The sequence below is a fragment of the Equus quagga genome, chromosome 7 (genome assembly GCF_021613505.1).
Source record: "Equus quagga isolate Etosha38 chromosome 7, UCLA_HA_Equagga_1.0, whole genome shotgun sequence".
NCBI classification, from domain to species: Eukaryota; Metazoa; Chordata; class Mammalia; order Perissodactyla; family Equidae; genus Equus; species Equus quagga.
In genome coordinates, this window is record NC_060273.1 from 69,583,682 (window position 1) to 69,635,068 (window position 51,387).

The following is a 51,387-nucleotide window of genomic DNA, read 5'->3' on the forward strand; positions in this document are numbered from 1 at the left end:
AGATATCTCTGGTGGCCGCATGGAAAATGGGTCGAGGGAGCGAGACTGGAGCAGGAGGATTTCACTGTGGTCAGGTGAGATGGGGGGGTGGCTGGACTGGGGCAGTGCCAGAGGGCATGGAGAGGAGGGGAGGGACTCGAGGAGCATTTGGAGAATCACCAGGTCCTGATGAGAGGCTGGTGTGGGAGGTGATGAAAGGGCCACTCCCATTTCTGGCCGAGTGACTAAGGAGGGTAACAGGGGAGGAACAGATGGGGGGAAGTCCAGATATTGAGTTCGGTTTGGGGTGAACTTGGTTTGAGGGGCTCAGGGACTGGGATCACAGTGGGCAGGGGGACACTGCGCTCAGGAGAGGTCCTGGCTGAAGATGAAGATTGGGTCAGAGGCACACCAACCGCTCCCAGGGAAAGGTGGGACAAGCAAGGATGCGCTGGGTCCAGGGTGGGGAGCACCTGTACCTGTGTGCCGGGACACACTGTCCAAGGGCATATTTCTGACACCCTCTTAGGAAGAAGCCTGGACTCTGCTGTGGGCTGCCTGAGCTCAGCTTCCTCTGCCCAGTCTCTGCTGGGTCTGAGCTTCTAGACAGGAAGATGACAGATGTTCCCAGAACAGTCTTGGCCTCACCTGGGACTGGGGCCACAATCCCTTTCTCTGGGCAAAGGACGCCCCCATTAGGAGAGGAGCATTCCTGATGGTCTGGGTCCTGAGCTCACTAGGGTTGCCTAGACTCCTGCCTGGAGCCCCCATTTACATGAGGAAGCAGCCCCAGAGCCCTGGGCCCTGCCCCGGCTTGGCCCTGCCCACTCCGGTGACAAGGGGCAATACCGCCCTGAGACATCACCTAGCCCAGCTCACTCATCACACAGATAGGAAAGCTAAGGCCTGGAGAAGGAGTGGGTTTATCCAGGGTCAGCCAGCTAGGAGACAACAGGACCAGGACTTAAACCCAGGGACTTCTTCTACGGCCCAGAGTTCTTCCGTTGTTCCCAAGCTTCCACCCCACATGTATCAAACATTCTTATCAACCCAGAGCTGTTCTTATCTACCCATGGGCTGTTCCACAGTTGGGGAGAAAGGAGGGGCTTTAGACACAGCAGAAAATAACACAGGAGGCAGTAGGATGCAGGAAGCATTTATTGAGGGCCAGAGCTGAATTCTACAGGAGGCAAGAGGCAGGACACAGGCAATTTCTAGTGGGTTAGAGGAGAGGAAAAAGGCAGTGACAGGGAGAGAACAGGCAGACAGAACTGCAGCTTCCCAAGGCTGCCTCCTGCTGGCTCTTTGGGGAAATGCAGGTAGAAGTGGATTTTTCTATGCAACTGCATCGGCTAGTAGCCTGATAGTGTTTCTTCTCTGAAAGAGGCCCTTAGCCCCAGTCTCCCATGCTACAAGGGACCCTGAAGCAGGTGAGCACTTTGGTAAATGTGCTCACTCATCATGGACCAAATAGGAGCACCCTCTCATCTTTTCAACAGGGCCTGTGTTCCCAATCCTTAGGCCCTAGGAACCCTCTGGGATCACTCTTTTATTCCAAAGCCCCCCCCCCCATCCCCCAACTGTCTCCCATCCTGACCCCAACTTTCCCTAGCCTCACTTAGGGGTTCCAGGTCTAACATCACCCTGACAGGTGGGTAAGTCTACCCCAACCCCAAATCACACTCTGTCCCTCACCTTTAGCAACATCCTGGTATCCTTCCACCTACATGCCTTTGATCCTGAGCCAATTTCTTCCCCCTCCCTCATTTCTCTGTTGTAGTTATTCTGAAGCTGAGATTCTGAACCTCTAGAGGGCACCACCAACCAACTCTGGAAATTATAGAACTCAGCCCCATTCCTCCCCCTGTCCCTCCTAGGGATTAGAATCAGAGCCACCAAGGTTTAAAGGACAGGCTAGGGCCTGTAGTCAGACTCCCCAAGGTCACTGGGCACCAGGCACTAGCTAGGCCAGAGTGCGATGGGGCAGAACAGTGCCCACTCATCTGGGCATGATATGGATGCGAGGGCCTGAAACTGAAGCACAGGCTACTTCCTACAGAACCAGAGACACGGGCAGGCTCTGGTCTAACCCCTCACTCACCCACCCAAGCTCATCTGCCCCTGAATTCTGCCCAGCCAATCCACCAACACTACTCTCCCTCTCTTCCTAATACCGCGGAATGTATTTCAGGACTGGAAGAGCCCCCAGAGGGCATCTGAGCTAATCCATTCCCTACTAAAATCTCCTCTGTGCATCTTGGCCACTGCTGGCATACCTCCCACAACAAGGAACTCTGCCTCTCCCTTCCGAATGGGCAACCAAACTCAGGGCCATCAGCTGAAGCCACAGGATAGCAGGTAGCTCCATATCAACTCTTCTCTCCCCGCTCAGCTTTGAGCCCAGAACCTGCCATGAAAGGGCCCAGAAGGGATAGATGGGTTGGAGGCACCCATAGCATTCCTGGAGGCCCAAGTCCTGGGCAGAGGGGAAATCACCACCTTGCAGCAATCTTCTCTGGCTGCAGATAAGAGGCCCTGGGCAGTCTGAGGTGGGGTGGACAAAAGCAAGAGAGGGATCTGGAAGGAGGAATTTTCCTGCCTCTTCCCTCCAGAGGGGCCAGCGGGGCACCTTGAGCTGGCCGGGGAGACCTCTCTAAAGGTCACCATGGTAAAAATAGAGCTTGTCTGGGAAGGGATGGAAAACAGCTGCTCCTGCTTGGGACTTGGTGCCAGGGAGGCAAATGGTCAAGCCAGGGCCTGGACAGGGGAACTTAGGCCTGAGATCTTCTGAACGCACCTCTCATTTGCCAGACTCCAAAGAGCAGAGCCAGCAAGGGAGGGAGGAGCATGGCAGCCGGGAATGCAGCAAGTCGCGGGGTCCATGTACACAGCGCCCTCTTCCAAGGCACCTAGTGTGTGTGCATGTGTATTGATGGGAGGGGGAATTTAGGCGTTTGGAGATTGCTTTGGCCAAAGCCCCATTAAACAGATGGGAAAGCTGAGGGTCAGACAGAGGAAGGGTCTTGCCCAGGGTCACAAAACGACTGAATGATAGAGTGAGGGCTAGAACCCAAGCCTGAATCACGACCCCACCCCACGCCCAGAGCTCTCCTCCCCTGACCCCTTATCTCTGGCGCTGTCCAAAGAGGCCAGACCCACTGGGGACGTGGCGCTGGGATCTACCACGCCCGATGACTCTTCTTCGGGCTTGGCCCTCCCAGGGTGGGAACGGGGTCGGGGCGGGGGAGGCTTTAGGAGCTGCAGGAGGCCTCGGTGGGGAGGCTGCCACGCTTAAGCCTTAGGCTGCCGTTCCACCCGCGGGGACAGATGTTGTAGCCCAGGATGCCCGGAGACTTAGCCCCGGAGTCCTCGGAGTCGAGGGACACGTCGGAGTCCGTGGGCGAGCGGCGGTAGGGGAAGGGCCTGGACGGCGCGGGCAGCGGGCTCCGGGGGCTGGTGCAGGGCGCGGGCCCGGGCGGCAGCGGGCTCCGCGGGATCGGGGCGAAAGTGGCCCCGGTGCCGACTGCTGGGCCGGGGCGGGAGGGCTGCGGCGAGCGCATGCGCGGCGGCGGCGGCGGCGGCGGCGGCGGCGGCGGCGCCCCGGGCGGGGAGAAGGGCCGCAGGCTCTCGGCGCCCGCCGGCCGCGGGGAGGCGCTCTTGCGCCGGGCCGCGTTGATGATGTTTCGCGCCAGGAGCGCCTGCAGTTGGCGGCTGGGGGGCCGCACGTCGGTCTCAGGTCGCAGCGGGGAGACCGAGCGCTCGCTCCACGAGGGGGACATGGGCGGCGGCGGCGGCGGCGGCGGCGGCGGCAGCGGCGGGGGGCTGCTCATGCTGCTCCCGCGGCTCCGCTCCCACGGCCCCGGGCTCACCCAGCCGTCCAGGCTGCTGGGGGGCCGGGACGCGCCAGGCGTCCAGGGCGGGGAGGTGGGCAGGCTCTCCTGGCGGTCCTGGGGAGAGAGCAGAGAGGGTGGGGGCAGGCGTTAGTGCTCGGGTCCTCTATACCCGGTTTCGGAAGGGACCGAGGCTGATGTGTCCACTGTACAGAGTCGGGAAGCCAGCAACCCCAGTCAGGCGGTGCCTGTGCCCCAACTGTCAGCCCAGATGCTTGGGAAAGCCCGCGCCGCCTGCCCTGCGCCTAACAGCGAGGCAGAGAGATGCCCAGTGGTTAAGAAGTCTCCCTTCGGAGACAGACTCCTTTACTTACAGAACTCGGGCAAGTTGCTTCAGCAACAGAAGCACCCCAAAGTCTCTGGGCTTACTTTCCTCCTCTGTAAAATGGGGGTATAATATCAGCACGTACCCTAGAGAGTTGCTGTGAGGATTAAATGAGATAGCTTATGTAAATAAGATTACTACATCTGTTAGAAGATGCCCTGGGGGGCTGGCCCCGTGGCCGAGTGGTTAAGTTCGCGCGCTCCGCTGCAGGCGGCCCAGTGTTTCGTTAGTTCGAATCCTGGGCGCGGACATGGCACTGCTCATCAGACCACGCTGAGGCAGCGTCCCACATGCCACAACTAGAAGAACCCACAACGAAGAATACGCAACTATGTACTGGGGGGCTTTGGGGAGGAAAAGGAAAAAATAAAATCTTTAAAAAAAAAAAAAAAAAAGAAGATGCCCTGGAAGAGAGTAAGCGCTCAATAGATGTTAGTGACCATAGAGAAATATGGGCAGGAGATACATGAAACTAACCAAAGTGGTTCCCTGTTGAGAAATGGGGTGAACAGGGCAGGGTACATGGCCATAGGAGTGGGAATAAGGCTTTTAATGTATTACTTTGTGTATAGTTTAGATTTTTGAGCTATATGGATGTATCATCTATTCAAAAATTTTAAAAATATTGATCGTTATTATTAAGGTTGGACTTGGGGAATGGCTCTCTCAGCCCCACCCCCTTGCCATGTTGCCATGGTCACCTCCTAATTTTTCCTTGGAGCCTTGAGCAGGGAGGAAGGTCCCACTGACAGATGGAAACACGAAAGGAAGAGGGGTCATTCCTCCCTAGGCAGCACTCCCCTCACTGGACTTCTTGCCAGCACTGGGTGGGGGGTGTGGATTCGCTGAGGTCAAGTTGGCGAACCTCTTTGAGGTTCTAAGGCACAGTTCTGCTATTATCCCATCATACCTGTTTCCTACTAATTTAGGGACTTTCCAGTCTGCAAGGTTCAGTCTCATCCTGCATCTCTCATGAGCTCCCCACAACAGACTGGTGAGGTGGCTGACATCAGCACACCGTTTTACAACGATGAAAATGGAGTCTGGAGGTGTAGATACCTATCTGGTGTGTTCTGCCCCACCGGGAGGTGTGTGCGTGTGTGACTATGGTGTGACTAAGGCGGGACCAGGCTTCTGCAGTGAGAACTGGTTTGAAAGTGCAAGGAACCCACGCCCAGCCTGTATCTGCTAAACCATCCAACTGTCCATCCAATCAGAGTCCAGCAACAAACCAGTCCACTCAGCCTTCGGTCCGATCCAAGTGCACCAGCAGTCATCCCTCAGAGTCCAGAACCAGCCAGTCTTTACAGTGTCTCCTACCCAGTCAGGACCTAGAATCATTCATAAGATCCATTCTCTCACCCAGTCTGTAATCAGCCACAGCCAAGCCAGTCAGCCTCTCATGCAATCAGAATCTAATTTCTTCCAATCAAAAGAAAGTAATAAAGTATGTGTTTTCTCCAAACAAATGGGGCAGCTAGCTGAGCCCAGACTCTGAACTGGATCCCTTTAACCTAAAGAGGAATGTTGTACAGCCGTCTGAACGGGACATTTTTCACAGGATGGCAATGCTGGAGTGACCCGTGGGGACCTCATCGGGACATCCAAGGCCCCTATTAGGAAATGGTGTGAGTCATTTCAAGTAGGAAAGTTAAAGGTCAGTGTGGGACCCACGCTTTTACTCCCAGGGTCAGAGTTGTGTATACGTGAGCCAGAGACACTGGGAGCTGCTGTCTGTGGGACATCCCAGGAAGCTGTCAGTCAGCCCAGCTGCAGGAAATGGGGCCAAGAGTTCATAATCCAAGCGGGTCCACCAGCACTGAGGCCGAGGAACCAGGGCTCTTCAGCCGGGAGAAGAGTGGGTGGGGCAGGAGGAGCCGATAACTGCCTGAAATCTCTAAGGGTCATCTCCACCTTTGGTGGCCACAAGGGGAAGGCTAGGGCCAGCACGTAGAAGGAGTAACAGCACTGACTTCTCAAGCCTGGGATGGAATGCTGAGGGCAGTGGGGAGCCGCAACTCATCACTTGGAGGAGGGCCAGTGACTGACCTCACCGGAACTGCCATGTCTGGGTCCTGACTCCGGGTGTGCGGGGCAGGAGGTGGGGTGCACAATACAGAAAGGCTGTGGGAAATCAGACCTGTTCCCTTTCTGACAAAGATCCCAATGCACCAGATACATGAGAACTCCTTGGAAATGCACTTGCGTGGAAATTCAGAGAGTGGCACCCACTGAACCCAGCACCAGCCCCAAAGCAGGGCACGTGTGTGGGGTGAGGGCATGCCTAGAGCAGTCAGACAGGAACCATCAGAGACCAAACGGGACTAGCTCTCAGACCGCCTTCTGCAATCCTTTCATTGCACCAAAGGGGAAACTGAGGCCCAGCAGTGGGAAGGAGTTGTCTAACATTGCATAAGGAGTCAGGTGCAGATCTGGGACTAGAACCCAGTTCTTCTGACTCTCAATGGCAATTTGTTCCTCTCCACTAGGGGTAGAAACTGTGTTTTCAGGAGCCAGGCAGTGAGAATGTCGGAAATGGCCAGATTTAGAGAATAGGGAGGGGAGGAGGGGACCTGAGGGAAAGGGAAGGTGTGTGCTCTGGCTCAAGGCATTTGAGTTCCACTTTTAAAGAACTCAAGCAAACCTGGACCGTCAGGGGTTGTGGGGTTTCCCCATGCTCTCCAGCCTTTTTGGCCAAACTCCCAAGGAAGGACAAAACAGAAGAACGTGATTTCCGCAGGATTCTAGTTCCCCAAGTGCTGACCTGGGGGAAGAGAAAGGGCCACCCTCACTTCCACACCAGCACACATCTGTACCCATGGCAGATGCAGACACGCAGCAGGTGCAGGTGACACTCAGAGACACACCACATGTCCACACATAGGAACTAGGCAGTCCCACCCAGCTTCCCAGGCCAGAATCAGGAGGGAGGGAGACAGCCCCGACCACCAGCCAGCGAGCGCGGAAGAAAGAAAGAAGCAAGACAGATTTGAGGCAGAGTGTATTAAGAACAGGAGAGGAGACAAGGTTGGGGAAGAGCTTGGCCAGCCTGGCCGCAGGAGCTGCAGGATGGAGGGTGGGCTCTTCCATTGCTGGCCCTCAGGGGTCGAAGGGAGCAGGGTCCAGGCAGGGGAGGGGATTGGCATGAAGGAGCTCAGCTCACAGCGGCTCCCCACACATGCCCCCGCGTTCTGGGCAGAATGAACTCACCAGGAAGGCACCCCCTGTTCCCATGGAGACGAGCCCAGAGCTCACGAAAACTGCAGGCTCAGCCCAGCACAGGCACCGCCTCCACCACCCCTCGCCCCGCTGGGGAGCCCAGAAATAGGGCCAGGAAAGGGAAGGTGGGTGGTGCTCGGCCCCCGGCCCTGGGAAGCTTCCATCTGAATGCTGCCTCTTGCGTCTGTATTCTCTCACCCACCACAAAGCCCAGTTTTGGGGGGCTGCATCACATCAAAGGGGAGAGGTGATGAGGATCTCAGACTCCCCGACTCAACCGCCTCCCGGTTGATGAACAGGAAACTGACCCGGGGTACACGTGCAGTCAGTCTGTTAGACTCCAGATTGCTAAGTCCCAGCCTTTTCCTCAAAACCTTAAGGTCTCCTCCGACTGCCCCACTGAGCTGCTGTGCTCCCGCCCTGGCCATTGCCACACTCCCCCATCTCTAGGCAAGCCTGAGCCTGAGCCATCCCAGCTGAGACTTCTGATCCCCTGGCCTCCTGCAGCAGCTCATTCCAGCCACACCCTCCCCAGGACGCTCTTGCAGACATCTAACTCCATCTGTCTTATGGCAACGGCCCATTTCCTTCCCCTCTCTTCCCAGGGAACTGTCTTACCACTTACGAGGACTTTCTCCCAAAGCACCAGCCTATCCTCTCGATCCTCACAGATTGTCACAGCTGGAAGGGACCTCATTGTATACATGAGAAAACTGGGGCCCAGAAAGGGAACATGAATTGGCCAAAGTCACACAGCAAATGGGAGGCTGAGATGGGACCAGAACCCTGCTGTCCTGCCTCTCTCCCTGGGGCCCCTTCCGCTGTACAGAGACAGCTGCTTTTAGTCGGACAGATCTTGGCTGAGGTTAAAGCTAAAACAGCCAAGGGATTAGTTGCTAGGGGCCTCTCTCCTAGCCACACACCGACATCTGCACATCCTTCTACAGGGCTCTCTTTCTCTCGGGGACCCCTTAGGACCTCCCACACCCCAGAACAGTGAGGGCAAGCCAGGTGGAACCAGGACTGAGGTCTGGGATGACCTGCTTTAGCTGTCCCTAAAGCAGAGCCAGATGTCTGGAGGGGGCATGGAGGCGGCTGAGCAGGGGGCAGGAAGAAAAGCGTCAGACAGCAGCGGTGGGCTAAGTCCTCATCCAGCAGAAGAACCCAGGAGAGTAGAGGACGTGGAGGCCGAGGCAAAGCTCTCTGAAGCAGCGGAGAGGAACCGGTGTCCAGAAGGCAGAGGTGGAAGAGACAGACCTGTGGAGGTGAGAATCCAGCAACAGGCAGAAAGATGCCAGGAGCTGGGGCCACACGAGGGAGGCCCCGCTGGGGCAGCCGAGGAGGCAGACCCTTGGCTGGCTGGTTCCACAAGCACTGGCAGGCTGTTTGCTCCAGAAGCCCCTGTTAGGGTCCCCTTCTAGGCCATTCCCCAGCAAGACGCTGGCATCCCTACAGCTCACAGAGGCCAGAGGAAGCTGCCCAGCCTCATTAGGGCCTGCCAAGGGAGCTCTCTCTCCATGACCCTCCTCCCCACTCGCAGGTCCCTCAGACATAGAGTCCGTTCACCCTTGTGGAAAGAAAGGGGCAGCTGCAGCTCAGAGAGGGGAGGTGACTTGCCCCAGGTCACACAGCTAGCTGGTGGCAGCATCAGCCCTTGAGCCCAAGTCCCTGTACTCCTGACTCTCATCCCTGCGCCACTTCCTGCCACATCTGCTCTCCATCTGGCCCTCGGAGAGGGGCCCTGACAGGCAGCGGGATCCCTGTGAATCTGTTACTTGAAGCAGAAGGAAGGCTTCCACACCTGAGCCTCGATCCCGGCGTTCCGGGTGGAGAAGGAAGGCCTGGGGGCCTGCTTGGCTCGGGGAGACCACGCCCTGGAGGGAGACACGGGGGAGACATCACTGCTGTAGGTAGGGCTCCCGGCAGTGGGCTGGAGGCCATCCTGGCCAGGGCAGGCATGCTGGCCCGGGGAGGGCCGGAAGGACCGAGGCAGGGCAGGGGACGGTGGGAGGGCCCCCTTGGGCAGGCTGGGCGCCAGGTCCAGGGAGCTCGGCTTGGCAGGTGAGGCGGCTCTGGGCACGGCGGCTCTGGGCAAGGCCTTGGTGGGCTCCTTGATGGGCGAGAGGACAAAGAGCGAGGGCCGCAGCTGGTAGGGCGGCTGCTTGCTGGGCTCTGGGCGCAGGACCCCATTCTCAGGCAGGTAGCCATGGTAGAGGGAGGCAGGCGGGGTCCGAGCTGGGCTCCGGGATGCCACCCGGAAGCCACCGGGGGCGTTCGTGGAGTATTTCCAGGACGAAGGCAGGGACATAGTAGGTGACGGGCAGCGAGCCAGCTCGGCGTGGCCTGGTGAGGAAGACTCGATGACGTACTTCTCCATGCGGGACTGGCGGCGCGCGTAGAGCTCAGCCCCCTTCCCCGAGGCCTCGGAGAGGTTCTGGTTGGGTTTGGGCTTCGGCTTGGCCTGGATGCGCGGTGACTTGAGGCACGAGGCCCACTCCGGGAGGATCTCCTCGGCGCCCCCGGGGCTGGCCCTGTCCCGCGGTGCTGGCTCCTGCTGGAAGTTGGAGGCCTCGGCCCCCAGTGCAAAGGGCTCCTCATCCGCGCCTGCCTCCCCCTGGTCCCTCTGCCGCCGCTTCTCATCCGCCGTCTGTACCAGATCCAGCAGGTCTGGATTTGGGGTCACCTTGGGCTTCTCCACGAAGGTGAACATGGATTTCCGGCTGCCCCTGCGGGCCATCGACTCCTCCAAAATGCCCGTCTTGCTGGCGGGAACTGCCTGGCCCTTCAGATGAGAAGGCTTGGGGTCGGAGCTGGGGTACAAGGCAGAGTAAGATGGGGGAGACCTAATTCGGGAAGCCAGGGGGGCCGTGGACAAGGTCTCAGCATAGGTGGGGGGCGGGGTGAAGTTCCCCAAGGGGCGTCTCTCCAAGGCGGGGCTTCGCTGTGCCATGGGCCTCCTCTCCACCATGGGGCTGTGGGACATTATGTGTCTCTGTGGCCGAGGGCTCCTGTCTGCCATGCTGGGGGGCTGGGGAGCCGGGGCCTTCTCCCCGAGATGTCGTCTCTCTACCATGGGGCTCCGCTCCATCTGGCTGGTGCTCCCTGATGCCTGGATCCCAAAGGGCCTGGCTGTCCTGTTGACCACTGATGGAGGCTTGGCCAGGGTGAGGTGGACCTCACTGTACAGCTTGGTGGGTGTGATGGCGGCTGCCCGCCCAGACATCTCTTGTTCTGCTGACACGGCTGGGGCACTGGGCTGGACATCAATGAGCAAGGAGCTGGACATGATATCTGGGGCTGGGGGCCCGGAGCTGGAGAGAGGAATAGCTTCTCTGGAGAAGATGCTGGTGGTGGCAGGTGGAGCTGACACCTTATCAATGAGGAGTGTGCTGGATCTCACCTCCGCATCCAGCTCCTGGGGTTGCCCATCAGCACACAGGGTGCTGGGTTTGGAATCTGACGCTGTGCCATTTGGTGGGAGTTGCGCCTCGGAAGAATTCTGCTGGACACTAGAAAGCGGCAGGCTCTGCGGGGTGACAGTTGCCGGTGGGTTCTGATTGGCATCTGTGGCTGGCAGGTTGTGGTTGCTGTCGGAAGCTGGTGAGATGAGTGTGGCACTGGCTGAGGAAAGGTTTTGGTTGACGTCTGCAGCTGGGCTGTGGACCTCGGTTGGAGGTGGCGTTGGTGGGGACTCCTGGGCGTCTCGGTTCTGGGAGAGGTGGAGCCCGTTGGCAGTCAGCAGTGCTGCGTTCTCCTTTAAATACACCACCAGCGGTACCTCTTCCTCCTCACTGGCCATCCTCTCCAGGTGCCGCAGCAAGCCAGCTTCCTCTGAGCACCCCTCCATGCTGTGACCAGGGACCCCCACGTCAGGGCTCTGGCAGTTGGGGTTCCTGGGAGGGCCCGGCTCAGGGCGTGAGGTGGGACTCAGGCTGGGCCCCGGGGCATGGCCTGTGGGGCTGGCAGGGGGCACGCTGAGGGACTCCTGGCTGGTCTTCTGTCCCCTCTGGCCGTGGCTCTCCGAGGTGAACTCGTTCACCCTCTGCCGGCGCCTGTTGAAGAGCTGGACACCGCGGGAGTTGGAGCTGGGAGGGGTGGTCAGCTGGGCTGCGATCTGCTGGCTCCGCGCCTTGGCCTCTTTCAGATCTCTCTCGGTGAAGCTCGTGCTCCGACCCAACGCTGCAAGGGGGACAGATGCCCAGTTAGCAAATGGGAATGCAGACCCACAGGCATACACAGACGGACAGACAGTCACCCGTGTCCCTCCTACAGATGCTCTTGTCCCCTGGAATCTGATCTTTACTCACTGTTTCCTAGAATCTCTTCTCCTGAAATAGACCCCTGACTGAACCATTATGGCCAACTCAAAGGCCACCACCTGGTGAAACCTTCCCTGACTACCCTTTCAAGATTAACCAGGTCCTCATCTGGATCCCCCTGAGGGCTGTTCATACAGCACTTCACCAAACACAGCAAGAACACCTCACCTTAGCAGTCAAGGCCCCACTACATCCCCGATTCGTCTCCTACCACCCTTCTCCTCTCTCACTGGGCTCTGCCCTGCTGGCTTTCTTTCTGTTCCTTGAAAATGCCAAGCCTGTTCCTGCCCCAGGGCCTTTGCACTTGCTGTTCCCTCTGCCTAGAAAGATCTTTTTCCTGGTGGTATTCCATGTTGTTTCCTGCTTGCCACTCAGGACCCACTTGAATGTCACCTCTCTGGTGGGGCCTTCCTCTATAATTAGCCCTCCCTTCTCTCATCTCCTTGCTTCATTTCCTTCATGGCATTCACCACAATTCAGAATTATCCTCTTTACATGTTTTCTTATCTATTATGTGTCTCCCCACCTAGAACATAAGCTCTAAGGGGGCGATGACCTTGCCTGATTTGTTCATCACTCTAACCCTGGCGCCCAGATAGTGCCTAGCATGAAGTGGGCACCTCGTCAGCATTACTGAACGCATGAGTGAACCCCCAGGCCATGGTCTACATGCCTCTCTTAGGACCTTTACACTTTCAAACTCAGAGCATAGTCATTTGCCAACACTAACACTTCTTTTTAGAATAGGTAATACATTCGCATGGTCTAAAGATACAAAAAGTAAAAAGTCTAAAAAGGTACACAGTGAAAAATGTCCTTCCAATCCCATACGCCCCACACCACGAATCAGGTAACCACTGTTATTTATTTCTCCTATATCCTTGCAGGTTTCTTCCCATTTCAAACAATCATCTAAAAATTCTCCTATTGTAATATTATAAAAGTAGTAAATTGGGCTAATTTCAGCAGTGACTGCACTAGAACATCACATTACTTCATTTTATCCTCACAAGAACACCAGGAGACAAGCATTTCTTGCCCTTGTTTTACAGCAGCGAAAAACGAGGTCCAGAGATGTGTAAGTAATTCACCCCAGGTCACACAGCAAAGGGTGGCAAAGCTGGAGTCAGAACCAGTTGTCTCTGGCTCCACAGCCCATGCCCAAGCTGCTTGCTTGTCTCAAAAAGCCCCTTTGGGACGTACAGGGGACAGTCTGCAGGGGTCAGGGTTCATTCAAGGGGTGGAGTCTGGGGCCCGAGTCAGGGATCGGGCTGGGGTCAGGCCCCTATTAATCTGGAAGTTCACTGTAGGCAGCCCTTTCTCTTTATAGCCCCAGTGCCCAGCTGGCACACAGTCAGGGCTCAATTTATGCTTATTGAACAATGAATGAAAAAATGGGCTGATGGACAGATGGATGGGCAGCCTCTGCCCAGGGTTAGCAGCTCAGTGAGAGGCTGGGAAAATTCCTCGCTCCATCACCGCCCTCCCCACTGTGGGAAGCTAATTAGTTCTTGAGGAATCTGACCCTGCCCTCCCTCCTTTGCCCTCATTAGCACTGGCCATGACATGCTGAGTGGGTCTCCAGGGACAGTCTTTCCAGGCGTCCTGCCAGTGAGGCTCAGAATTCACGGACTCTCAGAGCTGGGGGGCCCTTATAGGGCAGCTGTTTCACCACCACCCCCCTTTTATAGATGAGGAAACTGAGGTTCAGAGAGTGGCGCAGGGTCGAGCTCACACCAGGGTCAGCAGGGAGGCCCGCCCAGAGCAGAGCAGCTGCAGACAGCAGCCACAGGCTTTCTGGCCCCAACCTCCTTCTTCCCGCCTCCCATCAGGACCTGGCTCCCCCCACACACCTGTGCCCACCTGTCCCGAACAGTGAGAGCACACAGCCTGCTCCACGTGCCCCTGACACCTGCTCCCTCCTCGAAGGGAGCCTCTCCAGCCTGGATCACCTCATCTACAAAAGATGGAGGGCCTGGGCGATGGGCCAGGCTGTTCCCCTGGCGGGAGCTTAGATGGGGGGAAGCCAGTCACGGAGGAGGGCCCCGAGAGTTTGCTCAGCTCACGCAACATGCATTTCCTCCACTCTGCTTAGAAAGCAGGCCTCCCGGCCCACATCCGGGCTCTGCCATGTGCTAGCTGTGTGGCCCTGGCGAGTCCCTGCACCTCTCAGAGCCAGTCTCCTTGACGGAGAAGAAGGTGCTAAAGGCCCCGCCTTTAGGGCTGGGAGGCTACAGTGAGGTCACAGATGCCAGCGGGGCTTACTGTCATCAAGCCCAGGTGGATGGGGCGGAAGGCTCATGCCACCCTGAGATGAGTGGGTAGCTGGTGACCCCACCCACTCCCTCTGGAAGGGCTCAGAGCTTCTTCTAGCAAAGGAGATCCACTCCACAAATCGGGGTCCCCAGAGGGGATGTGCCTCTCCTAAGGTCACATAGCAGGGGATTCCAGAGTTATGGGGAGGCGAGGATCATTGCCCCAAATCACAAAACCTCAGAATCTCAGAGACAGCTGTCACCAGATCCAATTTGCCACACACAATTCCTGCATCCCTCAAACCATGCCCCTGAGTGTACAAGCCTCTGTTTACACACTCAGCTGACAGGGCGCTCGCTACCCGGAAGAGATGGCTTCCACTAACGACCATTCCTCCGCTATAAAGCTGCTCCTTACGTTAACGTCCACCTCCTGACACGAGTCTGGCCCCTCCTGCCACACAGATTAAAAGCTCTTTTTCCTACCTGACAGCCCTGCAGAGATTCAGACACAAATCGCATCCCCGTGGGGCGCGGCCAGGATAAATGTCCCGAGTCCCACCTGTCTCTCATGACACAACTTCAGCCTCGTGGCTAACACTGATTGGAATCTTACTGCGGACCTGGACATGCACTTTCCACATATCGTTCTATTTAATTCCCATAACAACCCTACGAAGCACAAACTATTACTACCCACTTTTTAGTGATGAGAAAACCAAGGCTCAGAGAGGTAGTGAGCTGCCCAAGGTCACAGAGCCAGAAAGCAAGGAGACCCCTGGCTCTACATGACTCCAGAGGGCATCAAGCTTTCTGGCTGGCGGGCTCCCACAGTGGGAGGCTCACAGGAAGTGCTTCAGGGTTTGAATAATCCAGACAGCCCAACATCCCTGCACTTCTTTCTCCTCACTTCTCTGTGTCAGTCCTACCCCCAGGCTGGTTCGAAAGGCCAAGGGTTTAGAAAATGCTCAAATGTCAGGGCGTGAAGGGCCCTCAGCGGTAAACTGGCCTGGGAGGCTTAGAGAGGGAAAGGGTTGCAGAGGAGGCTGTGGGCCAGGACGTGGTCTGCTGACCCCCAGCCAGCCTTGGAACGTCCCCCACGCTGCTGTTCTGGGACCAGAGGAACTCGGCAGAAAAGGCCAGCGGGGGAGAGAGCCCTGCCTCCAGGGACGCTCCCGTGCCCCCTGCCCCAGCCCGCAGTGACTCCACGGAAAAGGAATTCGGCAGGAGGCTTGGACCAGACCCAGCCAGCAATCCAGACAGTTTTTGCCACCCTGCACAAACAAAGCTGAGAGCAGGGGGGCTGGGCCAACTGTGGGCACCCCAAAGTCCCCACTGCAGGGCACCAGGGGGCAGCTCCATCCCGAATTCCTCAGACTGAGGAACTGCCACCCAGAGCAAGGCCCCAGGCAGCTGGGTCCAGGGTTGTGGCCCCTGCTGTCAGATAGGCAGGAGGTGGCCAAGGGCCACATGGGACGGGCACCTCACTGAGTCCCCAGTCTGCGTGGCTGCAGCCTGCACGGTGCAGGTCACAGCACCTCCTCTTCTCTGAGCCTCTGCAGGGCCAGGCTGGGGGTGCGGGCCCTTGAAAGACCCCCCTGGACGATGGATCAGGAGCTCTGAAGACAAGCCTTCAGGAGAGGATGGGGAGAGGGCAGACACAAGGAAGAGCTGCCCGAGGTCAGGAGCCCTGGGTCCAACAGTGTTAAACCCCCGTGTCGGGGAGGGGACAAGGAGGCCTGAGCACAGCGTGAGAATGAGGATGGCAGTGCTGCTGTCATTACTGAGCCCTCGCTACGGCCCAGGGGCGGGGCTGTGCACCTCACACTCAGCGTCTTGTTCAGTCCCCCCAACAACCCCGAGAGACAGTACTGTTATTCTTCCCAGTTTGCAGATGAAGGCAGAGCTTCGAGAGAACTGCCCAGAGTCATACAACTTGTATGTAGCAGAGCTAGGACTCAAAATTCAGTCTGGTTGCTGAGTCTCATTTGTTAACCACTCTGCCTTCCAGACCCTGACTCTGAGGGGAGGGACACCCATAGAGGCTCCAGTGCTCCTGGGCGATGGTCTGCAGAACCCTGTTTTCTCATCTTGAGATCAATGCCCCCAGCAGTGCCCTCTCCCCTGCATATTCAGCTTCCTAGAACAACTCATGCTTTCTCTCCCCTCTTCCTCTTAGGAGAAGAGCTGACAAACTCATTCTTACTAAAGTAGAAATGACTGCTAAGACATGAAAGACTAGTGGAGTGGAAAGAGCATGGTGTTGGGAGTCAAGAAACCCAAGTTCTAGTTGTGCTCAGAAAAGGATAAGCCCCTTCTCCCACCCCTATCACCTCTGCAGGCAGCTGCCTGTTCTGCCCACTGTCAGGCCTATCTGGACCGAGGATCTGAAGGAGGGAGGTGGGGCAGGGGAAGGGAGGCCGGAGCAGAAGGTCAGGACAGGGAGAGAATTCAAGGAAATGCTTCTTCACACGGCTGCCGTCAATGGGAGTGTCCAGGCCCCGGGTCGGTGGAGTGGGGCAGGGAGGCAGAAGTAGGAATAGAGTCTGGCTGGAGGCAGCCCATTGTGGCTGCCTGGGAGTCTTGGCAATAGGACAGGTAAACAGGCTGGGTAAGCTGCCCCCCTGGTGGGGTCAGGAAGGAACCAATGGCTGGCCACTGTACAACCTCTGGCTCAGCTGGGGGCAGGAAGATGAACTAGGCCTGAGTAATGGCCTGGCTACCTTGCCAGCCCCTGCCCCATATCCTCTCCTCTGAAAGGAGGAAATGACACAGCCTCCATTCCCTAGGGAATTCTCCATCCACGCCAAAGTCCTGGTGAGTTCAACCTGACTGAGTCCCGGCAGACTGCCAGACCTCCTCTCAGGAGGAGAATAATTCATACTAAGGTGGGAAGGAGTGCCAGGATATAGGAGATGGATCAGAATGGGAGTGGGGAGCCCCAGACCTAGCTCCAGCCTTGCCATTGACAGTCTGGCAGAAGTCACCATATGCCTCTCAGATGCCCAGAGGGGAACTGAGCCCTAAGTCACACACCCCAAACCACAAAGGCACCTCTGAGTGCTCATCTTACTCACTCCGACTGGGTCCTCCCTGCAGCCCTGTTTCCCCTCGATGCTGAGCCGGCCTTGGTTCTCCAAGCCTCCGGGAAAGGCAGCCAATCACCTCGCTGACAAAGAGGAAAATCCCACATCGACGGCAGAGGAGCTGGCTGTGACTTCTCTCCTCCACAGATGACTCAGCTCAGCTCTTTATCAGGAAAACCGATTTTGCAACAGCCTTTTAAATGGCCTCTCCGCCCCCAGTCTCTCCCCCGCCAATCCGCCCGCCCCGCCCTGCCAGATTCATCTTCCTCCCGCCTGGCTCCACTCGTGTCTCTCTCCCCTGCCTCCCCAGGATGTGGGAGATTGAGCGGCAAGTGCTCATCCTGGCATTCAGGGCCCCTGACGTCAGGGCCCACTCAGGAGCCCGCTAACCGGCTCTCTGTGCCCTCAGCAACGGCCAGCGTCCAAAGGCTCGCGGTTCCCCCCACCTGCCCTGTGAGTCCCTGCCTCTGCCTCGGGGTGTGCACAGACCCTCCACCCGGAACCGTCCTCTGTCTCACATCCTTTCTCCACGCCCAATCTCCCAGCCCTCCCACCTCAGCCGAATGTTGCCACCCCCTCAAAAAGCCTCCCCAGGTCCACCAATGTTTTCTCTGCACCACTTAAGAACCTCATCGCTTTGCGTGCATATCATTCATTTCGGTGAGAGTCAGCCTTCAGGGGGCTTCCACCACGCGCCAGGCCCTGGCTTCATTGATAGCAACCCATGAGGTCAGCACAGCCTTCATCTCTGTGTTAGAGAAGAGACGGGCTCAGAGGGGTGAAGTGACTCGCTCAAGGCAGCACAGCTAGTCAGAGAGGCAGAGTTGGGATTCGAACCCAGGTGGTGTGGCGCGTGGGCCACGCTGCCCCCTCCCTATGTCTTGCTTTGCAGCCATCAGGGTCTTGGTCTTATTTTGCCCACAGACTGCAAGAGCCTCAGGGGCCTCAACTGCTGCCCTTCTGCATCCCCATGTCCCCCACGCGTCCAGGGGTGCTTGCAGGATAACGATGACGTCGACAAGAACGGCAACAGCCAAGGTGTGAGGAGCACCCGACGCGGCCAAACTACAGTTTGGCATGTACTTTCTCACCGAAGCCTCACAGGACTCATAAGGGGGCTCCCTTACCTCCATTGCACAGATGAGGAAAACGGGGTCCGGAGAATTTGCGAACTCACCCGAGGTCGCACAGTCAGCAGGGGGCAGGCTGGAGCCCGGAGTTGACTGACCCCAAGCCTGGGTCCCTCCTTCTGAGGAGCTCTGCCTACCAAGCACACTCACTTTCTCCACCCACTGTCCCAGTCCCAGCCCAACTGCCACTTCCTCTAGGAAGCCCTCATCAATCCATCCGGACTCGTAGATCAGTGCTCCTCCCCTGTTCAACCTGGCCCAGGAGGCTCAGAGCAGGAGGGGGCTCGGAGGAAACAAGAGGTCGAGAAAGCTCTCGAACCAAGGCCCAAGGGGAAGGAGGCTGGGTTGGCCAAGTGCTGCTGTCTCCCTGCTGGCAGTGGGCTGGGACTAGGCGGGGCAGGATGGGTGGGTTGGAGGGAACCTAAGGTGAAGGTTCCCCAGTCGGCGCAGGCCTTGGCTGGCGGCTGACCCTGCGGGCCACAAGCACTGCTCACTGCGGCTGCCCGGGGCCCTGTGGTGGGGTCCTCCTCTCCTGCCTTCTCTACCGGCCTAAACACTAATCTACAATTCGATTTTCAGGGCCTGGGAAATGGTGACCCAGAGAGCCAGGCTCAGCCCCAGGTGCCCACCTCCCAGGGCAGCCCTCGTAAGCCCTAGCTAGGGGGCTAGCCTCTCCTGCTACATCAGCTCCAGCATCCCAGCCCTGGGAGCCTTGGAGGTGCAGAGTGGACTGCCAACCCAGCCCTTCCAGAGAAAACACTGGATCCAGGAGACAGAAAGGTGGCCAGCCCGGGCCGGCGAGAGACGGACCCCCCTAAACTGTGCCTGTGCCAGGGTCGGGGCTGGGCCCAGACCTTCTCTGGGTCCCCAGCACCCAGCCCAGGGCCTGCACATTCTGGGCCCTCTACAAAGGTGCAGCCCTTCCTCTCAGCCCTGGGGCCGGAGCTGGGCTCCATCCTCTCTGAGTGCCACAGACTCGGCACAGGTCATCACGCAGGATGGGCTTGATACACATGGACTAAATAAATGACTGAAGGATGAGCACCCCCACAATCCAAACCCACCTTCACATTGTGTTCCATCATTCATCTGGGGAGATGAATTCTAGATTTGTCGGCTCCCAGATTCATCTAGATTCCAGATCAAGATCTAGAGGGTGGTTCCTGGGGGCAGGGGGTAAAGGAGGGAGGGAGGAAGCAACAAGTCCGTGGATATAGGTTAGACCTAAGAGGCAGAATATTCCGCTAAGTGCCGCGAGAATATAGAGCCTAAGAGAGAGATGAATTAGGATGAAGCAATCCGGGAAGGCTTCCCGGAGAGGGTGGCATATGCCCCAGGTCTTGAAAGATGGAGATGTGGAGGCATTCCCAGCAGTGGGACAGCCCAGCAGAGCCTGGAAGGCTCAAGGCAATTCCTACTCCACTCCCCTGTCCCCAGCCTACCCATACCCCGAGTCAAGACCAGCTGTAGAGGAAGCCACCTTTGACAGAGGAACACAGGTGGTGGGCCTGCTCAGAGGCTCAAGGTGATGGGGTGGTTCAGGGAGCGTTCCATCGGAGCTATGGACATTACAAGCCTCCTGCCCAGAGACCGGAAGCACCGTGGTATGTGCCCTGGGCCCCTGGGTGGGTTACATAACCGCCCCACTGCCCAGGCCGCAGATCCAGCCGGGACCCTCCTCCGCCTCCGCCCCCACCCCCTGGGCCATCTGTCTGGCTGCTCCCTTCTTACAGAAGAGGCCAGCGCAGCGCAAGTGAGGGCCAGCGCCCTGTGGTAAATTCCCCACATTCCTTCCTTACAGCAAAATAAATAACTGGCGAGAAAAGACGCAGGAGGAATGGCAATGACGGCCGAGCAGGCCGGAGCCGGGTGCACGGGTCCACAGCGGAGGGAGCCACAGTGCCACCGGTGAGGCTGTGACAACGCTGCTTGTCCCCAGGAGGTGTCATCCTCACTGGCTGGGGCTCTGGGATGAGCCTGCTGGCAGCCCTTGCACTCCCCGGGCTTTGCCAGCCGTCTCAGGGTCTCAGGCTCGCACGTATCTGCCACAGAAGCACTGGGACTCCCTCCGTCATGGCAGGTGGTCACCGTGAGCAACCTTATCAGGGGCCCTGTGCACTTCACTTTTATTACTCAGGGTGCTGTTTACTGAGTACTTCTGTTCCAGGCATTCGGTTTAAGTATTACCATTATTTTATTATGTTGTTTTATCTTCACAAGCTGTGAACTGAGAGGACCGTTATACCCACTTTACAGATGAGGAAACTGAGGCTCAGGAAGGTTTTGTGATTCGCCAAGGTTACTTGTCCAGTGAGTGGTCTGCGGTCTCCACTCCGGCCTCTCACTCCCACAACCATTCAGCGTGCCTGCCCTCCCCCAGAGAGCCCTCCTTTACCAGATCCAACCAGAGGTGCAGCCTGTCCACCCCACACCCCTGTGTCCTGCTCCACAAGGCATCCCGGGCACCTGGGGGAGCCGCCTGTAGTAAACCACGTCGCCTCTCTGATCTCAGCTTCCTCAGCAGCGAGGCAGGGATGGTGACTGTGCTTTGCAGAGTCGCTGCTGAGATACAGGGACGGTTTCTAGAGTGTAAAGCGCTGTGCACACCTGAGGGGGATTTCACTTCAGCCTTTTGTACAAACCCACCTCACACCATTCTACCAGCCTAGGCCTCTGTCCATCTCTCTCCCACCCTCCTGCAGCCCTCTCCGGGTCTGGTCTCCCTCTTCTGCTCACAATCAGGCACAGCCAAACAGCATCCCCTCTACAAGGGGATCCTGGCGTCAACCTCTAGCCAATGTGCTGAGCAAAGGGTTTGAATCCCAGGCCTGCCTCTCGCTAGACACGAGCCCCCAGGCCCCCTTGGAGCAGCCTCCGGGTCCAAGACTCCTGGGAGAGAAGGTGCAGCCAAGGCTGGCTCCCACCACTCGGTACACGGCCCTGATGCTGACCCTGCCGTGCCCCTGTCCCGGTGCCATTCACCAATTACCAGGTGAGTCTGGTTCCCCTCCAGCAGGAGGAGTCTCCTGCCGGAGGAGAGGCTGAACCGCCCATCCCCGCCCTCCCCTTGTCCCTCCAACCTCGAAAGAAAAGAGGCCTGGAGGTCAGGAGAGTCGCTTCGGGGTCTGTCCTGCCACAATTTGGGTAAGACATTGGGCTCGTTCCTGACCCTCTTTGGGCTTCAGTTTGTCCAAGTGTTCAAGGGAGTGGACCGGACCAGTGACTCCTAGAGTGTGGCACGCCCACACCTCTGGTGGAAGCAAAAGGATTTAGGTGGTACCCTGATCGTTAAAATCTTAATAGTTATGTAAACTTCACACGAGTATTGGAAAAGGAGTACAAGAAACACAGCAAACCTGTGAAAGGTGCATTAGTACTTAGGGAGACGGAAAAGTGGATATTTCAGTAACAAAAGTTAGACAAAAAAAAAATAAGTAAGTACAGGTGGTGCATGGACTCATTCATTCAGCTGATATTTACTGGACACCAGCTGAGGGCCAGGCACTGTTCACAGCCATGACGAGAAACACACGGAAGTCCCTGCCTGCCTTCTAGGAGCGGAGCAAGCTAATAAATGTCTGAGCAACTCCATGAGTCACTCAGACGGTCATGCTATAGAGAAAAACAAAGCAGGCATGGGAGATGTGCGGGCTGCCCAGGGTGGGGAGGGGTTTGCAAAGGTGAATATGGGAATCAAAGCATGAGAAGTGACATCTGAGTAAAGAACTGAATGAGGCGAGGCAGTGAGGCAGGCGCATGTTCACAGAAAGAGATGAGGCAGAGGGAGCAGCTCATGCTAAGGTCCTGAGGCAGACTGGCACCTGGCAGGTTTGAGGATGGTACATAATGTGGAGGTGGGACATGAATGAGGAAAACAGGTTCTTTAATGGCCCTACCTCTGCCCTTTGGGATCTCAGGGGTCCCCTTGCAATGCAACCTTCTGTGTGCACATATGTGCACACATACACACACTGCAACACACGTATTCTCAAGAGCTTCTGAATACTGGCGAGAGCCTAGCCAGCAGCGGCACATCCTCCACACACACGCCCCTGCACAGAGCTGCCGCTGGCTTCATACCTGCACTACCTGGAGCAGGGTGTGCACGGGCACCCACAGAGGGGGCAGAACCTACACACAAATGTGTGCACACTCAGCACCCGCGGGTCCTCAGGTGGCAGGCTGACACAAACACACATGCAGCAGGTACACACCCTGTGGGACAGCACATGTGTCTCCCTCCCGCCATCTTCAGGTAACCCGTTAGCAGACAGCCCTTGTCTGGAGGGCACATGCTCCTGGAGAATGGTGAGGGCACTGAAGGTGTGGTTTCAAATTCACCTCTCCAGCATCTCTGCACCTCAGTCACGGTTTCCCTTTTCCAGGGGCACATTAACCTGCCACCTGATGCTCAAATGTCCCAGGGGATTGTGTTGCTATCGAGAATGTCCCCTTTTCTACCTCTATTGCCATTAAACGGATAAGCCATGTACAATGCCCAGCACAGCACTGTAAAGGTGAGCAGCCGCAACCAGCATCATTGCATTCATTGCAGTGCGTGCATCATTGCAATGCATGCATTGCATTGTCACAGTCATCATCATCCTTTGCTTCACCCCTTCAGGTTGCTTGCGGTGGGGGGTGGGGGGCAGCTGAGGAGTAGAAGGAAAAGTCCAGACTGAGAGCTGGTGTCCTAGGTCTCAATCTGGTCTCCAACTCATGGTGAGGGCTCGGGCAAGTTCCGGCCCCTCTCTGGCTTAGAACAGAAACCTGCAGGGATGCACACATCCCTGGGGCATGTGTCCAAAATGCAGCTTCGGCCCAGACCCAGGACCACAGACTATGCTCATTAACAGTCTCCCTGAGGGGTTCTGAAGCACACCTGGGGAGGGGGGAACCCACTGGGCTTTAGAGCCCATGACTTTAAAAATGTGTTTGTAAGTGAATTAATATGTAGACAAATGCTTGGAATAAAGACTAGCACAGGGCCAGCCCCGTGGCCGAGTGGTTAAGTTTGTGCGCTCCACTTCGGTGGCCCAGGGTTTTGCCAGTTCGGATCCTGGGCGCGGACATGGCACTCCTCATCAAGCCACGCTGAGGCGGCATCCCACATAGCACAACCAGAAGAATCTGCAACTAGAATATACAACTACGTACTGGGGGCCTTTGGGGAGAAGAAGAAGAACAACAAAAAAGATTGGCAACAGTTGTTAGCTTAGGTGCCAATCTTAAAAAAAAAAAACACAAAAGACTAGCACATAGTAAGGTCCCATAATGTTAACAAAAAATACTTTATATATATATATACGCAATTATATATAGTAATTATATACTATCCCTTGAATGTGCACAGCACTCTTGCAGTTTTCCTAGCACCCTCACATCCCTCAGAAACAGAAGCCGAGCAAGGATGGTTACACTGTCTTACAGACTAGAAAACTGAGGCAGAGAAAGGCCAGGCTCTCACAGAACGCAGGTCTGTGGCTCCCCGCCAGACCTCAGCTCAGCCTCCTGAGATGTGTCCCCTGGGGCCGCCTCACCTCATCCCATATGCTTCTGACTTCCAGCCCACAGGGCACCTGTCCTTCCTCCAGGGAAACCTCCAGCTTTACAGAAACTCTGGACACACATGACTTCTCCATTAACTCGGGTTCACTGAGAACAGGACAACTTCAGCCCGTTAATTTCCTTCCAGTCATAACGTCCCTCTCACCGGGCAGTGCATGGGGTTCCCTAAGCCCTCACACGGCATGCTACCATTTGATCTGGAATAGTCCTTCTGTTCTAGGCAACCTGAGTTCAAGTCCCAGCTGAGCAGATCACTACCCTTAGCAAGGCTTACATGTGCTCAGCCTCAGTTTCCTCCTCTGTAAAGTGGTCTCCTGATGACTGCCCTTCGGGGTGACTGTGAGGATTGGGTCTCACAGGTGCGAAGTCCCAAGCATCAGGCGAGCACAGACGCTCCTGTAATGAGGGAGCACCACTCACTCAGAGGCTAAAGTGCGAGTTTCTGGAAGGCGGGAGTCCTGTCTCGTTCATCAGTGTACCCACACCTCCCGGATGCAATATGTGCTCGATAAATACGCGGCAGAAATGAAACAACATCGCCAAAGCAACTCTCCCTCAGCCCTAGCTCGCCGATGTAGTTCATGACCCATTATTTCTCAGTGTGGGGGCTGGAGGCACGGAGCAGGGATGGTCAAGGCTGGAAGGGGTGAGTTATGGGCCTGGGAAGTCCTCCCATCTGCCATGGCAGTGATGAAGGTCCTCCCAGGAGGGCCGTGCTCCGGGAGCCCTGAATGGAATCCTGTTGACTCAGAGGCATCAATAATGCACTAGTGTGTTCTCTCCTCATTGCCCTGTCACGCTAAGAATAGCACCAGCTACTCTTTCAGGGATTCCATAGGGAAGAGCGCAGGACACCAAGATGGGGACAAGCAGAGAAAGACATCACTAGGCTGTGGCCGGTCCAGCATCCTCCCTCCAAGGCCACCTTTCTGAACCCATAAGACAGAGGACCCCAGAGGTCAGAGCTGAAAGGGCTCTTAGAGGAAGCCGGTCAGGGGCTCTCAGGGATGTGGGAGGGGCCTGAGAAGATGCCCTTCCACCAGAACTGTTTCGTCTTTCCCTCCTCCCTTCTGATGCCCATTCTAATAAAGCCCGTGCCTTGAGCCCACCCCTCCCTATTCACGTGATGAACACATATAGGGTGGGTGGTCCCCTCTTAAGTGTGTCCTATGTCAAACTTTGGAGAGAGAGGAAGATTCTACAGCTTTTAATTAAAATATTTTTCTAAGTTTAAAAATGACCTAGAACAGTGCTTCTCACACTTTAATACACTTAAGGTGATTCCTCAAGGATGTTGTTAAAATGCAGATCTGAGTCAGGAAGTCTGGGCTGGGGCCTGAGCGTGTCCCTTCTCAGAAGCTTCCAGGTGATGTTGGCATTGCATCCACGGGCCATCCACTGAGGATAGAAAAACTAGAGTATTTCCCTACAGCACAGATGAAGAAACTGAGGCCCAGAGAGAAGAAGGGATGTGCTGAAGAGCACATGACAGAGCTGGGCTCACAGTGGAGGCCTCTTGACGCCTCCCAGGCTTGGCTGGGGGGCTCTGGGGTTGAATGGAGGTGCCAGGAGTGGAGCAGGGGACAGGCAACAGCTACAGGCAGTGGGAGACCCAGAGGGGCAGGGGTCCAGGGGTAGGCCTCCATTCAGCCAAAAGCTGAAGCTCCTGGGGTCCACAGGCTCCCACAAGGAATAAAAGGAAACAAGAATTTGCCTGAGAAGAGGGTCTCAGCTAGAGTGACTGCAGCCTCCGGCCTGAGCACACACGTGCCCTCGCCAGCTTGCAGTCGAGGCCTGATGAACCACCAGAACCGTCCCGGAAGGCAGGACGCATCAAGTGACTGTCAAACTGCAAACGAGATCCAGGGAGAGGAAGAGATGCCCCGGCACTGTTCTTCAGTCATCGGTGCCGTGGCTAGGGGAGGGCGGGGGGCCCCTGGGCAGCACCCTCAGGGTGGGCATCCGAGGGAAAGAAGAAAAGATGGGAGGCAAGGCCTGCCTCCCAGACCAGCATGAGGAACTGTTCCTCCTTCCTAGGATGGGCCTCCAACCCCTTCACAGCCTCCAGGCCCTGCATGACAGACCCACTGCCCCTCCACCCCCACCCCCTCCCCTCCTTCAAGCACTCAGTCAGGGCCCAAGCACTTCACCTCAGGGCCTTTGCACTGGCTGCTGCTTTTGCCTCCCTTCCCTTCCCTCCTCGGTGGTCACTCTCTGCCCATGCTTCTCATCCTTCGGGTCTGTTGACAGGTCTCAGGGAGGGCTTGCCTGCCCTCAGAGGTCATATTCCTCTGCCTGTCCTCCAAACTCTCATCAGATGTGTAATTCCATCATATTTGTCTGAGCGTCAGTGTGCTCTGCCCAATGGGAAGCAGCCCCTATAGGGCAGGGACCTTGGCTGTCATTTCTCTGCTATATTCCTGCCCCCACGCCTAGGTCATAGCTGGGGGACAATAAACATTTATTGACTGAATGAAGAAATAAATGAATAAAAACACTGCTCACATCACTACTGCAAAGCCTTCTACCTCTGTGGTTCCAAGTGGCCTCACTCGCCCTGGAGAAGGCGTACAGGACCGAGGTTTGCAAGATTATCCCAGTATAGTCCTCTGCTCTGCTCCTTCCCAGCTGAGTGGCCTTCACAGGTCACATCCCCTCTCTGAGGGGTCTCCAGCACCAGTAGTCAGGTCTAAATGGGAGATGAAATCTGGGAAAGGCTTTGAAAGCTGTAAAGAGCTTTAATTGGTAGCACTACTCTATCCATGTTTGAGACCCAGAGAGGGAAAGAGCTTCATTTAAGGCCACACAGCCAGTGTGCGGTGATGCTGGGTCCCAAGCACAGCATAAAGCCAGCAGCTGGGCTTCAGGCCCACCCAGGCTCAGTGGGGGGCACCATCTGCCTGGAGGCTGGGCAGGGGTGGAGAAGGGAGAGGAGAGGGTGGCTGGGAGCATTCAGCCTCAGGCCCAGAGCCAGGGTCGGGTGGGCGGGGCCCCCAGCAGGAGGCCTGAGTGGGGCCTGGCAGCTGGGCATGGGGGAGCCAACTGGCGCAGGCTGGGTGGTGGCATGCTTACTCCCCAGGCGCGTGACAGTCTATTTTTTAATCAGCACCCTCCCCATCCCCCAACTCCAAAAGGGCCCATAACAGGAATCGTGTCCAGGCTGAGACCAGGGCCACCTTGGGGATCAGTGGGAGGGTCCCCAACTCCCATCACCCCATAGAGCCTGCAAGTACTAAGCAGCCCACAGGCAGGACAGGAGACCCCGGAGGAAGAGCGCTTCCTGCCTGTGTGACCTTGGACCTGTCCTTAGACTTTCTGACCTCAGTTTCCCCCATCTGTACAGTGATGGGAGGCATGCCAGCCTCCATGGGAGTTCATGACAACCCAGGCTCTTGGGATCTACTCAAGCTCCGAGGCACTAATGACGCCCACTCATCAGGCCCTGGCAGAGCCTCCACTCCCACAGCACTCCCAGGGTACACTTGATCCTCCCTGACCTACTCCCAGAGGAGGGAGGGAGGGGAAGAAAAGAGGCTGAGCCGGCTCAAGGGACAACCTCAAAATCCCAGACCCCAGACCCAGTGAGGCTCTTCCATCCAGGGCCTGAGGGACAGAGATGATGAGAATCAAAGAGGAATGCTATGCATTCTTAAGCAGGTGGCTTGGCCCCTCTGAGCCTCTGGCACTCTATCTAAAGCAGAAGAGATGGTGTTGTGCAGTAGTTAAGCACGCAGGCTTTGGGGCCAGATTGCCTTGGTTTGAATCTGGCCACTTACCAGCTATATGACCTTGAGAAATTCACTTAACCTCTTTGTGCCTCAGTTTCCCATGTGTAAAATGTTGATAATAACAGTACTTACTTCGTGGAGTTGCTGACATGTAAAGAACTCAGAACACCCCTGGCACATAGCAAGTAACCGTAAACGTTAACTATTTTTCAAGAACTTTGGCTTTTATCTATGGAACACTCTTAGTCTCCGAGAGATTTTATTCCAGAGGATTAGATGTGAGGTCTCAGGCCAGCCCACTCTCCTGTCTGTGGGGCTCACCCAGCCTGTCCCTTCCTGGGCCATCACGGTGACGGCCCCTCCTGCTGGACCTGTGTTTTCGGCGCCTTTCGAGCTCTTTCACACCCACGATGCCCTCACACCCCTCCTAGCCCGTTCCATAGCAGCCCCGAACTGAAGCCTGAGTCCCAGAGGAAGCGAATGATTTGTCCAGGACCACCAGCCAGTGAGCTCAGATGAAGAGGTTCCAGGATCCGTTCCTGAAGCTCCGTCCAGGCCCTTTTCCCCAGTGCTGTACCCATCCTCCCGCCCTCAAAACCTGTTCCTAGCCAAACACTGAAAAGGAACTCATATGGAGAGAGGAGTCTTGAGCGTGCGTCTACCTCCTCAAGGGCCTCATATTTTAACAGATCAAAGCATGACAATACTATTTAATAAGTAATAGTTATCATTTTTTAGCATTTATCATCTCATTTAACTTCAGAACAACAGCACAAGATAGGGTTTATTATTGTTTCTATTTTATAGATGAAGAAATAAAAGGCTAGAGAGGTTATATAACATGCTCAAGGTCTCCCAGCTACTCAGGAGGAGAGCCCGGCGGTCCAGCCACAGGATCTGTGTATCAGCCCCGCAGGAAGCAGGCAGCACAGGGTGGACCGGATTCCGCTTCACCTGCAGCAGGCCTGGGGGGCCGGGCAGGGCAGGGTAAGGTCAACACAGTACTATACTATCCGGCCTCACCAAGTGGAAAAGATGAAGCTAGGATGGTGGAATTTCAGGCAGTGGCCAGTTGGTAAAGATTTCATTCTGGAGAGAGAGGGCTTTTGTCAGCCTCTGGAATTACAGGGCCTGGAGGCTGTCCCCACAGTGACTCCTCCTCTGGCCACAATGAGTAGCGATTGAGCCCCTGTGTCAAGGGACAGTTCACAAAGGACTCTGAGCTCATACACACACAGGCCTAACTCAGCAGAGCCCAGCCACCTCTCGGACCAGACTGCAGGCCCGGGGCTCCTATAGCCAATGGCCACCCCACCCCCCACCCCCAGCTCCCAGTGTAGACCATTTATCATGTTCTGAGATGCCCTTCCTCCCAACCCAATCGCCCCCATTCTTCTAGGCCCAAGTTCTGAACATGCCTCCTCCACGAAGCCAGCCGTGACCACTCCTTCAAATAATACTCCAGTCTCCACTCCAATGTCACCTCCAGAGGGAGGCCTTCCCCAGCCACCAACACAAAGTAACCCCTCCAACTCTTCTCCATCTTCGCAGTGTGGCTTTTTAAAAAAATATATATACCACTTTTATCTATCTGAAAACACCTCGTTGATTTCTTTGCTTCCCTTTTTCTTGTCTATCTCCCCAATTAAAATGCAAGCTCCTTGAGGTCAGGGACCTGTCTCATTCACTCCTATAACCCTAGTGCCTAAAGGACCCACCCCATCCCGTTGCTAGCCAGGGACACTGAGGTCCATAGAGAGCAAGGCATTCACCCAAGGTCACACGGCAAGCAAGTGACCTTGGGTGAATCCCTTAGCAGAGGTTGGCCTAGCCCCTAGGTCTCTGCACTGCAGCCCAGGGCACTTGGCCTATCCCCACCCGCACTCCAGTTGACCCTCTGCTGACTTATCTTGTCCCTGCCTCCACTCGACAGTGGGGGCCAGAGCCTGCAAACCCTCGACAACAGCGCCCTTCCACCTCCCCAGGGGCTCGCCGTGCCCCTTGCCGGGCAGCCCTGCCTGCTTCCCCCTCCGTCCCTCCCTTCCTGGCATCAGCAGCTCTGATGAGCTCATGTCTGGAAGCCCGGGAGCTGCCCTGAAGGAAAAGGAGCCTCCCAGGCCAGGCCCCTAGGCCTGGAGGTGTGTTTGGCCTTGTGGGAGGGGGACCCAGGCAGGAAGGTGCTGAGCCCCGCCCAGCCCGCCTCCCAAGCTGAGAAGATGGAGAGACGGTTCCTCCCCTGCTCCTCCCATCTCTCCAGGTGCTCCTGGGCCACTCAGCCCCCTCCCACTTATCAAGGAGCTTCTCTGTCCCAGGGAGGGGCGTCTGCTGCCTTCGACTCACAGAATCACCCAGGGTGTACCCCTGCCCTTCCCAGCCTCATCTCCCCAGCTCTGAAATGGGAAGATGAGATAAAATGCAGCCCCAAGAAGCTAGAGGTCAGTTGGGAACCAGGCACCTGTATGCCACAGGGTTTTTTTCTCTTTTTTTTCACCTTAGGGGAAGGGCAACAGCTAATAAGAGAGGGAAGGCGTTAAAGACCTTATTCTAACCATGTAAACGCTGATTCTGACCCCAGCTTAATTTAGGTGCTAGTTCGGGAGGCAGTGGGGAGCTGGCCCACGGCCTGCAAAGTAGGCACCGGCCTGAAAAGTGGTGACTGGGAGCCGGGGTGGCATAGCAGCAAACCATTTGCCTTTGGGAAGTTCTCTGAATGTGGAACTAGAGTGATCCTAGTCCATTCTCCTTATTGTACAGATGGGGAAACTGAGGACCCAAGAGGAGGTGGAATCAAGATCTCATATGCAGACAGAGGCAGGGGACCCCTCCTCCACAGGGCATTTTCACCTCTCTTGAGGGGTCTGTCCCACAGCCTGAGGTAATAGGGTAAGCTGTGGGGGAGGAGGTCTTCGGTTTGCTTGTGGTGCTGCCCCCCAACACAGGATGGGGGCCAGGCCTGGGACTGGGGACAGGCAGCCTGGCACCACAAGGTTTGCAGTCCTTACCCAGTGTGCCCTAGTCCCTCTGAGCGGCATTCTATCTCATCACTGCCCCTACAGCCACCATGAGCACTGCCGTCTCCAACGCCATTGTCCCCTCAATGGGAGCCAGAGAGGGCAGGGGGCTTCCCCCAAGATCACACAGCAAGTTGGTTTATTACAGTGCCACCTGCCACTCGGGATAGCGTGGGGAGGGGGGCTGGGGCTTCCCTGCTCACTGTGGTCCCTTGTAGACAACCCAGACATGGAACACAGCGGGGTCCCTGTCCGCATGGAGAATAGGGCCTGAAACTCAGGGTGGAGATGGGGAGGAAAGCATCTCTCCAGGGTCTTCAGAGGTCCCGTTAGGGCCCTGGATGTAGCCCCCTGATTCCACAGCGCAACGGTCAGAAAGGAACCGCACCCTCCACTCCACCTCTAGGGCCTCGGTGCTCACCTTGGCAAACGGGGCAATAATGGGGTGTCGTGAGAATTTGATGTGGAGCCCTTCGGACAGATCCCCCCTCCCCGGAGGCCCTCAGGAAAGGCCTCGATTTCCCCAGGTGGGGCTGGGGCGGTGGTCCAGGCGCTCCGAAGCTTCAGCGTCCCGCCTGCCTCGCCAGCCCGGCCAGACCCCGGCGCCGGGCGCCCCACCCGCGGGGAGGGGGGGCGCGGGCCCAGCACACGCCGTTCCCGCTGCCCCACAGGCGCCCATGTTGGTCAACCCCGGGCAGAGCCCAGCCCGCCGTTTCCCTGAGCCAAGCGGCTCCCACCTTTCCCAGAGCGCGCGGGGGGCGCAGACCCCCCTCCGGCAGTTGCCCACCCCGGAGCCGGGGGCCGCTGCGGTCCCGATCTGCTTGCGGGTTGGGGCTCGAGGGCTGGAGCCCCCGCAGCCCCAGGGAGTAGCTTCCCCGCATCGGGGCGTCATCCCACTCCTGAGCTGCTTGAGAGCTTTGAGATTTCTCCAGCGCCCCCCGCCCCCACCCTACAGATGGAGAAACTGAGGCCCAGAGTGTGGCAGCGACTTGGCCAAGGTCATCCTGCGTGAGAGGACCGGAGCCCAGGTGTGCCACCTCCACCGGGGCGGCGCCGGGAACAGCACAGGTGGGAAGGGGCGAGGCTTGCTCGGCGCCCGCACCCCTGCCTGGCCAGCGCCCCTCACTCACCTCCAGCCGCCGCGCGCGGTCCCCGAGCTCACCGGCGCCGCCACCTCCGCGCACCTGGCCGCGTCCGTCAGGGCGCCCCGCCCCGAGACCCCCGCCACCCCCGCCCCGCGCCGGACGCCCCCTCTGCGCCGCCGCCACCGCCACTGCCTAGCGGGCTGCTCGGGGACCCGGAGCCGGGAGGGCTGGGCGGGCGGGCGAGCCGCGCTCCTGCCGCCCGCTCCCCGGGGCCCTAGCGCCGCCCTGCCCACCGCCCCGCCCCGCCCAGCCCTTGGAGGTGCGCCTCCCTCCCCCACAGGCTCGGCCTCCTGTCTCCTGGCGGTCCCCCTCACTCCCCCTTTCCTCTCCCTGTGCATCGCTCTCTGCTGCCCAGTTGTCTGGCTCTCTGTTTCCTCCTCGTTTTTTTGTATCTCTAGGTCGGTCCCTAAAGCCTTCTGCTTTCTGTTTCACTCAGTTTCTTCATGCCTCCCCATCCATCTCATCTCCATTTCTTTTCTTCATCCCTCCCACTACCCCCCTTTTAAATATGTCTTTGTGATTCTGTCCCCATCACTGACACCACTTCCCACCTCCCCCACCTCCCCACCCCATTTCCTTTCAGACCCAGATGCAGGACCCTCTGAGGCCCATCCACTCTGCTTCCTCTCAGCCCCAGCACTGGAATAACTGTTACTTGGTAGGACTTAGGCAAATGGGGACTGAGGAAGATTGCCACCTCCTCACCAGCCGGAGGCCATCCCCTGACTTAACTACTGGGCCAGCAACAAGGGCAGGGTGCTGTGTGCCTCTGGGGCTTCAGTTCCCTATCTGTTCATTGAACTAACTGCCGTTCAGATTGCGCTCAGCAGAGCCCATGGCAGCAGTCACTGTGCTGCAGAATCACATGGGGATGCTGTTAAAAGCCGAGAGTCCCACATGCCGGTGTGCCCTCCCAGTGTGGGGTGGGCAGTGGGCTTGGAAACAGGACTGATAACAAGCACCCTTCACACCCCCAACAATTCTGAAACAAAACCATGCTACGCTTGGGCAAATGCCGGCCTGGGTTTTCACCGAAGTTTCCCTGCGTTTCACGTACCCCACCCCTTCAACCAGAGCAGTTCCACTTTCATCTGTCTTTTATATCAAGGTTCTGTGTTTAGATTTCTACCACAGGAAGTTAGAAATGTGCTGATGTAAGCCCACCCGACTTGAGGTTCTGTGAAACGCAGAGCTGCATGTGGCCTGGGTTTGGGACATCCCCTGTCCCCAGTGGGCAGGCTCTGAGTGCAGGAGGTCAGGTGACAGAAGGGACAAACCCTCCTGGCCACTCCCATCCCTCTCCCTGGCCCCATGGGTTGCAGAGGATTCCTCTGGCCTTGTGGCTGCTCTTGTGCTGGGGCTGCCACAGGGGGAGATGGGGGGCACAAAGAGGGTCCCGGGGATTGGCATCAGGCAGGGTATTGCCTGCCCTCCGAGTGTGTGTGCTAGGAAAGTGGCTACAGCCCAGCCTGTGGGGAAGCAGGAAAGGAACTGTGTGTGGGAGAGAGAGGGAGAGAGAGAGAGAAATGCTAGGATTACTGTGTGGGTGGGTATGAAAGAGCAGGAGATGGGGAAAAGGAAGGAGGATAGAAAGTGGTTCGGTCCGTATGTAGGCGTGTGCCAGTGGGTGTGCAAGAGTGGATATGCCTGTAGGAGAGAATGCGTGCATGTAAGAGAGATTTTAAAGTGTAGGTGTGCGAGCAAAAGGAAATGGAGAAAAAACATGCTTTTAACCTGTGGCTAGGGGAGGGAATATGTGTGCTTGCATGTTTCCAGGCGGGACTGTGGCCATGGATGCAAATCTGATACACACGTCCACACGTGAAAGTGAGGCATGCGTGGGCGAGAGGGGTCTGTGGGAGAGCGTCTGCTGGTGTGTCTCCCATGCATGGATGTGTGGGTATCTGAGGGCATGCCCATGTGTGCACATGTGTGCAGATGTGTGAGTACATACACGTGAGTATTTGCATAAGAACACGCTGTGTATACATGTGTGTATGTGGGGGTGTGAGCGTGTGCGGGAGTGCACATGTGAGGCGCACATGAGCCTGTGAGCCCTGCTTCTGCACCATCACCCTCCTATTATGGTCACTGTGGCGTGGGTGAGGGAGTGGGCAGCGCCAAGCCCAGCCTCCTCTGTCCGCCCTCCCTCCCACAGCCTGAAGAGCAGGGGCCTTGTCCTTGGTCCAGTGACCACTGTCAGCTCTTACCATGGACGTGGGTTCCTCTGCCTCAACAAGACAGACATGGCCAGGGGCCGGGCTCATCTGAAAACCCAGATCCACGCCCTGTCCCCACCCCAGAGGCTTGGAGCAGTTTCCAACTAGAGTTGGAAAGGCCTCCAATCCTCCAGACACCCTGGACCCCCAATAAAAAATGGCCGGAGAGAAGGGAAGGCAGCTCTCCCGAAGCCTGGGGGAAGGAGGGGCTGGATCAGCGCCGGATCCCAGGCCTCCTGAGTGGATCCAAGGGGGAGGGAACACGGCTCCGTAGAATCCTCCTCCATCCCCCGGAGCCTGAACAACCTTTTTCCAGCCCTGGGTGGGAGGAAGAACACAGCCTGCCTCGTCTCCATGGAGACAAGGCAGCACAGAGGGTGGCTGACAGCATGGGCCAGACCTCCCAGGGTTCCCATCTCAGCTCTGCCACTCACAGCCCTGAGACTTTGACGAGTCCCCTAAACTCATTGTGCCTTAGTTTCCTCATCTGTGAAAAAGAGATAAGAATAGTATGAACCTCATAGGGTTGTTTAGAGGATGAAATGCAGTAACCCATACAAAGCATTTAGCACAGTGCCTAACATCTGAACTGGGAGGCAGAAGCCCTGGGTTCCAGCTCTAGCTTTGCCACCAACTTACTGTGTGATCTTGGACAAGTTGCTTGCCATCTCTGGGCCTCAGAGTCTCCACAAGATTATCTACGTAATAATCTCAATGAACACTGCCAGTTATGAGCAGCTGAGACTTTGTGGAAAGGACAGCTGTAGCATGGGGCTCTCTTGCTGAGCTAAGGACTAACCAGCGCTGGTTCAGACCTTACCACGAGCCCTACATGACACTCTCCTCCCCACGTATATTCTCCCAAATTGGCAGCAGCTGATGGCAGGAAACTGGAGCCGCAGGCTGCTGCCCACCTCATCTCTCTGCACTCCTGACCGTTCAGCCTGCCAAGGACCCCATTCTGCCCTGCTCAGCTGGTACTCAGGCCTTAGAGAAATGACATTGGTACTCACCCATCCCAAGTGGTTGGTGCCCAAGGCAGAAGATGCTGTGCCCCACACTTAAAACTGCCAGGGAACCCTCAAGAGAAGCAGGTATAATTGTGGGAGGATGGATGTAGTTGTCTGAAGATGTTTATAATCCTCAGGCAGCAATGGGAGGAAGCTTTGAAAGAAAGCCCTAATCCATTAATAACCTGGCAGCTCCACAGACCTCTTCCCTCCGGATCTCTCGGTGGAGAGAAGGGACTCTGGCCCCTCCCTTTCCCAAAGGAGCAGAAAGGCCAGTGTAGGCTCGGACCCAAGACCACCCGGATTTCCACTCTCCTGCAAGACCAGTTTCCTTCTGCCTCCGCCTCCGAGAAGTCTTCCCTGCTCATTTCATCCTCCTGAGGTCACTCCTGCCTTCTCTGTCCCTAGAAATGTTCAGGACAGAACTAGATAACCATCCGGCTGGACATTAAAGGGAGGAATGAACCAGGCTGTGAGGCAAGAAGAACACGACCATAGTCTCGCTCCAACGCTGACTGTGTGACCTTGGGCAAGGGACTCAAGTCTCTGAGCCTCTCAGTTCCCTCATGCGCACAATGGGGAGAGAGACATCTGTCTTGAAATGCTGTAGTAAGACCAATGAGAATGGGACACTGTGAAAGGACTTAGCTCCGTGTGAGGAACCAACAGGACTCATTAAAGTAGTCCCTTCTTCTCCCCTCTCCATCTGTGGCCTCTTCCACTCCAGAATGTCGACAGACAACACTCTTCCTTATAAATCCAGAATACAGTGGTGGCTAAGAGCAAAGCCTCATATTCAAAACACTGTGATTGAGTCAGGGCTTAGCAGCTTGCTGGCCATGAGTCTTGGACAAGTCACTTACATTCTCTGAGCCTCGATCTTCCCATCTGTACAATGGAGATGATATGTTTCTAATGGGATTGTCAGGAGATGAAATGAAACGACATGTGTAAAGCTCTAGCACAGCGGGCTTAAGAAATAACAGCTGTGGTATTATTGAGCCGATGATGATCATTTTGATTAGTATCAATATCCCTCACATGCTTGTCTAGATTACTCTAAAATTTCTGAAACACTGGCCCATCTGGGATCATTGCAACCTCACGACAGCTCTATGAGGTAGATAGGGCTCATATTTTTATTTTATTTCCACAGATGAAGAAACGGAGGCTCACCAAGGGGAAGGGATTTGCTGGGGTTTGGCTGGTCAGCATTGGATCCAGAATCAACACCCACATCTCCCGACCCTGTGAGAGGGAAGGGAGCGTGTCCTGGGGCTTCAGGCTTTTGGGGACCTGGATTTGGGCTGACTCTGGTATGAGGGCCCACCTCCAAGTTCAAGGCTGCTAGACCCTCTTGGGGTCCTCCTTCCTCCTGCCCCAGATGCACCGAAGGCCCCCCTCGCTCCTGCCCGTGGAATGGTGGCCCTGGGGGGTGGTCAGAGCCTGGAGAGGATTATTTCAGAAAAGACAGTGGGGTGGGCGGGATGGCTGGTGAGATGCCAGCCAGGGCGTCAGCGACGCCCGCACAGAAATGAAGCGTTCCTTCAGTTTCCTGACGCACAAGCCCTCCCAGGCCTGTGTCCCCCGCACGCCCTGCACCCCCAGGATCTGCTGGCAGCGGCTCCCGCCTGAGCGAGCATGGCCCTGCTCACGTCCTCCCCATCTGGACCCACTTCAGCGTTTCCATGGGCCCGCGGTGGAGGTGATTCAGCATGGGTTTCCCTGTCCCGCCCTGCACTGCCAGCTTCCGCCGCCTGTGGGAACATTATCGTCAGTCTTCCTTCCGTGAGCTCTGCCCTACACACTGTCACCAGGTCCTCCCTGGAGCCCCTGTGATGTGGGTCCTGCCTCTGTCATCTCTGACAGATGGGAAGCTGAGGTCCAGGTGAGGAATGTGGGCTCAGCTTGGCCACCGACAGGCCGAGTGACCTGGAGTAGCCTCTCCTCCCTCTGGGCCTCAGTTTTCCCACCTGTAAAATTAGGAGGTCTCTACCTCGGAAGCTCCAGAGGGCAGGGACCGCACCTGTTTGCCCCGTGCTGCATCCCCAGCACCCGGGGGGCTGCTCTCAGTATGTTCAGGGAGACGGTTCTGCCCCATCAGTGGCTCCGACTCCATGGTCATTCCTCATCACGGATGATTAAAGGGCAGAGAAGAGTGAAGGATGGATTTTTTTTAACCAACCATGATAATACAGCTTTCACTCACTGCCTACTCACGTGCCCTCTTTGGCAGAGAAAAGAGTGGGCTTAGATGTGGTACAGCGAGAACTGCACGTAACTCGCAGCCTCCGCCATCTCTCCACAGCTGTTAATCTGGGCATGCCCGTGGGACTGTGATGGGCTGTTATGTATCATGGGAAACAGGGTCAGGAGCTTCTGTGATGCTGGCAGTCCAGGGGAACAGGGACATGAGCTTACCTGGTTTCTGGGCAACCCTGGGCCCAGGGCTGGAGCTGAGGCTGGCTGTCCTCACCTGCCGAGCCCTCACCATGGCCCAGTCCTGGCTGGCCCTGTTGTCATGCTGGGAACCCCCTTGTGCCTCCCTGGAGCAGGTGGGTGGCTGGAGGCCCAGGGCTCTGGGCAGCTGTGGTGCCCCTTGGGTGGCTCTGCAGGTGCTGTCCTCACTCTTGCTGGCCACTCCATCTTCCTCCAAGTCTGTGAACCCCGCCTCTCCCTGCAGGCCCTCCTCACCGCCGCTCTCCTCAGCCTCCAAGGCCAGACACCTGTAGCTCCCATCGGGGATCCCGAAGGCGCAGGGGGTAGACCTGCCCTCGCTGGGTCCGAGGGGTGGGGATGGGAGGTGGGGGCCCAGCATGGTGCTGCCTCTCCTCAGGGATGCAGAGAAGCTGACACCTGAGGTGGGGGCGGGGCCACCTGTGCAAGCACTGGTCTCTGCTCCTCTAGAGGCCTCCTCTGGCTCTCTGCAGCTTTGTCTTCCTCAGCCGACTCGCAGAGCGGAGGCGAGGTCCAACTCTGGGGCCTTCCTTGGCCGGGTGGGGTGGTGGACCCCCAAGCCCTCCTTCTTAACTCTGGTCTGTAGGCCCCCCTTCAAGACGATCTATCTGCACAGGGAGAAAAGAAACAGCACAAGAGACAGTTCGCTGGGTGTTCCAGATGGAATTTCTGAGACCTGTCCACTTTAGGGTAGCCCTGAGAACTGGCTGGGGATTGGGTTACAAGTCCCACACATCCACGGGACAGACCCAAGCTTCAGTCATTTGTCATCCCAAATTTTTGCCATATCCTTATGCCACCTGATACTTTATTTACTTAATATTTTTCCGTCAGTCAACTTTAAATAACCTACTTCTATTATTTTAGTCTTATCTTAAGCAATAATTGCAGGAAAACCACAACTATGTTGTGCTAAGTCATTTTTCTCCCTAATACACATTAAATAAATATCTAGTTATTTAAAAATACTTCTCTGGGCACTGCCTAGCAAGAATTCTCTCACGTGCCACCAAAGGTACATATGCCACAGGAATCACAGGAGTGGTGGGGCAGAGGGCACAAGACTGTGGCCAGGGATCCTCTGAGGGGGCTGTGCACCAAGGGATGTGATGCAGGGATGTGCTTGCATGTCCAGGCTTTGAGCTGGACCGCCACCTGTGTGGTGGGCAGCAAGTCACATGACCTGTCTGAACCTCAACTTCCCCATCTAGAAAATGGGAACTGTAATATCTCTGACATAGTGTCACAATGAGGATTACGTGAGAAAATGCATGCAGAGGACTTAGCACGGTTTCTGAGACATGACTGAGTCCATGTTGGCTATTCTTTCATTCCACAATAGTTTATTGAGCTCCGATTACATTTTAGACACCATCAAAGGTACTGGGGATGCAGTGGGGATAAAGAAGACATGGTACTCTGGCTCATGAAGCCTTAAGATCTGGTGGGTGGAGCTGTAAACAATACCAGGGACAATAATAATAACAGTATGATTATCTAGAAATGTTAACAATGGTGATAATCCAGGAGAGAGGGGATGGAGTCTTCCTACAGGGATGCGAGGAGGGGATGGGTGGAGAGAGATGGGTGGAAGAACTGCCTGCGCTGGGAGACAGGTGGAGAGTGGGTGTGGAGGAAGAGGGAGGAGTCTAGGACCCCGCCCTGTTCGTCACTCTGGTGACAGCGTGATTTCGTTAATAGAGACCAGGAATAAATGGGAAGGAGCAGGTGTTCAGGGAGCAGAGGGACGAGTTCAGTTTGGGATTTCCGGGGGGAGATGAGCATGGTCAGCTCCACATGGGGGCCTGGAGAGCACAGGAGAGCTCCGAGCTGGAGACAAAGGTTTGAAAGTCATTTGTGGAGGCACGGGGCGGAGGTAGACAAGATGGCCCAGGATGGGCAGGTAGAGCTTACTCCAGGGCTGATGGCCAATTACACTTGGGAGAAAATCTTGGCATTTATAGGTGTTGGTTAGCGGATCTTGGACTCCCCCACTGCTTAGCTGTGTGAAGGCAGGTGAACGTGAACCCCCAGTCTCACTCATCCTTTTGCAAAACAGAGAGAAGAACCCCGCCTCCAACACACGCTGCCCCATGGCGGTGAGAGTTGTGAAAGTCTGCGGACAATGGTGACCTCAGGGCCTGGCCTGACCTTGGCTGCTGTGGTACTCAACCTGGAGGCCACTCCTCCGCCCCCAGACAGGAGTCAGGCACCCCCCAACCCAGCAGTCTGGGTCAAGGCCTTGGCTTCTGGTTGGAGCTGCGCTGGGAGAGTCATGAAGGCGGGAGAAACATAAACACATTACCAGGCCCTAGGACAAATCAGTGCCAACCAGGGGAAGGCAAACAAGCGGCAGGATCAGAAAGACAATGGGCACCTATTACAGAGCCTCGGCGGCAGAGAAATTAGCACAAAGACGCCGACCTTCTGCCCAGAGGACGGGCGCGCACGATACTGAACACCTGTTGGAGCTGGGTTGTTCACTTAGGTTATCGAAACCAATCGTCACAACGGCCCTGTGAGAGAGTCATTGTTAGTAATAGTCCAGTTCAGAGGTGAGGAAACTGAGGTCAGATAGGCCAAGTGACTCCTGGCCAAAGTCACACAGCTAGTGAGCAACAGGGCCCGGATCTGAACCCAGTTCTGACACCTTGGCCATGATGGTGGACACGAGGCCTAGAAGAGATGGCTCCAGGGCCTCATTCCTCTCCCGGTTCTTTCTCACTCACCAGCTGCTGCCAGATTTCTGCCAATAGCTTGTCAAAGGGTCTTAGAATCTCACACAGGCCCGGTAGAACGGTCTCCTTAGAAGGGCTGTGTGACCTTGGGCACATGCCTTCTGCACTCTGGGGTCAGTTTGCCCAAAGGCACATGACAGAGTCAAGCCAGATGGTGCTAGAGGGTCTGTCCAACCCTGGCGTTGCAGGATGCCGTGATTCTAAGCACTTGGAGTGCCCCCCACACACACACTGCCACCACCCACACACTGCCACCACCCACACCACCACAGAGCCAGATGGCAGGAGGCAGGCGTGGGCGTGGGGGGGCAGGGCTCCCTCTGCCGCCCCCGGGGCCTCGCCTCACTCTATCCCTGCTTCTGTTTTGCTGTATTTGACGGTGGCCACGGTTTCCAGGAAAGAAGAGAGAGGCGGAAAAGTTAACTTTCCGCCACCCACACAAATATTTTTGGCCGGCGTTGTCTACACACTGCCAAGCCAGGAGGGAGGGGTTGGCAGGAGCACTTCAATTCAAGTCTCCCTCCCAAGGAGAGAGGACTCCTACCCAGCTGGGGGGCCCAGGCAGGCACCCTGTGGGCCTGAGCCCTGGAACATGCACCCTGCTCTGGGGCTAGGGGTGGGGGTGTGGGGTAGGGTTCAGGACCTATAACAATAATGGCAGCTGCCCCTTCCTGAGCATCTGCTAATGTTTGGCCAAGCCTCTTACCTAACACTGCTGTGGGGCAGGTGTGTGAGCGCTGTCTACAGGTGAGGAAACCGAGGCATGGAGAGGTAAATTCCACATCCAGAGTCCAGGGTGGTGAGTGGTAGAGCAGGGTGTGACTCGAGCTCTTAGCCGCCACCCTCAGTGGCTGTAGACCCTGACTCCTGGGACCCCCACCGTCACTGAGGTTGTGAGCTCAGACACAGCGCACCTGTCTGTGTGAGCACCGCTCCACTGTGGGCAGGAGAGAGCCCACTGCAGCCTCAGTAGAAATGGGAGGGGCATCCTCTAATGCCAGCTCAGCTCCCCCCAGTCCACAGCCCTTAACTGGCCACGGTCCCTAGGACACCGAGCCTCGACAGGCAGGGCTGAGAGAGTCCAGCAAACCCACTGTCCTCCTCTCAGAGGGGAGCTCTGAGCCTGGAACCCGAGAAGTGCTTACCCAGGTTGAACTGCAATTCAGACGCAGGCCTAGCACTGGGACCCGGGTGCCCAGAGATCTGCCTCCAGCTCCTCATGTAAACCCCACTCCCCCCTGAGCAGTCAGCCTGCCCTGCTCCCTCCCCTGACCTCCCAGAAGCCCAAGCAGGCCCCCCTGAGGCTGAGCGTCAGATGCCCTACAGTCCCTGCCCTGCAGTTCTGAGGGCCTGCTGAGATCTCCCGAGGCTCCTTCTGTTGTTGCTTCTGTAGTGGGGGGGCCTGGGGAACATGGCCGCGGGAGCCTCATGTCCCTTCTGCTGCTCCTTATGTGGTGGGGGAAAGGTACCGGCTTTGCAATCAGATCTGAGTTTGAATTGTGATTCCACCATTCCGTGGCTGCCTGACCCTGGGCAAGTCTCTTCGTCTTTCTGCATTCGGTTGGCCCATCCATAAAATGGGTTAAAACAGAGCCTACTTCACAGGGTCATTGTAGGGATTATTGAAAAATGCAGGCTCGTTCCTTCACTGGTGGGGAATGGGGGAACGCTGCTGTGTGCTGCTCGCCTGCGGGGCTCTGGGGATGCTTGGCACACAGGCCAGGTGTGTGTAAAGTGCAATCTGGCCTCCCCCACCGCTCCGATTCCCCATCGTCTGCGGTGCCCCCAGCCTGCTCTGTGTCTGCAGCGGGAGGTTAAGGGAGTGAGAGGAGCTGAGGATCAGGGCTCAGGTAGGTGCGTTGCAGGGCCAGGGACTGGCACCCTAGTCCAGACTCTCCCACTGCCTTCTTGAGTCACACTGGGGAAATCACAGGATGTGATTCTATAGGGGAGAGACTAAAGTATGCGGAGTGGGGAGAAGCAGCCCAGGAAGACTAGACTCTTCATTCCTCTGAGGCCTTTTTTAAAGCCTCAGAAGTCTCCATACCTGGCCTTCCCACCTGCAGTCTCTCCCTGTCTCCATCCTCTACAGGGTCTGGTCCATTTTTCTAAAGTGCAGCTCTGAATGTGTTGCTCACCTGCTCAAAAACCCTCCATGGCTCCCCATTACTCACAGAATAAAAAAAAGTGCAAACAAAGGGAAATGCAGATTCAAAGGCAGAGCTCACGATTCCCGGCTGAGGGGAAGGAAGGAGGGCTTCCTGGGGATGATGACGCTTCAGTGGGATTCGAAGGACTTTGACAGGACATGCTTGGCCTTCTGATGGATGGAACGCATTCCATCTATCAAGGCCCCGTGAAGGCAAGAAGGCAGGACCATTTGAGGATGAATCTGAAGAACCACAGGGGCCTGGATAGGCGGAGGCTAGGGTATGTGTGGCAGGGCAGAGGGAGGGGAGGCTGGGAGAGAAGGTGGCCCCGTCGTGACAGGTTTCAGTTGCCTCAGTTCTCTCCTGCTGGCTCGAGAGATGGCGTAGGGGGCAGCCCTACAGGTCTGGGGGAGCCCCTGCAAGGCCCAGCTCTGGGGGTGGGGCTGGAGGGAGCAAGGCCAGAGCGGAAGGTGGGAGGCTGAAACAAGGGCTGGTGTACAGAGATCCCCGCAGGAGGAGCATTTGGGGGCAATTTCCTCAGCATCTGGCAGAGTGCCTGGCGCATCATAACACTCGCATTGATAGTAGCTAATGCCTCTGCAGTGTTTCTATGTCAGGCACTGTTCCAGACACTCAGCGGACGTTAACTCATCTGATCCTCATCACGACCCTATAAGGAAGGCGCTATTATTATCCCCACTTTACGATAGGAAATGGGGCTTCCGCGACCTGCCATGCTCGCTGCTGGTAAGTGGCTGTGTCAGGCCTCATATCCTGATAGTCCAGCTCCAAACATCGCTCTAACCCCTAAGGCTGTACTGCCTCAATAGTTTAGGTAGCTATTGAATGAATGAATGAGCAGGAAGGATGGGAGGATGGGAAGATGGAAGGGAGAGAGGGAGAAGATTATCTCCCGTGCCTGGCACATAGTAGTCACTCAATAAATAGTTATCAAGCGGAAAAATGAATGTGGAGTGGCTGAGGCATTAATCAGATATACAGCCTAGGGGCAAAAGTGGAGTTCCCCTGGGGGAAGAGGTAACTCAGGACCTGTCCAGATGGCTCAGGGTGTGCCTCCCCATCCCAGCCCTGTCTGGCAGCACCTCAGCCTCAGGAGCAGGGTTGGGGGATTATCTAGCCTTTCCAGAGCTGAGTTCTCCCTGCCACTGGGAAGAGAGTTTCCGTTGTCCTCAAGAGTCTGAGCTGAGAGCACGTTCCTGCCTTAGTGCTTCTCTCCCAAGGAGCGGATGGGAGTCAAGCTGGGGGGGGTCTCTTCCCCGTGGCTCCAAAGGGGAATGTCAAGCCCCTCCACCCTCCAGTACTGGTGAGCACGGGGAAGCCCAGCATTTGCAATTACCTTGCTATGTGTTCTTGGAAGAGTCACTTCTTTTCAGTGGGCCTCAGTTTCCCCAGTTGAGAAAGGCCTTGGGCAGAGTGGCTGGTGGGCATGGGAGTAACTAAGGTTGAAAGTTTTCCTGAATCCTCCCTGGACTTGCCCTTTCCCAACATTTTCCGGTGGGCAGAGTCAGTCCCAGAGGGATGTGCAAGTGTGACCCCACGTTACTGACCCCTCCCTCCAGTCCTGCAGGACAGACTGACCAATCCTGGCCTCCTTCCTTCGTGTGTCTGCCTCCAGCCATCGCCGCCCTGCAGCCCAGCCTTAGCCCTGGCCTCTCCTTCTTCCTCCCTACTTCTTTCCTCCCCTCTGTCCCCATCCGCCTCCTGGGGCAGAAGGGGCCAGTGTCGGATGAGCATCATGTGAAGCTGGGGAGCTCTGAAAAGGTCAGGAAACCAACCCTGGTCGGGAGGTAGCTGTGAGGGGCCAAGCCAGGCACACCAGGTGGTCTCAGGAGAGATTTCAGCCAGGCCTCAGCTCAGCCTCACCATAGCTGGGTAAACTTCAGACAAGTCGCTCCTCTGTTGAAGTTCAGTTGCTTCCTTGGTAGAATGGAGACTCAGTCATTCACCTATTCATTCATTAGACACGTAGGCACTGAATGCCTGCTATGCGCATCCACTATTTTACGTGCTGGCGGTACAGAGTGAACAAAAGAGAAAGAACCCTGCCCACGGGAAGCTCACGTGGTAGTTGGGGTGGACAGAGAATAAGTAAATAAGAAAGTATGCCAGACAGTGATAAGTGCGATGGAAAAATAATTAAGCAGGAAAGGGAGCGAGAGTGCTGTGTGTCATGAGGACAGAGAAAACAGTGGCATTGATATGACAAACCTTGACAGATGCCATCCTGTGTATTGCATGGCATATGTATTTCAAGTTCACTATTATATTAAATTCTCATGTGCAATTATAAAGACACAAAATCAGCATATATAAAGGCAAACTCAGCAACACAACCCCCCAAACCCCTGGGAGATCTACTTCTTATGCTAATATTCTGATTATTCAATCATTTTAGAACCTTCCTGTTCCACTATGAACACGTCTACTGTTTAGGATTTTTTTTTTTTATGATCCGGTATATAAAAATATGATTTCACATGTTAGCATTGTTTCTTTGAGAACCTATTTTTCCAAGTTCATTAAGTTGATAGAGTGTCTCCTCAATGTGAAACACATGCTAGACAAGGAGTTTGAGGATAAGGATAATGATACATATAGTTGTTGTGAGGATTAAATGAGTTAACGTGTGTAAGTGCTGGACAAGAGGCAGCTATTGTCATTATAATTGTTAGGAGGGACTGAGGATACAATCAAACAAGAGCCACCATTTATTGAACACTGACCATGTGCGGGGCATGCACTGGTACATTCTATAAGTATGATCTTATTTACTCTCCGCAGTAACCTTACAAGGCAAGCACCTACCACTATTCCCATTTAACAGATGGAGAAACAGAGGCTAAGGGAGAACCATCTCTGCCCATGGTCCCAGAGCAGGAGAACAACCAAGCCGGGTCCTAACCTGGGGTGCCTGACACCTGGGGCGGTCACTGAGGGTCCAGGGGGGAGGCCATTTTGCACAGCACAAGGAACGCTTCATTCTAGCCCTGGCTCTGCCATGCCCTCTGCAACTTTGGCCACATGCCTCTGCTCCTGGGCCTTGGGGACCCCAACCACACAATTCCAGGGCTGGATTTGGGGTCTCCATGCGCCCTTCCAGCTCTGGATTGCCCATGAATCCCGGCAGCCAGGATGCTGGGGAACTCGAGCCTGATCCAAATGGACACAGCGAACCCAGCCTGTTCACAGGATCAGCCAAGTCCCCTGCACGTCACATCTATTTCTGCCCTGCTGAGTTTATAAATATATGGGCCGGGGAGCCGGCTTCAGCAGAACTGGAGGGACTGAAGTCATGGCTATAAATACAGGGCCATCGCTGGCTGGGGTCGGGCAGAGGGTGCAACAGGGCCAACACCAGCCAGGAAAACCACACCCCAGGGGTCCTGCAGGCAGTCTGGTCTCCTCCTGGGCCACGAGACAATGAAGGCCCAGAGGGGCAGGGACTTCCCCCAGGTCACAGGGCAGTGGAGGTCAGAGATGGGCCTGGCTCTGAGTGGAGGCTGCTCTTCATGCCACTACTGCCCAGGCTCACAAGGCCTGCCTCCCTCTGCCCTGAGGGGTCAAACTGGGCGAGCCCAGTTGGAACAGGAACAAGATATTATGATTTTACTTTATAAAATGAACCTCTACTGATAACATACTGCTTTTTATCTGTTGGATATATTGGAGTTCTCAAAATTTTCCTTTGAGAAGGTTCTATGACCAAAAATTTAGAAAATTACTAACCAAATCTGCCTCCCACTCCACAGGACCACACTTCACCATGCAGAGTGGCCCAGCCACGTGCTAGAGCCTGCCACACTGACCCCACAGCCAGTTGTGTGGATCGCTTCCCAACTCTGCACTCAGTGACATCACCTTGGCAGCTTGAAATCGGTCGTGGTGGGAGTCATTACACCATGGATATGGGCAACTGCTTCGAACCAGGGCTTCCCTCCCCCACAGAGCTCCAGTTGTCAAGCATTTACCAGCACACCAGTGGTTAAGTCTGTGGCTAGTGAAGCCTGACCATGCCTATGTCCCGGCTGTGTGACCTTGGGCCAGCATTTCACCTCAGGGAGCCTCCATGTTCCCATCTGTGAAGTGGGACCCATAACCACACCTGCGTCGTGGACAGGTAATGTGAGGGCTAAAGGACCTTTGCCCCTAGGGATTGGCACAGTGGCTCCCTAACTCGCCTGCCGATGAGATCACTCGAAGACCTTTACACTTTCCAAAGGCCCCGCCACGCCCCAGACCAATTCAGTCCCAACCTCTGGGGGCGCCAGTAGATTTTGAAATTTTCCAGGTGGTTCCAACGTGCAGGCAGGTTTGGGAACCACTGCTCACCTTGCCTGCCTCTTTGCAAGCACTCGGCAGCCGTCCAGGAACCAGAGGGATGGGGGCAGTGCAGACCCCTCATCCCTGCTCCATTTAACTCAGGGGTCTTCGTGGAAAAAAATTTGCATTAAAAGAGGGTGGGGATTTGTTTGTTTGTTTGTTCTGTTTAAAGGTCTAATCTGCCTACAGGGTGCAGGAGATGCTGCTTACAAGGACCACAGAAGGAGGGGCCTTCGCCTTCTCCCTTCCAGATGTGTGCCTGGGCGCCCCACACACTCCAGAGCAGATGGGCCACAGGCTTCTAAACCCCAAGGAGGCCCCACTTCATGTGGTACTCAGCCGGCCAGCTGGGGAGGTGGAGAGACTGCAGCCTGGTCCCTCCCTCCCCTCCTGGAGAGACTTAGGCTGGCTCTTCCCGACCCACAGGCCGAGGGCTCACAAAGATTGGCTCAGCCCGGGAGACATCAAGCTGCTGGCTTGGAGGACTCAGATTAAGAACAGAACTGGCAGTGCTTATGCCAAGGGCTTCGGGCCTCGGCCTTACTTCTCCCTGGAACGCCACCAACAGCAACCAGTGATAAAAATACTCATAATAGTGGCTGACATTTATTGGATTCTTCCTATGTCCTAGGATATACCAAGTGAGCATGTTGGAAGGCAGTCTAGGGTACAACCGCGCTGTCCAATATGGTGGCCACTAGCCACACGTGCTACTGAGAACTCGGAATGTGGAGCGTTCAAATCGAGAGGCGCTAGAAATAACGAGTATGCACCAGATTTCAAAACTTAGTACCCACGGAAGAATGTAAAATGTCTCATTAATAACATTTTTTAGATTTATTACATGTTAAAATGATGCTATTTTGAATTTAAATAAATGTCTTATTAAAATAAATTTCACAGGTCCCTTTTTTTCACTTCTTTCTTTTTACTTTTCTAGAGTGGCTGCTAGAAAATTTAAAATTACACATGTGCTTGCATTTATTTTAATGGACAGCCCTGCTGTAGAGGTCAGGAGGGCACACTTTCTAGAGCCACACCCTCCGGCTTCGAATTGTATTCTGTATGCTGCCACTTACCAGCTGTGAGACCTTGGGCAAGGTACCTAATGCTCCGTGCCTCAATTTCCTCATCTGTCAAACTAGGATAATAACAGTACATCCTTCTCGTGGCTTTGGTGTGCTTTTAATGCGCCTGGCACAGAGGAAGCACTCAGCAAAGATCAGCTATCAGGGGCCATTTGGCACTGGCTAAGTGATTTCTTTGGATTATCACACGCCTCAATAGGTACTGAGCTCCCCGTCACTGGCGGTGAACAAGCAGAGCCTGAGAAGCTCCTTGGCAGGTCGCTCTAGGGTAGAGTCCAAAAATTGAATGTGGGGGGAGGCATGAGATGAAATGGTCTTTGAGAGGGCTCCCAGCACTGACGTTGCGTGATGCTGCTGTCGGCCCCTGGCTTGGTGTTCTCCACGAATCCTCTCTTCCTCACCATATCCTCCTTTCCTTTCCCAAATTTTCATTCAACCCAACTGAATGTAATAGACACTGATAGGTGCCACTGGGGGCCAGCGTTATGCAGGACACTGTGAGGAAACCAGAGGGAAAATGGACGTGGTTCCCATCTTCAAGGAGTCTAGTCTGAACAGAAGGGCTCGAGACGTGGCTTGAATATCTATAATACAAAGTGGGAGGTGACAAGCGCCCTGAGGAACACATCGCCTCTCTGAGCCTCAATTTCCCCGTCTGTACAATGGGCCAGTGATAGCACCATCTTCTAGGCACCGTTGTGAGGATTAAATGAGATGACGCAGGAGAAGCGCTCGGCCCTGTGCCAGGCACATGGGCTGGTTCGGGAAGCGTTGGTTCCACAAGGGCTGGCTTCACGTCAGTTTTGCTCACTATTCATTCATCCAGCCAGCAGTTTTAGAACACGTACTGTGTGAGCCAGGACTGCTCTGGGAGCTGGAAGCACAGAGGGATAAGATACTCTCCCAGGCTTGGGAATGTTGAGAGCAGGGAAGGGTGCAACAGGGAAGACAGACAATAAGCCAGCAGAGGAAGAAAGAAGCCAGGTAATTCCAGAAAATGAAAAGCGCCCTGAGGTGACAGTGGGAGGAGGCTCACCCCCTGCCATGTGGCAGCTATCGCGTCCCTAAGACCTAGTTTAATGTCTGGGACCCAGTAGGTGCTCAATAAATGCACGTTGAGCAGATCTCAAATGAGAGACACTATGGAGTGTGGAAGAGGGGGACTGATTCCGCCTGGAAGCCTTCTCTGATTGGCGGAATCAGACTGTCAGTCCATCAGCGACCTGGCAGGCTGGGGAGCAGGAGCTCAGGGCAGGAGACCTGGGTTCAAGCTAGAGTTACGACCTGCCGCCTCCTACGAGCCACTGACTTCAGGCAAACCCTTCCTCCCCACTTGCCTCAGTTTACTCCTCTATAAAGTGAGGGGATGGAGATGCCCGCTAAGGCTTCCTCTGACTATGGTAAGTCCACGAGTTACCTTGTCTAAGCCTCTGTGTCCTGGTCCTGGTGGCCAGTGGGGGTGGGAGTTGAGGCCATGCAGCCTGGAAAGAGCAGGGCCAGGGAGGTGTGCCCAGGCCTCCCTGGGGAGCCCTCACCCTCAGCACCAGCTGTGGGAAGAGCCAGAGTCAGGAGACATTGACTCAGTGGCCAAATGTTGGGATTGGAAGGAGCTAAAGCCTTCCTCTCATGCTCGAATCCCCTTCCACTCGGCCCCCAACCTCAGCTTCTGCATCCCCGGTGTCAGGGCCTCACTTTCCCCAACGGCAGCTCATTCATTCCATCGTTAGCATCCCTTTTCTGTAGAGGTGAAATCTTCCCCCATTACCCGCGATGATCTTAATCCCATCCTTCAAATATGTACAGAACAAATTCAGCCCTCTCTTCTGTCCCATTCCTCAAGCTAGACCTCAGTCCCTTCAACTATTCCACATGGAAAGAATTTTCTGACCCCTTCCCATCCTCTTTACCCTCCTCTACTGTCAGCCCAGTCTGCCAGATTCTCAGAAGGGAACTGACCACAATATTCCAGGAAAACCAAACCAGCACAGACCATGGCAAGACCATCACCTCCATCATTCTGGGCATTCTATCTTTATTAATGCAGCCTAACATCAGATTATCTTCCCTCCCCTCCCCGCGCTTTTCAACAGCTACATCTCTGCTGGATTGTATTGTCCTTAGGATTCACAAAGACATCACTATACAACTGCTACTGTTCTGCCACATCTTCCACATCCAGTACCTGTGCAGTTAACATTTTCAGCCCAATGGAGGACTCTGATATGTATTTTAGTTAGTGTGGACTTCTGCTGAAAAGGATTCTCAATGAGTGGTGGAACCAAGATCAAAGAAAATAATAACCACCACCATCACCCCCCTATACACACAACACACACACACAGCATGAAATAAAATAATGGAAGAGAAACATGTCTTGTCAACAGTTATCCAAAGCTATTATTAAGGAAGCTCGGCGCACACTTGCTGAGGCAACGGCTGGCAGTGAACAAGTGTGAGGATGTGAGATACTGGACGGTGTGTCCACGGGTCAGATGTCTCAGGGGTCAGAGCAGGTGAGGAAAGGAAACTACAGCAGACGATGCTGAAAGAGGAGGCTGGAGGACACTGAGCCTGAAGGCAGACGTGAGAGCTTGTCTACCCTAACCCCCGCCTCTCCTCGCCTCTGAAGCCTTGGCTCAGCTCACACTAGGACATCCAGCCCCGCTCCTTCCACTGTCTGTGACCACGGCAGGTCACTTCCCCTCCCTAGGCCTGAAAAAAGGGCGAAATCATGCTGTTCACATGGTGTGACAGTGGGGGTGGAAGCGCTGCTCTGGGGCCTGGCACAGAGCCAGAGCCCAGTCTCAGAGAGGGTGTGGGGCAGTGGTCAGCCAGTGGGTTCTGCGCTCTGCGACCTACTTTGGAGCAGCCACTGAGCCAGCTGTGTGACCTTGGGTGAGTTCCTTCGCCTCTCTGAGCCTGTTTTTCCATCTGCAAACCAGGGCAAATTGCAATGCCCACCTCGTAGGGGTGTTGTCAGAACTAAACAAATGCGTATAAGTGAAGAGCTTCGAGCTGCACAGTGAGTGCTTGAAAGGTGTTGTGCTGCAGCGAGGGGCTGAGCTGGGGTGTGTGGCGGAGGCGCAGCCGAGCGAGGGGGCTGAGCCAGAAGGAGCTCCAGAAACCCTCCATCTGAGCGTCCATGCCGTGTGTGTGTGTGTGTGTCTGTATGTTCACGTGTGTGTGTGCTCTGTATATATATGTGTGTGTCTGTGTGTGACTATGTGTCTGTGTGTCTGTGTGTACACCTGTGTATGCGTGTATCTGTATGTCTGTATGCCGGTGTGTAGCTGTGTGTCTGTATCTGTGTGTGCACGTGCGTGTGTGCTTGCATGCGTGTGGCAGGGCTGTTGGAGTCTGTCTGCAGAGCTGCTGGGAGCGGCCCAGGAGGTGGCTCAGCCAGACCAAACAACCCCAGCGCCCGAGCTCCAGGCTTTTCTCCGACTGTTTGCTTTCTTTCTCTCCTTTCCGGTTCCCCGTTAACTGGTTCCTGCCTCCAGCGAGCAGAGTGGGGAGGGAGGCCCTGGCGGGGCAGGCATGGGCCCTCCCTGCCCCGCCCCCCACAAGGCTTCCCACCATCTTGCCTCCACCCCTCCAGCCCCTGCCTCACTGCCACGACCCCCCACAGGCCCCTTGCCTCTCTGAGCCTCGCGTTCCCTGTTCCCTCTGCTAGGAAGCATCCCACTCCCGCTGGCAGTGGTCCTGAAGAGCTCAGCTACTGCCCGCCCT

General features: G+C 55.9%; 1 protein-coding gene across 4 annotated transcripts; it reads right to left on the minus strand.

Annotated features, from left to right (window-relative positions):
* Positions 1-1,119: 1,119 nt before the first annotated feature.
* SYNPO (synaptopodin) lies at positions 1,120-37,921 on the minus strand. 4 transcript variants are annotated; one of them, XM_046666487.1, is made up of 4 exons: positions 31,641-31,863; positions 19,268-19,366; positions 9,215-11,592; positions 1,120-3,926 (listed from the first exon to the last, which is right to left on the minus strand). In XM_046666487.1, the coding sequence occupies exons 2-4, from the start codon at positions 19,290-19,292 to the stop codon at positions 3,231-3,233; spliced, it is 3,099 nt and encodes a 1,032-aa protein (XP_046522443.1). In that variant the 5' UTR covers positions 19,293-19,366; positions 31,641-31,863; the 3' UTR covers positions 1,120-3,230. The 4 variants fall into 4 exon arrangements, 3 of the variants coding, with proteins under 3 accessions (XP_046522443.1, XP_046522442.1, XP_046522441.1); XM_046666486.1 differs by lacking the exons at positions 19,268-19,366; positions 31,641-31,863 and adding exons at positions 17,065-17,156; positions 17,702-17,721; XM_046666485.1 differs by lacking the exons at positions 19,268-19,366; positions 31,641-31,863 and adding an exon at positions 37,306-37,921.
* Positions 37,922-51,387: the final 13,466 nt, after the last annotated feature.

Bases quoted from the DNA above. Each gene is read 5' to 3' on its own strand.
- SYNPO (XM_046666485.1), bottom strand. From the start codon at position 37,702: ATGCTGGGCCCCCACCTCCCATCCCCACCCCTCGGACCCAGCGAGGGC. The intron at 11,593-37,305 runs GTAAGCTCATGT...TCCCCCTTGCAG, and splicing joins CAGGGTTGCCCAGAAACCAG to CGTTGGGTCGGAGCACGAGC. The intron at 3,927-9,214 runs GTGTGGAAGCCT...CTCTCTCCCCAG, and splicing joins ACGCCGGGATCGAGGCTCAG to GACCGCCAGGAGAGCCTGCC.